This window comes from Tinamus guttatus, unplaced genomic scaffold, assembly GCF_059628265.1.
Source record: "Tinamus guttatus ecotype Peru unplaced genomic scaffold, ASM5962826v1 Tinamus_guttatus_pri_ptg000150l, whole genome shotgun sequence".
Lineage (NCBI taxonomy): Eukaryota > Metazoa > Chordata > Aves > Tinamiformes > Tinamidae > Tinamus > Tinamus guttatus.
Genome location: NW_028288684.1, coordinates 11,264,480 through 11,325,427, shown reverse-complemented (window position 1 = coordinate 11,325,427; position 60,948 = coordinate 11,264,480). Strand labels below are relative to the sequence as shown.

Genomic DNA, 60,948 nt, shown 5'->3' with positions numbered 1-60,948 from the left:
AATTTGCTGATAACTCGTGTTAAAATGCTTTGCTTTTAGTAGTTTGACGTGAGATTTTTACGGAATTCCCAGAACTCGCACCCTCCACCCACCCGCGCCCCCTCTGCGCGCCCCCATCTCCCTTCGGCGCGGCGCCCCCTGGCGCTAAAATGGCGCCTACCCCCAACAGCCCAACGGTCGGCGGCGGGAGGGCGGGGCAGGCGCATGCGCATGCGCATGAGCGCGCGCGCCCCCTTCCCCTCCTGAGGCGGGTCCGCCTGGCCCCTGGGCGCGCGCGGAGCCCTGTGTATGTACATGCACGTATAGACATATTTAACGAGATAGGGTTCAGTATATAATCTGCTCCGTCATTTTTTAGTTTTAGAAGCTTTACTAGGTCAATATTAACAGTGTACGCTAGTGGTTAGTTCTTACCTATCACACTTGTTGGGCATGCCAGATCATAGCATATGTTTTGAGGAAGAAATAGCGGTTTCATTGTTTGCATATCCAGGAAAGTCTTTAGCTACTATCTTCATACTGCAGATGTTAAAATGCAAATTTTGTCATGTGAATAATTCACATACTGTGAAGCCAAATGTGGAAACAACCCTGATACGGAGATGTTGTAACTTCATTGTTCTGTGGAACATATTTTAAGAACTCTGTAGGCGGTTGTCATGTTTCAAAGAGCTTTAATTCCTCTCATTAGAAGCAGAATCATAAAAGAATATTTGGAAGGGGCCTTTGGAGGTGACCTATTAGAGCCCCCCCTGCTCAAAGCAGGGTTACCTAAAGCAGGCTGCCCCACACGGTGTCCAGATGGCCTTGACTGTCTCCAAGGGTAGAGTCCACAAGCTCTCTGGGCAAACTGCCCCAGTGCTCAGCCACCTGCACAGTAAAAAGAAATAATAATAAATGTTATGTTATGTTCAGATGGACTTTCCTGTGTTTCAGTTAGCGCCCACTGGCCTCGTTCTGTTGCTGGCACCACTGAGAAGAGTCTGGCTCTGTCTTCTTTGTGCATTTGTACAAGGTGATAAAATACCTGCTGAGCCTTCTCAAGGGTAAGCAAGGCCAAGCTCTCTCAGCCCCTCCTCATGTGTCAGATGCTCCTGTGCCCTTGTTACTTTTGTGGCCCTTTGCTGGACTCACTCCAGTATATCCAGGTCTCTATCATTCTTTTCTCTCCCTATTTTTTCCCTCCTTCAATTTTTCCCTTCCTTGTTCTTTCTCCCTCCTTTTTTCCCTTTCTTCTTTTTCCCTTTATTTTTCCCCTCCTTCCTATTTGTCGTACTTGTTCTTTCCCCTCTCCGTTCTTTCCCTTCCCCCTCTCTCCCTTTTAACCCTAGTAGTGAATGGTCTGTGTAAGAAAATCAAACATTTTATCCATCTAGAATAGGCAAAGCTATTACAACAGTAACCAGATGGGTAATTCCTAAGCAAAAATAACATACAGTACCTAAAGAAGAAATCTTCCTCTTCCACTCCCACTATGTTATTGTTTTAGTGCAGAATCTGAACAGAGGCAAAGAGGTGATAAAACTGTTGCATCCCCAGGCAACTTTTGCAGACCTTTCTACCTACACTATTAACAATAGCTTCTCGTGTGACCTGCTTTCACCTTTCTACAAGGCCACTTCTTACAGTAGTTTCATTTTTCAGAATTTAATAATGCAGTTAAAATAATACAGAAAAGAGGCTTCTTACTGGACATTAAGAAAAATAAAAACAGGTAGTACTGATTAAGAAGTGCTATAAACTTAGGTGCACTAGGTCTCTTTGTGAACATTCTAGCATGCAACTTAATAGCATCTTACAAAACTTCTAGTTGCATGATGCTATCAATGAAATATATGATCCAGGGATAAAAGACTCAGTGAACAACAAATAAGTAGTAGAATATTGGAGACGACATTCAAGATTCTGCTGAATAGCATCACAGTATAGTAATGAAGTTTTTTGTATTTAAATAAGCATGCAGTGTTTAAAAATACCGTAATGCACTTTATTTGATTGGACTCTTTGTCCTGGCAGTTACTCTAGAGAATAAGATTCAAGTGGATTTATGCAAACCTCTACTTTTCAGAACTATAACTGGGCAACTGCAGAGCAACAGCACCACTCAGTGGAACTTCCAAAAAGCAACACCTGCAAAGGCAAAGTTATCTCATATTCATAGCACAGCAGTAATAGCAGCTCCAGATAATTCTAGTAAGACAAAACTTTCTCAGAAAAATATTTAATGTAGAAAAAAAAAAACACTAGCAGTAGTTCGTAATTAAGAAACTGCATCAAGACCATAAATTAAAAAAGACTAAGTTCAATTTCTAATCTTAGTATGATTGCTTATTAATAGGATTATTTTTTCCACATTTTTATACTGCATCTCTTCTCCAAAAATGCAAATTATTATTTCAAAAAGGAAGCAGCATAGCCACAAACAAAAGCTGTTGCAAGATTGCAAGATGGTATTTTATCTGTACCATAATGATATATAACCACACTAGAATTCGCAAACCTGCATATAAAGGAGTTATGTAATGTGGAAGAAGAATCAGAAGGGGCTGACACGCTTATTTCTTACATATATAATGGCCAGCATTAACATTCCTTCCTCTCATTAGCAGAAGGTTTTTTTTTAAAAAAAAAAAAAAAAAAAAAGATATGCTGTACACAGGCTATTAATGGCTAAATTATATCAGAAGGAGAGACTCTGGTAACTACAGAACTTCACAAATCGGGAACATAACCCCAGAATTTTGGGACTGCATTTTTTTGTGCCGCGTGCTCTGCTGTACATACGGAGGAGTTGGTCTCCATGAATGCAGACTGGGGATGCCTCAAGAGCCCCGGTTTCTGTTACCACTTTGTGCTTTGATCTCTGTGATAGGCAGGAGGCAGCAGTGGGTAAAGCAGCACGAGAGGCCTCACGTCCAGGAACCCAGCAGCCTGGGGCTGCCACAAGCCCATGTTAGACTGGTCGCCTGGGCACCCACTGTCGCAGCCCTGCTTCGCTGCAGAAACCTCAGCTTAATGCTCTCACCCAGTCTTTGGAATCATTAACCTCTCTTGCACAGTCATCGCTATTCTTCTAGGGTAAAAACCCTGAAGTCAGTTTGCTGCAGAGGTCAAAGCAGAACTTGGTCTCCCCAGCTCATACTCCCAAGTTGATGCCACGCAGCTGCTGAGGGCAACTGCTCACAGGCTGAGCTGGCACCACCTCCTCTCCAGATGGAGCTCAGGGCTGCTGCCATCAGCAGTTTTAGGAAGCACTGGCAGAAGCTTCCCTTGCTGGTCAAGACCTTAGTTGAATGTTGCATCTCTGCTTTCATAAGCTAAAAATAGTTGTTTCACCTCTTTTCCTGTTAGGTGAAATGTCCTCGCCTAACTGGCCCTGGTGCCAAAATCTTCGAACAACTTAATATTGCTATTCAGAAACCCTAGGACACCTAACCAGACATTGGTACTACAGCAGAGTGGCAACCAGAACATCATTGGTAAGATGAATATAAGGTAATTTTTCTTAAGTTTAGCCTGTTAAAGCAGACATAACAAAAAAGTAAGTAACAGAATGTATGGAGTGTGTGACTTTGGTTCCACATCTCCTACAACAGCCAGGATTAGAGGCTGAAGGAAGGATACGAACAGCTATGAGGTAAAAGAACCTCAAGTGGTTCTGAAAGTGGCTGCAGAGTGATTAGCAGATCAATGTATAATGGGCTAGCCGCTATTTCAGTGTTTTAAGGTGCAGGTAACAAGAAAGGGATAAGGAAGAAATCAGGATAAAATACAAAAGAAAGGCAGCGGTGGACATCATCTTTTTAATTTTTTAAAGACAGATAAAGCTTCTCTTAACATAAAATATTTTTTGTGTTAACTGAAGAAGAACTAAGAAAATATTCCCTTACAAGTTGAATGCCTTGCATTTCAAAAATGGAAAATATTTCAAATATATATTTATAAATATAAATGTAAAATCAAACCTCTGCTCTTGACAGTGGTTTATTACTCTCAGAAGGAAACTGTTCAATGAGTTTCCTAAGAGTGGTTGCTGGACTTCAGCACTGTATTTAAAATGTCAATTGCTTTTTTTGCAGTTGCATAAAAGTCAGCAGAGGATGCAAGATATCCCTGCTTCCATATAGCCCTGCTTCCATATATCCTACTCACAAACATGCACAAAAGACTCAGTGTTTCAGTTCCTGAGGAATAAAATTTTTAAACTAACACAAGAATGTTTTGTCCATCAATATTTAACTATAGATACTGTATATGAAGATACTGTATACTATACCATATGTATAGTATACATAGATATATACATTTCCTGAGACAGGAAAGCTTTTACAAAGGATATAGGGACCCCTGCCTACACGTTTCCAAGCTACAGAGCCTTTCTGCTGGAGTGAGAGCCCTGGGTGCTGACACCATTTTACACTTGGGCTCTTCAGAAGATGGAGGTGATAAAGAATTCAGCTCTGCATTGCAATAATCATTTTTAAAAAGGGAAGGCTTATAACAAGCTTAGGAAGTCATCCAGCTAGGGTTTCCTTTTGTGTCTTTATCTTACTACATAAAGATATTTTGTAGCGCAGAATCCTGGACGAACTGAAGATTGCGAAGAGTTGCATGTGTTACGGTCCCACCTGCTTTAACCCTCATGAAAATTCTCAAAATCTGTTTGTAAAAAATTATAGATCCCAGTAAATTACAAATCCCAGGATGTTTCTCCTTTAATTCAGCCATGCATCAATGAGTGTTTGTGAACCAAAATCATGTTCATACAACTCTATTTAGAATACTTTTTGCTACCATTCTGATCTACTATTTTGGCTCTAAGTTTGCTAATATAAAGAGATTAGCTTTGATTTCATACAAACAAATAAGACAATATCTGTGTGGTCTGTTACCAAGGGGGTTCTTCTAGTGCTTTTCAGCTCCTAGGAATCTCATTTCCCTGAAGACTCCTGCTCGAGCAGAGTGTCCTTCTGCCCCTAGGTGGCTGCAGGGTCAGCTGGTGCTGACCCTGCCCACACTTACGGAATAAGGGAGAAAGATTTGGAGTCACAGGGTATAAAGTTCTCACAGGGACAAAGTCTACCGTCCCCAGCTACAAAACCGTACCTGCTTTTGCCTGCCTTAAGAGCTAGGCAAAGATGTAATTAAAATATCTTGTGAGTTTCGTAGAAGGATTCATACCTTTACTTTCCATAGTTGTGCTCTTCTAAATTGCAAATATATCCATACCTGCCATTACAGAAACCCATAAATATGCACTGAAAAGTCTGTACAGCAATAAAATCAAATATACAGTGTATTCATATGATCTGTTCCTAAATTCTCAGGACACAGATTGGCAATAGCAATTTCCATAGCAATTCTTACTCAGGAATTCCTAGAGCAAGTCTCCACCAAGGGCCAGGCAAGCCAAAACCCAAAGTCAGAGCATCCAAAAAATGGCCTGAGGCTGCTATTGAAAACTGAGGAAAATTTCATCTGTATCTTAGCAGAAAACAGAAGTGCTGTGGACAAGCACACTGGAATCGTCCACCCACCTTGTGGTTTGATGTCGTTTTAACATAAACAGGCCCCTGCAGAGACCCAGCTCTGTCCATAACACCACACATTTGCCACCATTGCACCCTGCCTTGTAGACTTCTGCAGTCAACTGAATTCTGACTTCAGTACTTTTCAGATTGGGGGTTACAAAGCACCTCAGCTTCCCACACAGATAGAAATGTAAATGATGTAGCAGAGTATACAGTGAACCTTCTTGTGGATATGCAAGTGCCTCAAAGTATTGGGCACTCATTCCAAAGTATTATTTAGAAGTCAGATACAAGAATGCTGCATTTAATCCACAAGTAGCAAAACAAAGAATGAATCTCTCTGAGGATGGGCCTCTGCAACATCTGTCCTACCACTACCCTTCAGTGAAGGTCATTGCATCTGCAGGAGACAGAGGTGTGTGTGTCTGTTGTTCCACAAGCCATGAGAGCTTACATAGTAGTCTGTTTATTGTTCATGCCATGATCAGAGGAATAAATCCTATTCCTATAAAGAATCCTATTGGATTCTTTAATTTGTCCATCAGAAAACCTCAGGAGCTAAATAGAAGCAGCATCTACCAGGAATCCTCCACAACTCCAGAGTATCATTGCAATACTTCAGAGAGGAAATAATCCTTGTCTGAAAAGGAGCTTTATGAGGTGAGGTTGTTGACAAATCCGCAAGAACAAGGTCTTGCAACATTCAGGCTTTTTTCCAAGGGAGAAGGATGACTTGCTTCTCGACAGCATTCCCCTTAGGCCAGCGGTGTAGAGGTGTGGGGGACGGGAGGATCGACATACGCCTGTCCCCTGGCAGGTACTTCTGGAAGAGGCAGTTGATCACTGCCTCTGGGTATCAGCGGGCTAGGACAGATACTGCAGGTAGTAAATAAGGTAGTAAGTAAGGTAGTAAATCAGGCTTTTCTGCTGAAGAGTTGTCAAACAGGTGTAAACAACAACTAAGATTTCTGGCATTTGAATGAACACAATAAAATAAAAGTAAGATAATCCTTTCATTCTTTTCTAATCCTTCTCTGGATTCTAAACAAAATTCTTAAGTGAATGAGCAATTCCCACTTCCTTGATAATATTTCATGTTCTAACCCTGAACTGCACCCCTGTTTGTGTGCTCACTTGCAAGGGTGTCATGTTTGTCATTCACACACATGTAAACACACTTAGTGATTCCTTCCTGATGAATTTTTCTTCCCCATTCCTACAGAAATGTGATGTCTACATTCTAGCTACCTTAGAACAAGTGAGTCTAACAGACAGCTCGTCATCCAAGGTGGTTGTAGTGGGGTCCACGGCCTGGTCTATGGGAAAGTATTTGCAAACAGTCTGGACAGGAATTGTGAACAAGAAAATTATGTCTTCCTTAATCACAAAGGGTGCAGTTTATTTTTTTAAGTTGTGAGTCCTCCATGGGCATGTGTCCCCCCGACACAGGTGGCTGATGCTATTTTGTCTGCTTCTACTACAATAACAGGTCAGTTAAAGCTCATGGCCTTATGTTAGCAGCGATGCTAGTTCAGCCTAACCCATGCTACACACCCCCACACAATATGTGCTCACTCTGGTCTCTCCACTTGCCAACATCCCAAACGCATGAGCTCCTGCGATCCGTGACTCCACTGGTTGCCAGCACTTAGCTCTCTCTGTGCACACATGCACAGAGAAGGCCACCTCGCCTAGGAAAAGTCAGAAATAGTCATTCTAACAACAAACTGCTGAGATCAGGATTTCTGTTCTAGACAGAAATCAACCAGTCCAAATAAATGCTGTCTTCTATTCCAGCAGCCAAGCTCAGCTTTTGAAAACAAAATCTGTGCTGACCCAATGATAAGGAAACCCAGTGCATACTTACAGGGTATAATTATACTGCAGTAACCAGAACAGTGACCCTAAGCTTGTAATTTACCTTGTGTTTCTATTGGCAGATCATCCTTTGGGATCACATCTACAGCCCTTGGTTTTGGGTCTTCTGCAGAACACACTGCTTTAAGAATTGCCAACACTTGTGTCAAGAGGTCTTGAGAAAAACAAAATGAGGATAGGTGGGACTTGGAGAAACCAAATGGAAAAATGGAAACCAAATTTGGGCAAATGGAGAAACCTGGTAAAATGACCAGTCCTAGGAGGTAGTTCTCAATGTGCCAAAACCAAATGCATGGAATTCACACAGGCAGAGGGAGGACTTCTCATCCTAAAGTCACTAAACAAGGTGGAGTTCCAGCTGGAAGCGCAGGGGGAAAAGCCCATGGGACCTCCTTTCTGTTCCAAAGACAAGACAACACATTCCTCCAGAAGCAAATGTGCAAGGCTGCTACCAGTTTTTGTTTGCAATGACAGTTGCCTCTAGACTACACTCCACACCCAAACATCACAAGAAGACAGAGTAGGATGGCTGTGAGTCACAACACTCGGTGATACACACACGAACATTTATTTGCCTGGGAGGACAGGTATAGCAAGTGGAAAAAGATTCCTGTTCTGCAACACACACACCACACACAAATCACAACTTCAGCCCCATCTGTACTCAGTTCTTTAGTTTAGGTACCCAGAGTGTCCATGGCACAAAGCAGAGGCAGAGAATGTTCTTCGTTAGTGCCACTGGGCATCATGTCAGTCACCAAAAGAGAGATGTAGGAGCTGGACTTCATCAGAGTAAAGAGCGTGCAGAGCACTGGAAGGAGTCATCTGAAGGACAAATGGAAAAACTGAGGTGGATGTAAGATTGACAAATGACAGAGAGGAAGGTGTGAGAACAAATACTTGACTTGTTTTACACAGCAGAATAAGTTGCCATTTTGAACTTCATTCTTTATCTCACCTAAAGGATTCCTAATCTTTCCTAAGAGCAGATTCTTATATAGCTTAGGTATTGGCTTTGAAATGTCACCTAACTTTAATTCAGCTCAGTATTTTAATAGAACAGCTTGTGTGTTCCAAGGTCTTTCTGGACAGGAGCACTTTGCTGAATTCGTTGTGCTTTTGTGATGTCTAAAATGTCATGATTTGCAGAGATAATATCTCTTACATTTGGAGTAAACAGACATTTAGGAAAGGAATGCAATTCTGATTACAAGGCTCATCTAGGCATAGCATATATCAAGCTGGGAGTGACTTCTCTGGGTGTAACTAATATTACTGACATTCTGAGTCCCTGACAATACTCAGAAGAGCTACGATTTTTAGTTCCCAGGGTTGTCGTCGAATTTACACTGTAGGTCCTTCTTTAAGATGACTTCTGTGGAGTCAGGAGGACTCTTCCTTGTTCCAGACGGATATTCCTGACCCTTTCTGGGAATTCATTCACTGTGGAGCAATTTCACTTCCATCATCTCCATGGGGCCATTTTAATACCTCATGAATAAAGTGGATCTAAAATATATATGTGTAAGATGCATGGATTTTGATGGTGAAGTTGTGCAGCTATTTTTTTATACACACATTCTAACAGGTATATACCTGTCCCTACAAAATAAGGAAAACCTTCACCAATCAAAGGCATCCTTAAGAGGTCCAAGTGTACCTTTGAATGAACCACCAGATCACCACAGATATTTTAGAACCTGTAAAAATACTCTGCCCAAACATACAGATGTCAAAATCTATACAGGATATCATTAATTATACCATATGCTGAAAGGAGCTCAGAACTCCCACTCTGTTTTCCTAGAATCCTTTGCCTCTGAATAGCTCCCTGGCATTCCAGACACATTATCAAAAATAAACTTCCTACAGCAGAGCTAATGGCAAATGGAATAAAATCACACCAAGCAATAAATGTAAAACTTTCCAGTGTAGATCCCTTTACTCACCAAAGGTTTTATGGCCCATTAATTACAAGGCCCATTAATTAGTTTCTGCTAAAATACCACTAACAGGAATTTGCTACCTATCTCCAGCACCTTCAAAAGTCTGCAACTTTCCTCTTTGTCGACATGCTTTGCTCCACGAAGTCTGGCTGCTTTTTTACAAATAGTCTAGTTGAGCAGTATTAGTATGGCTATTCCCAAAACATACAGCTCCCTAATTGGTCTGAAGTTTGATATTTGCTGCAGCTGTGTCAGAGCTGAAGCGTATATAAACGGGATCTGTCCATTGGTTTAATGAAAGATACTCTCTCCCTACGTGGCTTGCCTCTGCTACCAAATACAAGCCTTCAAACTTAGAAATACAAATATTTTCAGTCATTTCTGAGCTTTACTGTAGAAAGATTAGATACAGATACTATTCCTACAGAAATACTATTTGGAGGAGCTTCTCAGCAGATTCAAAGGGAAAAAAGCACCAAAAGATCTAGCAGATGCATGTTGGTATTCTGGTGTCTTAGTCATGAGTGCCGAGTATGAGACCACGAGAGACATAACAAATGCCACAAATGTAAAATGCTGAAGTATTTTCACTACTATCCAGCAAACTCAGGTTTAATCAAGTTAAAGCCAAAAGAAAAAAAAAACTTTATATTTTTTAACATTTTAATTTAACATTTTTATTTAACTGTCTGTTGCTGAGTCTTACAGAGCAAGAGTGGGTGAAAGGATAAATTTGCAGTTAAGAACTGCAGTCTCAGTCCAGGAGTATATAGTTTCCAGCCCTGCACAATGTGTCCACAGGACTCCAAGCAAGTCAGCTGCATCTCAGCCCCAGACCTTGACATAAATATCACAGTAGCACAGTACATAGAAATTATTGATATTTCTGAGACAATTCACCATGACTTTGATACAGGCCTAATGATTATCCATTATATATTTCTCCAAATTATCAAAAAATTCCCAAATACACTTGGAAATTTTAAAATAATTCCATGTCTAGTTATGTAAGAATTTAAGGACAAAAAGATACTATACTGTGGCCAGTGACATTTTGGCAAACAGTCTGACCACTGCAACCTTAATCACAGTTTTGAGAGACCTGTAGCCGTAGCTTGGTCTCTACTGCCTCCAGTTCCACCTGACTCTGCTGTTCAACAACCAGCTGGTGAGATGGTTTTTCATTCCTTCAAACAATATGTAAGATTGTACAGGCCACATCTGTGCAAGTCTTTGAGAGAACACAGCTAACAAAAAAAAAAAAAAAGGTATAGGGCTTAACATTAGTCCAGGAGTATTGGTACACTGTTGAAAAAGTGTCGTTTGAGTTCATTTTATTCCAATTTATATTATTTTTTTTAAAAAAGAAGAAAGCAGAGTAAGGAATGTAAACAGTTTTAAAACTGCTCTTAAAAAAAAAAAAAAAAAAAAAAAGCTGTAATTTCCTTGAAGACTTTTTCTGCCTGGTTTATTGCTTTGCTAATGTGCATCCATTACACAGTGAAATACTTTCATTTCATTTGATGCAACATCAGTTTTCTTTGTCCTTACAATGAGCATTTCCTAGCATTGAGCTGCACTGACTTGCAGAGTACGGAGGTAAATCCCAGAACTTCACCCACAGGCACGGGAAGGACTCTCGGGATGGGGTTAATCTCAGCTCACTTAAGACATCCACCGTGCAGCAATATGCATGTGACCTTATTGTCCAGATTGCCTTTATAGCCTAGTGGGAGAAATCATGCATTTTGGGGACACAACTCCCAAAGCTGGGAAAGAAGTGGCTTCCCAAAAACCCTTTTTCCTTGTTCATGGGCAACTCTTGATCAAAAAAATGCCACTCTGCATTTAGGTGAGGCTGGTGGGTTAATTTGCTTCCTTACTACTCAGTAGTTGAAAGAAAAACTCCAGATTTAGACTTCAGCAAAAATGTACTGTTGACTTGGGTTTGTGTTTTCAGATACTCGTGGAAAAACACTGAAATTCTCTGTTCTGCTTTTTGTTTCATCTTTTAATCATTTTTAATGAATTGCTTGAAGGTATTTATTTCTGCCTCTTCACTGAGAACAGAAATTTCCATAAACCAGACCTGAGGTTTATATGAGCTTCAACAAGAGTTAGTGCACTTGCTAATTAACACTACAGGAGAAAGTGCGAAACATGCTGAATACTATGAAGTGCAAAAAATAAGAAGGGCAGCAGATTTGTTCTCATACCACTGAGGGATTTTTAGGGCAGACTGCTTATTTCAACATAACTATGTTCTCCTACTTGGTACTAAGTTTATATGTGTGCATCAAAGAAGTCAGTGGCAGAAGCGCTACCAGAATGATATGGTTAAAGAAATATCCTTCCCACCATCACATGAAACCCAGCTGAATTTGCAGCATCTTGGAGGAAGGAGAATCATTGCTTGAAAGTAGAAACTGTCCCCCCTACTCTATCCTACTGTCCTATTCGACTCAAAAAATATATACATACAGATGTATATATCTATCTATAATGAGCAACTGTATCAGCCTCTAGACAGGAGCCTAGACCATAAAAACAGGCCTGGCAATTTGCTTTCAACTTATTTCTTCAGTTCTCAGATTCTTAGGTGCAAAGGTTCAGGCCAACTGGAGCTGAGAAGCACTTACTTTGGTCCGGGTTTCTTTAAGCCTCGGTAGCACTGTGAAATAAATCCATGGTGACCTATCCACCTAAAGAAAGGTGCCAAAAGTCCACATCAAATCAGAAATGTGGAAAGAAATGTTTTTTTTAGTCTTAGATTTACAACTTACTAAATTCACCTAATAATATAGTAGATTTGGAGGTTTGGGGTTGGGTATTATTCTTAATATTTCCCAGAATTGTATTTTGATTCATCCTTCCTGGGAAGAGCCCATTCAAGTTGCCAATGACCGAACAGTGGAAACTATGTTGGGGAGGGTTAGGATCATACTGCTGCCCTGGCCTCTCCGCTTTAACTGATCCAGCTCCTCATGCCCATTTGTATTTGCTCGTAAGGTGCTGTGGTGGTCAGAGATCTCTGTGGTGGCGTTTAGCACATGACATCCAAAACGACCCCAGATGATTGCAAATGCACTGGAAGCCTTCAAAAGAGCTGCAGCGTACGCGGGACAGCAAAATCATCGACTCTTGTGACTGGCTAGGACATCCGAATAACAACCCCCTACCTAAACGCTGAAAATACTCAGAGCTACAAAAGAAACGTGGTCGCCCAGGGCCTGTTACCAGCTGTCAACCCGCGCAGTCCCCCGACATGGAAGGAACCCTGGGCAATCGCTGCTCAGCAGCTCGGAGACAACGTGACACTCGGCCGCGGAGCCCGGGAAGGGGAGCAGCGCCCCGGGCGCACGTGGAGGCTGCCGCCCCGCTCTGCTCTGCTCTGCTCTGCTCGCGGGGCTGCGCGAGGGCCCAGCGCGGCTCCTCCCCGCGCGCGCCCCTCGCCGCGACCTCCGCAGCGGGCGCCGCTCCGGCGGCTCCCCGCGACCCGCGGGGCTCCCGGCGGGGCTCCCGGCGGGGCTCCCGGCCGCTTCCCAGCGCCGCCCTCGCGGCCCCGCTCCACTTGTTGCCCGCGGCGCGGGGCGGCCCCGGCCCGGCGGGCGGCTGCGCAGAGCGGGCGGGGGGCGGCCCGCGGCGGCGGCGCCGGGCGGGGCGGTGCTGAAGGGACAGCGGCCGCCTCGCCCCGCGCTCCCGCCGCCGCCGGCGCCCGGGGCGGCCGCGCCGCGTCCATGCCGGGCGTGGGGGCCATCGGCGCGCGCTGCCGGCGCCGGCCGCGCGGGAGCCCCGCGGGGAGGCGCGAGGCGGGGGCGGGCCCGGGCGGCGCCGCCATGGACGCGGCGATTTGGATCTACCAGTTCCGCCTCATCGTGCTGGGCGACTCCACGGTGGGCAAGTCCTGCCTCCTGCACCGCTTCACCGAGGGCCGCTTCCCGGGGCCGCTGCACTCCGACCCCACCGTGGGCGTGGACTTCTTCTCGCGCCTCGTCGAGATCGAGCCCGGCAAGCGGGTCAAGCTGCAGCTCTGGGACACGGCGGGCCAGGAGCGCTTCAGGTACCGCCGCCGCGGGCGGCCGCAGCCGCCCCTGCCCCGCTCACCCCGGGGGTAACAAGTGGCCCCGTCCCGCTCCTCCTGCCCTGCCGGGTCGCGGAGCCGCTCGGCGCCGCTGCCTCCTTGCAGCAGGCGCTCGCGCTGCCCTCTCCATTTCTTACCGTGTCATCCCCTCCGGACGAAGCCTCCCCTGCAGCGCTGCCCTCCTAAGGGCCTGGACCACCTCCCGTCACCTCCCACCCGCTCTCCCTGCTCATGGTCACCAGGAGCCTTCACTGCGGCTCCCATCGCTGAACACTGAGCCAGGCGTTAAAGCTGCTCTTTCCTCCCCTCCTCTCCTACCAGTACAAGCTGATACTGTCAGTCATTGGGGTAGCTCTGTCCTTACAAAGTCACTCACTCTTGGGACTGTTTTATCTTTACCACTTACCAGCCCAGGCAATTTGTGTGTGGATTTATTGTGGGCTTAGGATTCAGCAGTGCCTATAAACTAGCTACAGACGTGGGGAGGAGGCTGAGGCATCAGGCCCGTCTATCTGTTGCGATATGCGGTACTTAAATTACAAGCTTGGTGCTTAAATTGCAAGCTTTACAGCAAAACAGCAGCAACAGCAACAACAACAAAAAACTTTCCTGGCCTTGCATGAGTCACGAGCATATTATATATTTTTTTTTCAGACAGGTCCCTGCAAGTTTAGCAAAGAAATTGAGAGTGATAACAGCGAGCACCCAGCCTTCCTCAGCCTCCCTGTGCTTGCCAGCAAACGAACGTAAAATACTTGCAAGCAAACGACCAAGTGCTTCTAATTGCTGTATTTTGGAAGCCCTGACAAATGGCCAGGATGGCCAGTGACACGGCACTTGGCTGGCAGGCAGGCAAACACCCCGCGTTTTGCCTGCATTTGAAATGAAACGATAGCCTTCGTTTACAGTGGGGATGCTCAGGGGACAGGCAGTGATGAGTCATGCATTCAGTTGCTTTAAAATTTACCATTAGGCTACATCTGTGTTTCTTCTAATATCCAGAAGATGCAAACTGGAAGAAGTAGCTTTAAATATCTGTGTTTACTTTTCTGCTGCGAGTTTCTTGTCAGCTGATGTACAAAATATCACAACACTAATTGTAGAGTCTGTTTTACGTGCAAATAAATTATACATATTTTGCTACCTTATGCACTGCAGGTTAGAAACTTGCACATTCTGTTCTCTGCTAATGAAGACGATTACAGATCACAAGCAGAGTTATTCTTGGGGAAGAACTAATTATTGCCAGAAGTAATCTAATTTTCTGGAGTGCAAGCAGTTTGCAGCTTGGATTCCCAGCTCCACGCACACTGGGAGTTTGGAGCAAGGAAAACCTGGCTAGGCAGCTCCCCAGATAATTCCCCGTGTGCAAGGCAAGATATTGGTTGCACAGCGAATGCTAGGTTTTGGTCCCAGCCATTAGGGACATTCCCAGAGGAAAAGTAAAATCTGACACCCTTGTCATCACACTCTCTTAAAAGAGGACACCCATTTTCTTGGAAAATTTACTTCAGGAAAAGTTTTGCATGTGTCTACTTCAGTGATGCTGCTGTATTTCAACATAATTTCATGCGTGTTCTTGGAAATCATCTTTAAAATGGAGCATTCTTTGCATTACTTCTCAAATAAAGTAATCCTTACCACTCCCACAGCAAGGCTAAGCCAGCTGCAAACACAGATGCTGGATAGTTAACTTATTTTGAGTTCAGATAGTACAATTATTTATTATGTTCACTTTGACAGCAGTAAGGCATCACTAAACTGAATTGCCCGTCGTACCAGCTGCTGTACAAACAACACATGACGCCCCGTGCCTGAAGCAGGTGACTAGAACAAGAACCTGCAGACTTGTTGGGCATAGACTAAGGTAGCCCAGGGTAAGCCCTGTGTTTCTTTCTAACTTGAAATTAGTTGTCATTTACAGCAATTTTCTGCTGTGGCAATGTGTTTTGCATTGTCTACTTCGCTGTGAATTTCCTGTTTAATTTTCCTGTATTTAAGTCCAATGATATGTATTTAAATCATGGAAATTGCAAGTCCACGGAGGGCTTACCAGTGCTGAGAGTTTATGTCAAGAATTTAGGGAAAAAATATTGCAGAGATGCCTCAATTATCCTAACCCACTTTTAATAAACCATGATATTAACTAAATGCTTTCTGATTCTAATAAAGAATAAAACACTATCCTCCTCCTTCTTTTTAGCTAAGCAAAACCTATTTTCAAAGCCAATATCATTACAATGTAGTTTTTAGTCATGGTATAAAAATAAGTCTTCAAAATTAGATATAGCTTTTAGTGAAAGTTTTGTTCATCTCAGTAGCAATCAGTAAGATCATAATGAGAAAGAAACACTGTGATTGATTTAAAGTCACCCTAAAGCCATAGTCTGATGTGATTAAAGATTCTCTAATTCATGTTCAGAAACAAGTGTTCAGTGGGCATCATCTTAGCAAAGCTTTTCTTGGGGGTATTAATTAGGGTCTTACATCTTACATTAGGGTCTTACAGCTAGTTCAGTCAAAATTAATTATCTGAACCAAAGTTTGTTCTAAATGAGGAGCCGTAATTTCAACAGGAATCTATAATTTGGGAACTCAAAATTTGAGCATTCTTTATGAATAAGTTGGCCTGCATCAAACCTGACCTGCCACCGGTGCTTGATGCTGGCTTGGACAGCTTGTAGAATCCTGATTTTTTTCTTCTATTTAAGAAGTGATAATAATAATGGAGTGAAAAACTTTATTTTTGCTGAGTCTGATTTTGCAGCACTTAAACTAAGCATGTATAATCATGCAAGTGAAAGGATTCTCTTTTCTTGTGAAGAGCACAAGAAAGGCCAGCCTAGCTTAGTCTAAGGGCCATACTCACAAAATCGCAGGATCACGGAATGGTTGAGGTTGAAGGGACCTCTGGAGAGCATCTAGTCCAACCCCCCTGTTCAAGCATCTTGTTCAAGACCCTATCCAGATATCTTTTGAATATCCAGACATCTTTTCAGCCTCAGCGTTCTACTGCAGCCCAGGATACCCTAGGCCTTCTTTGGCACAAGGACACATTTCTGGCTCATGGTCACCTGGTTGTCCCTCAGGACCCCCATGTTCTTCTCTGCAAAGCTGCCTTCCAGCCAGTTAGCCTGGAGACAAGGTGTTGAAGGTTTTGAATCTGGCTCCTACTAGCTATGATCAGTAGCGTCTAGCTTCTGTACTTGGAGAGATGAACAGTCAGTCTGTGCCTGCTCTCTCTGTGATTTTGTAGACTACCATTTCTCCCTTGAATTATCTCTTTTCTAGGCTGCAGTTTCTTAACCAGCTCAGGATTGCTTTGTGGTCTTGTAATCACTGAGATGGTTGTTATGTTGTAGAAGAATAATGTCTTGTGTTGAAATTAAGCATTTTTCTTTTCAATTCTATCAGACAGAGGAAGCCAAGAAGCACATTTTTAAAACAATATAAAAATTCAATACTAGGTATCATATCCTCAGGTGGGATCCATAACCTTATATTAGGATGGTATCTTGTGCTGGGTCTGAAGAACTAGCCTGGTAACAACCACTCCCAGCAGGGAGTCACCCAGAGGTAACCAAGTGGAAATGATGGTGTTGGAAATGGGATTGAAAATTGCTGCTTTGAGAGGTTTCTGCCCACCTGGGATGTACAGCCTGGAATCATCCCCTGAGAGCAAAAATTAAAATGCGGACAGAAAACACCCACCCTCTTTTTAAGGCATAACTGCCTGTATTTACAGCTTTTATAAACATAACTATCAGGGCTCTGAGTGCATCAACACTGTGCAACCAGGGGTCTGGCTGCCTATATTCAAGGCTAGCTGTAACATGGTGCAGCTGGAACCTGGGACTGGACTGCTGTGAAAAGACTTAGAGGAAAAAGAACGGTGAGAAGCTTCACCAGGGCCTCTCACCGCGGTTCTTGCCCACACGCAGCACTCAGGTACGTCTGCACCCAGCCACATGGCGCAGTGATCCTCGTGCGCACCCCGGATCCTCCTCACTTCAGATTTGTCTGGTGGTTGCTTGGCTCTCACTGACCACGGGCACAGTCCCATTCCCCACGTGCTGCTCCCTGACAGAACAACAGGCGCTGCCACAGGCAGAGAGCGGCCTTCAGACACCAGCCCTGCTCCCTGGCAGAACAACAGGCGCTGCCACAGGCAGAGAGGGACCTTCAGACACCAGCCCTGCTCCCTGACAGAACAACAGGCGCTGCCACAGGCAGAGAGCGGCCTTCGGACACCAGCCCAGAGCTCCATCCTTGCTCACCACTGTGCACCCTCATCCCCAAGCTCTTCAGCTGACACGTACAGACTATACTCACATGGCGTGTGAAGTCTGCAAAGCTTCTAAGCCAAATGCTTGGAGCGGCTTCTTCAACAGGGTCTAAAACATTTTATAGATATACAAAATATTTGACTTAAATATGACAATCAGAGTAGAGCAGCTACCACATTTACGTATATGCCCAGCCATTTCTTGAAACCAATGACCTAAACTTCCAGTTTCAAAACTTTGTCTTACTTCCCAGGAATACGTTCTTCTTCCTTTCTTTATTTAAAGGTAAATAGTAACTCACTAGAATAATAAGCTTATACCAATATTTGTAGACTCTATTTCAACAAATATCATCCTTTCTCAGATGTTAGACATTAGCTTAACCAGCACATAATGAAGTTATGTTTATACTTTTGTTTTTCCTCTCTACTTTCTTTTGTTGCTCTTTAAAAAATATTTCTAGCATATCTGCCTCTTTTTTTCTTCTTTGGAGTACAACAAAACTAATTGCAAATGGTATATGCCAAAAACATAGAAAAAAATCCAACTGCTATCTCTTTCATATATTCATCTGGTTGGTGTCATTTATAGCACAAGCTACAGATGCTATTAGCCATGTTTGTTGCAGACAATAGATACGCATATATAACTGCAAAAATGCCACTTAGGAAAACCTTGAAAAGATTCTTGTATCCTTATATAACTATGCCCTTATATAAGTACATACTATAGCTAGCCTAAGTACAATAACTGCATCCTATAGCTACTATATAGCTCCTATAGCATATATATACACTATATAACTATATATATAGTGTGTGTAAATATATATATATATATACATATACACACTATATAACTATAGCCTTATATAACTATGCACTTGCCTCTCTGTAATATGACTATGGCAGCTAATTATACCTCTGTTCAAACTATTCTAAAACACTATATAACATATGATTAACTGCAAATCAAGGGGGAGTTACTGTCACGGAAGGGTTTGTTATTGAATACAGTTCATCCTGATCCAGAATGTTCTGAAGCTACATTTTCTTGGCTATCATGAGATTAAACAGAATTATTTGCTATATTGTCATTTCAAAACAAAAGGCCATTGTTATTTCCTTTGACATGGCCCATCTCAGCTTCGCCATCCTTCCCTATTGCCCATGATGACAAACTTAAAAAAAACCTTCGTTGATTCTTTATCCTTCTCCACCTACATACTCACAAACACTTTTTTTTTCTCTTTCTAAAGGTCCCTAAAAATATCTCCTATGAGTGGATGGGTTTCTCCCTTCCAAAATTGCTTCCAGTGAATGTTCTGCAATGTGGGGGGCGGAACAGTAGACAGTATCTGTCACCCGTCCTGCAAGTAGTGTGCCAAAAAAAAAGGATAAATACCATATAAAGAGCTTGTGAGAGATATGCTAGACGTAGAAGTGCTCCTTGTCAATGCTCTAGCAAGTGTGTGTTCGCCCAGCTCAAGATAACTTTGGACAGTTGTTCTGAGAATTTCTTTTCACACTCACCTGCCCACCAACAAGCACAAGCACTGTGATTATTTATCAAACTTTACTACTGGCAGAATTGTCTGAGGAGGATACAAAAGGATGTATTTGTAGCTTGACAATCGTTTTGTCAATCATTTGCTTATATATTTCATTTTGAAATGCTTAGGATGAAGTTAAGTGCATGCACGCATAAAACTGGACTGGGACTTCAACACTAACACATATTAGCTAAATATTTGCTTTTTCTCTCTTCTGCGAATCATAGAATCATAGAATCACAGAATTGTTAAGGTTGGAAGGGACCTCTAGAGATCATCTAGTCCAACCCCCCTGCACACGCAGGGTCACCTAGAGCACGTGGCACAGGACTGCGTCCAAGCGGGTTTGGAAGATCTCCAGAGAAGGAGACTCCACAACCTCTCTGGGCAGCCTGTTCCAGGGCTCTGTCACCCTCACCGTTAAGAAGTTTTTCCTTAAGTTCCTGTGGAACTTTTGATGTTTCAATTTGTGGCCATTTCCTCTAGTTCTGTCAGTGGCCACCACTGAAAAGAGGCCAGCACCATCCTGCTCACTGCCTCCCTTGAAGTACTCATAGACACTGATTAGATCCCCTCTCAGCCTTCTCTTCTCCAGGCTGAACAGGCCCAGCTCCTTCAGCCTCTCCTCATAGGGCAGATGTTCCAGGCCCCTGCTCATCCTTGTGGCCCGGAGCTGGACTCTCTCCAACAGCTCCACATCCCTCTTGTACTGTGGAGCCCAGAACTGGACACAATACTCCAGATGTGGCCTCACCAGGGCTGAGTAGAGGGGCAGGATCACCTCCCTCGACCTGCTGGAGACGCTCTTCTTAATGCACCCCAGGATCTCATTGGCCTTCTTGGCCACGAGGGCACACTGCTGCCTCATGGTCAACTTATCATCCACCATGACACCCAGGTCCTTCTCCACAGAGCTGCTCTCCAGAAGGTCGGTCCCCAGCCTGTACTGGTGTCTGGGGTTATATGCATATGCGGAATATATGCAACAGTTTACTAATAACTGCACTGCACAGAAAATTCAGCATTCAGACTAGTGCCAGAGATGTTGATTTTAAGAATGTTTAGAAAATGACTTCTGAATGTAAGAAGATACGGAAAAGGAACATCTTTGTGCAGAGAAGGCAAATTGATAAATTCTGATTAAAGAAAAGCAAGGACATATTTCATAAAAAGTGTAGTAGAAAGAAAAGAAATATCATGTGGAAAAGTAACTTTGTTACAAATAAAGTGTAAATGTAATTTAAGTTTAATTTTCCTTTATCTTCTTTTTCTTCACAGATCAATAACACGATCTTACTATCGCAATTCTGTGGGCGGCTTGCTGGTGTTTGACATCACAAATCGGAGATCTTTTGAACATGTGAAAGACTGGCTAGAAGAAGCAAAAATGCATGTGCAGCCCTTTCAGATCGTGTTTCTGCTAGTAGGACATAAATGTGACTTAGTATCACAGCGGGAGGTTACAAGAGAAGAGGCTGAAAAACTGTCCTCTGACTGTGGTATGAAATACATTGAAACTTCAGCAAAAGATGCCACAAATGTCGAAGAGTCCTTTACAATCCTTACCCGAGACATCTATGAACTTGTGAAAAAAGGAGAAATCACAATCCAAGATGGATGGGAAGGTGTTAAGAGCGGGTTCGTTCCAAACGTGGTCCATTCATCAGAGGAAGCTGTAAAGCCCAGAAGACAGTGCAGCTGTTAAACCTGCAGCACGCCAAAGAGCACGTCAGATGTTCCGAAAATTATGCCAATCTAATTAACAGAAAAATCATTTTGAAACAATATCAGATTGTGACACAGGGGAAGCAGAATGGCATTTTTTTTAATCCTTCTGTCTAATTCACAACTTTTTTTTTTTTTTACAGAATACAATAACTTTGTGTGGTCTTCAAGAAAAGAAATTATATATTGCTGAAGAAAATAATCCTATAGCAAGATACTGAGAAAGCGCAATAATCATCATGACAACATCCTCCACTGGGCTTTTTATTTGAGTACAGTTTAAAATCAAGCCTTATTAGGTGAGGATCAGATGAGCTCATTACTTTAGTACATCCTGCCTTAGTTTTGGACATGAAAATACTTCACCTTCTAGTTTTTTAATGTGATTCTTTACTCAAGTGCAGGTTTGCTACTGACCACTTATAATGCTTTGGAATTTCATAATACAGATAACTGAAGAAAGCAAGCAGACAGATTTCTCCAAAACACTTTTGATATGACTGTGAGTGCAAGCCTTACTAAGAAAAAGAATGTTTTAGAAAAGACATTTTATTTGTATATGAAAATGGGGAATAGAAGCAATGAAATTTATTACTGAATATTTTCTGAATTGCCAATGAAACTAAGTGTAACATCACATATGACCCAGCTGTTATTTGACTGATATTCAAAACAGATACATTCTGGAGGCCATATCCTCAGCTGGGTAACTGTCATAGCCACACTGATGCCTGAGAAATTATGTTAATTCACACAAACCAATTTCATATTAGCTTTAAAAAATAAACCTACTTCTAATTAGAAGTTAAAAGAAAAAGTGCTGCAACCCATGGGGTTGAATTTGAAGAGAACAAAGACTGGTTTATTCTAAGCCAGCAAATGTTAAACAGTTTTCTAAAAATGAAGGTTTTAAGCCAAAACTGTTATGAACAGAGTGTTAGGAAAGGAGAGAATTTCTAGAATAATGTTGGGCTACAGCAAAGCCAAGTTGGATAACTCCTATTCTAAGAAAGCAACATACAGTGGCTTTTAATGACAATAATAATAGGAGAAATCTGTGATCATGTAGCATTTTACTGAGCTTGAGGTCATCCTCCTACACCTCTGACTATAACACACTAGCTTTATGCAAAATATGCCCTATATGTCTAGCACTTAAATGCCAAATAACTATTTCTATTTTATCTCAGTAGTATAACAAGATGGCTTGATCTCCAGAGTTGATAAGCATCTATTATTTATCTGGAAATAAGACAGACATCAAGCCAGTTTTCCTCATGTAAAGATATATTGTCATGCTACAGTTCTCCATGTTCAATACCAGGCAAACAGGTCTGTCTCATCTAACTTTTTTTTTCTTCCACAAATATGACTGGTTTTCCTTCAGATTGCTTTCAGGTCCTTTTGCCATCCTCTTGTATATAGCCCATGGCATAAAGACTAGTTGTTTGCTTCCAGTTATTTTATTGCTTTAGGGCCACTGAAATTATTGATTTCAAAGGGAACTGAAGGGTAGTGCTTCAATGGCCTGAGTCGCGTTTGCACAGGCATCGTTACACTGTCATAGGAGAGAGGCCTTAATATAAACAGGAATCGAGCCTTAATATATTACAAGGTGAAAGTCAGTTAATTCTTAATATATTACAAGTTAAAAGTCAGTTAATTCTATAATTAATTATAGCTTAATGCATCTATATTCTTTTATTTTTCTCCAAGGAAGGGCAAAACTTGTCACTATTGACACCAGAAAAAAATGTAAGTCTCAGCATGCCACAAACTAATTGCTCTGAGCCTGATGCTCTACTAAACTGCACATTTTAGTCATCTACACAAATGCCATTTGATTTGAGGGTATTTTAGGCCCTCTTGATGTAAATTACTGCAGGCACCAAAGGGTTTGGAATCAGGTTGTGTGCATTTGACACTGTAGCCTGTGTACCAGGCCCACATAGTGTATCTCAAAAGATTTTCTCTTAGTTCTTTAAGAGGACAGCATGGACCAATGAATAACTCAGCAGCTGGGGAGTCGACAGACCCAAAGTCTACCACTGGTTCACTGTGTGTTTCTGCATACAGTTACTTAAGTTTTCTGTGCCTCACCTTCTGTTCTGCGTCTCCAAAACAGAGATTGTTCCTCAAATTCCCAAAGACCTTTAAGAGTCGATTTGATTGTATGATCTTTGTTTGGACTCTTCTCTGTGTGTGCTCCCTGCTGCAGAGCGTTTGGCACAACGAGCTGTGGATATCGGTTTCTTCCACTGTGCAAAAAATGATTACAAAGATGGAAACAGCTTTATAAGCACCAGGTATTGCTGTTATTCTAAGTCTGCATTTCATTACACATCTCGTTATCTTCAGGTTGAAATTTTTTATTTTAAACTTTTATTCCTGAATACTCTGGAGCCAATAAGCTTTTCACTCTATATGAAAAACTTGGGGGGGAGATGGGAGGGAAGGGAGTGGGAGAAGAGGGAGGGGAAGTTTGCACACTAAAATAAACAATCATCGGAACAGAACCTTAATGATCTCTGCTGTGAATGCTGTATTTGTATTCTCACATTTATTACGATGGGAGTAGAGCTTTTAGCCAGATTCAGCTGTGTAAGGATCTGGTATTGTCAATGCAACTGGCAAAGAAATTCACTGCTTTTTTAAGTACTGCGCACCTAGCTGTCTTATTTGTAATTCTTAAAGATGTAGATTACCATGTGCATTCAAACATTGTCTATCTTGATGATCTATTAAAACTATACCAAACCTTCTCACTACACACTTGCGGTTAATAGAATGTCTGATGAATAGATGATTTGCTGAAATATAATATTTTGCTTCTAATTGTTTTGCAGTAGCGTACGTAAGTAACAGCTTGAGTAGGCTGTAGATTTTATAGCTTAATGCATCTATAATCTCTTTTTTTTTCCTTCAAGAAAGGGCAAAACTTGTCACTACTGATACCAGAATAAAATCTCCAGATAGTAATCTCATTTGAAAACCAAATTAAGAAGTAGAAATATATTTATTTTATATATATATATATAAACCAGCAAATTAATGATTGGTAAATCCCTGGGAAAAGAAAAATCTGTTAAAACTAGTAAACTGTCTGCATTTGTATTCATGAACAAATGGATATAAAATATTGTTTGAGGCACTTAAAATGTTTCAAATATCCTTGCATTCTGTTATGTTTGACGAAGAGGAAAACTATCTTGCATTTAAATATTTTACACATTAATTCATGAGATATTTTGGCTCACTTACAATTGTGCGTGTCCTGTGCAAGGAGCAGGACATAACTGCACACGCTAGGAGCCAAGCAGAGAAGAAATCCTGGGGAAGCAGACGCTCACACTCGTCACGTGTGTTACTTAGCAGCCTAAGGGCAAGCTCTGTGATTGCCTCCGGGTAGATCCCCATGCTGACAGGGGCCTGACTGAGCACCCAAACTCATGGCAGCTGCTCTGTGCTGAGATTGCATCTGGCACCACTAAATTACTACTGATCCCCAAGTCACCCAACTTGCTGAAGATGGGTGGATCCCTAATAGGGGTATTTCGGTCACAATAGTTCAGGTTCTCTGCAGAGCACATACTTCATAGATCTCTTTTTACGTAATCAGTGTCATTTGGGAGAGTAGTTTTTGCCTAGACCAGACCACAAGTGGCATCAGATCCTCCCAAGGATCTGATCTCCACTCTGCCCTTTGCCCAGAATGGAGCAGCTTCATCCAGCCTGGCAGACAAGGAAGGGGGCTCTGGGGCTCAACCAGCTCTTCCATTCATGGGCATGGAAGAGCGTGACCAGCTGTCACCGACATCCTGAGCTGTTTAAAAAAATCACTAAAATATCAGACACGATTGTCGACAGTTAGGATTTGCATTGCTTGTTTCCCAGAGTCCAAAGACAATCATTTAAGTGAATTAATAGAATTAGAATTCTAAAGAAGACATCTGCTAAATATAATTTTCTCTTAAAACCCTAACAGATATGACATGACAAACTAAAAGGTTATAAATATTCCAGAATAGTTCAACCCTTTGTCTAATGGTCCTTTGATACTATACTTAGCCCTATGCAGTAGCACTTAAGATACCTTTGTATCTTAATAAAAATAACAGTAACATTGAAGGTATTCAAAATGGAAGAATTCAGCTGAAAAAATCATATGCATGATACAAATAGATACAAAAAGTTCAAAACCACATCTCGTAAGTGCATGTAGACTTATTTCCCAGTCTATTTCTAGTAAAAATTCAAGGCCTAGTTTTAGCTTTGTGTGAGACTTTCTCTGAAACCTGACTGGATACTTATGGTGTCTTTTTATTCAACAATTCTTCCTCTGCTGTGAAGCGAACACAGCTATGGAAAAATCCGAATTTTACTTCTGAGCAAGGCAAATGTATTTATCACGTTCCAGAGAACGTGCAAATCTGCTGAAGGCGACGCGATTGAAGAAGTGCCAGGAGAGTAGAGCATAAAGACTATGAAGTTGTACAAGTTCCTGGAGACGATTTGACTTGCATAAGACTTAATTAGTGGGAGTGTAGCATATGTGTGAAGAAAACTAGGTTGATGCTGAAAATCCCAAAATATTTCAGCAAGCAGCATTTCGATAGGGAACAGGCGGCTCTCTGATCACGGAGAGCAGTTGTTTCTCCTTGTGTATTTTGTATTTCTCACAAGCAGCTGGTGAAATACTGCCAAGAAGCAGCAAGACGAGGCTAAGATGTGTCCTGGGAAAGAAGTTGCTAGCCCAAATCCCAGACTCTGATAATGCACCAAAAGTGTATGACACCCACGGCAGGTTTTTACCCCGAGGGAAAGCAAATGCCATGTAGCTGCTGAAGGGCCTCTCCTCCTGACAGCAGGCTGAAAAAAAGGCAGTTTCAAATAGTAGTGGTTGTTGTTAAGCATTAAGACACTAAGAGTGAGGAGAGGAATTATGGAAAATATTTTAGTCATAATCTTAGTTAAAAAAAGCCTGCAAGGCTGGCACTACTCTGCTGCACTGGAGAACTGAGTTTTACTTGCAGTTTTCAATGTCAAGCAAAGAGTTTTAAATATTTAGTCAGATTTTATATTAATTTTCTATTTTAAAATAATTAGTGCTTATTATTAAGGGGAAGAAGGCATCCTCTGTGCAGATCATTTTTCTCATTGCCCTGGTGCACGGCCAAGGCTACAGGCAATAAAGCCAGGGCATGGCTTGCTGCTATGTTTAGGAGAGGTGAGTTCCAATTTCAGCCAGTCGAACTGAAAATCACACTAGCAGGGTTCATTTTATTGAGATTTTTTTGCAGCCAAGCACTCTGTGGCAAAACAGAGCTTGACGCTCCATGAACTTTTAAAATAAGTACCATACAAAGCTGCCTGAGCCTGAAAAACAGTTGCATATGTGAACAAGGTAACAGTGTCAGAAAAAGAGCGTTTTTCATGTTACATCCTCTCACCCACCATGCTGCACAAACACATTATAATACAATTCCTTGAATACACAGAGCATTTTCAGCCATCCAGAAAAATCTAGGAGAGGGAAAAGTAGATCAGATTTAATTCCCTGCCACAGTTCTCTGCAGCTCGGTGGCTGGGCACCAAACAAGGACCATGTTTCGTCCCACGGATGCCACGTTCTCCTGAGCATCCCGGCGCACTGGAAACCCTCTTATTATCTCCACCAAATCATTCTATTTGACTGGAGGGGTGCCTAAGTCTGCCTGCCTAATCACCCCTCAAAAGTTTTTTTACATCATAGATTAAGTAAAAACAAGAAGAAACTAGGCATATCTTATGCATAACATATGTGCCCTGCGGTGTTAGATGAGAACATAAAAGGGAATATTTATATCTGACGAACTCATTCAAAATCAACAGATTGGCCTCTGGAATCAATTCATTCCAAGACATCTGATCGAGGTCGAGCCCTGGCCCAGGCCCAGGCCACACCACTGAGCTCCTGTGCTGCAGGGGCAGCTTTCATGAAGGAAGGCAATCCAGCCTACCCAGGCACCTTCCCAAGGTCAAACTTAGATGTGTACATTTCCTTAAAGAAACTTCCCTTTTTTAAACGAAAAAGTTTTTTTAAAAAATAAATAGATTTTAAACAGAAAGACACCTTGGCCTGACTACTGCACAAACAGAGCAAATGAGAACAGCGAGCAATGTTAGGGAATAAGTCATTTTAAAATATAGCAGCATATGAGAGCCCAGCTTGATTTAGCTTAAATACTGGCTATGCAAAATGTGCAAGAGGCATAGCATTCAAAAAGTTTGCACTCTGATTTTGTACTCTAAGCTTTACACCAAAGAGAACTGAGGCGAAGCTCCACTCTATAGATAGTTTTTCTAGGTAAATGATGTCTGTGTAAATGATTTTCTAGGTAAATGATGCCTAGAATCCCTTCTTAAAGCTATCTAAAAACACCGCTAAATTGTGACGTTAACAGCAAGAAAAAAAAAATAATAGATGCAACTCACCAGGTCAAAACCAATTCATACAACAGGTAACAAAACTGGATTCCTCCACAATTAATTTCTAAGCCAAAGAATTAACCACATTAAAAAGAGATTGGATAGTGACAAGAAGAATAACTAGGATTTTTAGCAAATGTGTTGATATTTAATTTGGTGAACAATAGTGGATCTTGTGTCCAGAGTTTAAGCAATAAACAGTAAGGACCGATGAAAGACCTAAGCAGGCCCCAAATCTCTGAATTACAAGGTAGAAGTCTCTGAATTACAAGGCACAGCATTTTCCTGAACCATCAGACACAGGTCCCCATGACAGCGAGTTCCAGACGACGCTGACTTTAGTTTGGGTTTCATCCAACATGACACCTTTAGCCACTCACGACCCAAGAGCAGAGCCCACTAGGAAAATGAGGGAAGAGGGGGCTGATTCATTAATGCTGGGGTGAGATTTGCTCATTATGAGCCTGGTCTCAAACCGTTTGGTTACAGTGGATTGGGCATCAGCTCTGTCCTTTCTTGGGAAGATGTTCAGGCCAACTTTAGGGGAGGAACATTTGTCACCTGCACAGGCTGCACGCTCAGTGGCGCCTATGCATGGTTAGCAGATATGGCTCTCACCTAGGTTTCTTCACTTGTCAAAAAGAGACCATTTTTGTATGTGGGAGGTTTTTTTTTTTTATCTGATTTCAGCAGACTTTTTATAGAAAACACACTTTTTGTAGTGTAGGAGTATTAAATAGAACAGAATGGGAATTCCTGCATGTTGATCCTAATGTGTCTTTGTCTGTGGATACTGTCCACAGATTTCTATTTTCATGAGCAACCCAAACCAGCCAGTTCTTCACTAAAAAGCTCAAAAAGAGCTAGCCATGGAGATCCAAGCTTGTTTGCTGAGTAATTGTGAGTGTTTGGAAAGGATGAAGCAATGGTCATTCTCCAGCATCATGTCAGAGCTGAGACATTCATGAGACATAATCTAAAAATATTATGGTGATGGAATAGAAATTTCTCTCTCACCTCCCTTCACAAACAACAATGTGGGAGAAATAATGTTTTTAGATGCATCTGTATGTGTTTCACTGTGTGAGTACTGAATTATAAAAGCTATGTTGGAAATGTAAATGTATAACATCCTATTGTTTCCTATTTTTAAAATAGCGAGCTTAATAATTAGAGAGTAAAGAGGCAAATCTGGATACAAGCAGAGACTGTATGGTTTTAAAACAGCTTTACAAACCTATTTTGCATTGCATTTAAACACTAAATTGTTACAACTACAACCTGAGGACATTCAATCACTGGTTATATTGTCTTCTATAAACAATAATTTTTCAATATTCAGGAAAAAAGACTTGAAAACTGATTTCTCTTTTCTCTACTTTGATCTATAATGACTTCAATCCTCTATATTATAAAATACAAACAGAATACAATGCACTCTATACTGTATCGTTACATACTATATAAACAACTATGCAATTGCATGCATTATATATGAATATTGTACAATTGCATATTATATATACATAGTATATAGTAACAATAATAATATGCTATATGCTAATAATATAATATGCTATAATATACAGCAACAAAAGAGAAGTTTAAAGTTTAACTGAAGCATAAAAAAGCTGGAAAGTATTTTTTTAAAAAAATAGGAAACTAATCATTACTTCCTTAATACTTCTTGGTTAAGAGAAGACCGTAGTAAGGCTAGAAAGCTATTGAGTTAATGAGGCTGCAGGCCCTATTTAGGCAGCACTATTAAGCTTTCCACGGGGCACAGACTTTGGAAATACTTTCTTACTGCTTATCTATTGAGCTAGCACTTTAGGCGCTCTGTTTTGTAACAGGGCTGAATGAAGCCCTTCCTCTGACACCCCGGACAGGATGCAGAGAGCGCTCCCGTCCCGCTCCCGAATGAGGTGTTGACTCCTTTGGAGATCAGGGCCATGATTGTCGCCAGCTGCCAGGGAGGCCTGGGGCTCCCCGGCCGCGCCTGGAACACCTTTTGCTCAGCATATACTTCTCACATAGCTGCTCTTGTGAGTGCTTAGCATTTTGTTAGAAATACCACTGCCCTCCACCATGGACAACCAAGATGGGTGTTTTTCCCGTTGGATGAGGGAAAAAAGAAAAGGTTTAAATGACTTGCTGTGACAGAGCCCCAGCCGGACCTTGGCATTTAAGACTAGCCTGTGTCTTTCCAGAGCGCCCTCTCTTATTCCAACGTCCTTTCCAACTCTTTTAACAAACCAGGTAGAGAAGAGACCAACCTCGCTCTGATGCAGAGCTGAACAATTCCTCGCATGCCGAAACCCCGTGCCAAGAGCGGGCTGGAAGTGCAGTATGAAACGGCGCGGGTGCTACTGAAGGCGGCCGCGCAACATGCTGAAGAAGGGCCAAATTGAAACACACAACATGAATTCTGGGCTTTCCTCACCTATAAGAAAAGCTAGTTGGATTTTTTTTCCTTTGAGATACTTTTTTTTATTATAACGTTTTGCTAGAGTGTTTTTTTTTTCTATAACCATATCCTGAAAGCATTTCCTGGTCTCGCTTCCAAAACGCCTCCGAGAACGGATATATCTTAGGGAAGGGGAGACCCGCGCCTCGTCCCCAGGGGCCGAGGAGGGCGCGAGCGCTCCCGCTTCCCCGGGAAGGGGCGCGGAGGCAGCGCGGGGCGGCCCGGGGCTCCGCGCGGCCGGAGGCGGCTCGGGGCGGCTCGGGGCGGCCCGGAGGCCGCGCAGGCCGCGGCGGCCTCGCTAGATGGCGCCGTCGCCGGAGCCGGCGGGCCGGGCGGGCGGGCGCGCCTGGCGTCGGGCCGGCTCCCGGGCGCCGCATCATGTGGGCCGGCCCCTTGCATGGAGCCGCGGCCGCCGCCGAGCGCCTGCTGGGCGGACGCCGCCATGAGGCTCTGAGCGGCGGCTGCGCGCGGGGGAGCGAGGCGGCCGCGCGGCGCAGCGCCCCGAGCCCGGCGCCGGCCGCGCCGCGGGCAGCGCAGCGCAGCGAGGCGCTCGGGCGGCGCCGCCGCGGGGGCGGGCGGCCCGGGGCCATGTAAAGCGGCCGCGGCGCGGGGGAGCCGAGTCGAGCGGGGACGGGACGGGAGCCGCCGGCCGCGAGGCCCTGCGGGGCGAACATGGCGACGTCTAATCTGCTAAAGGTGAGGGCGGCCGCGGCGCGAGGCGGCGCCGGGGCCTGCGGGGCGCCGCGCGGGCCAGGCCGCGGCCCCGGGGGCGCCGCTCGCCTCGTTCCGCTGCGGGCCTCCCCCCTCGCACACAGGCGGGCCTGGCGGGACGCGGCGCCGGGCCGGCCCCGAGGGGCCGCGTTGCCGAGGATGGTTTTCAGTTGAGGCTTTGACAGGTGTCGGTCGCGCCAGGACCGCCCGGGCCGCGGCAGCCGCGCTCGGCCCCGTGTGTGCGGGCGCGGGCGGCACGTGCGGAGCGGGCCCTGCGCGGCCTTGGCGGCGGCGCCAGCGCACGGGAACGGGCCTGACCCGAGCAGCCGCCGCGGGCGCCTGCCCGGAGCCGGGCACGGGCCCGGGAGCGGCGGCTGCGTCTGCCCGGCGTCACCTGCCAACACCTGAACACATATGGAGCTTATATACACACACACAGAGCTGTATGTACGCGGTCTGCGTTGAGCAGCACCTCTCGCGTTCACGTGTGGCTCTGGGAAAGCGCTGCCTGCGCCTCGGCCAGCCGGGCTGCCGGTGCCGCAGCTCGGCCTGCAGCTCCCGGCTGTGCGGAGACGCGTTTGCTGGGGGTGACCGAGAGGGAGGGCAGCCCTGGGGCCTCCGGTACCCGGGAGGAGGAGTTGGTATCTGAAACATAAATCTAAGTATATTTATATACATATATAATTGAAATGAGGTTTGGTTTTATTTTATTTTTTACTTGTGGGTTAGATTTTCAAACTGGGTAAGACCTTAATCAAAGTCTAATGTGGAAGAATCTAAGAATTCTGGTTAAACACACACAAAGAAAAATCAAAAAATATTTATAACCCCACATAAGAGTTATTTAGATTAAAATGTCTGGTTGGGTTTTGTATGTGTGTAAGAGCAAGGTTTTAGAGCATGTTTCAGGCAGTTTATCTACTCAGTATTGTTTTATCCCACCACTTTATAGTGTCTGTGAGGATTTCTAGGAAGACTGACACACGTGCTGGGGAGACACGTGGTTCTGTAGCCCTTAGCGGCCAGAAGATGATCTGGGATGGTCAGCATCTCGCTTCAGCCCCTCTGGAAAATGTTAGGTGCGTGATAAGTAGAAAACACAGTCAAAGATCCTGCGTCTCTGTGAGAGGATTCTTACTGAATTGAGGTCTTTTTGTGTGACAGTTTCACAACTGGCCTTTTAATCATTAATATTGTATATTGACAAAAAGATGCATAGTATGTTCCAGGGAAAATGCTAGGAATGCTTAGAGTAGCCTTTCTGGTCACCTGGAGGTATTTGTTTAACAATATGACTTAGTAATCAGTGAGTTTCTTAAAGAGCTCTGCGTTACAGATGGGAAGAGTAAAGTGTGAGCTCTGTGTTACAAATGGGAAGAATTAGACAGTGATTTTACTTCATTTATAATGACACAATAAACCAGTGAGAGAGTTGGAGCTAAATAAGGGCATTTGTTCCCAATCTTGACCCTCTCTGTGCTCTCAGAGAGACCAACTGTTGACTGAATGTCAGTTTTGTTACCAGAGCCTCACTGAAGGGGAGCAACATCCCCTACACATTAAGGCCCCGGGGTAGGAAAGGAGAGGTGTTAAAATCTTGAGGTGGTTCCGCATTTTCCATATTGGCTGCATAATCAAATGTCAAGCCAGGTTTAGGCAGGGTTTGTTTTTTGCTAGGATAAATGGGAACCAAAAGTTTCCTCTTGTTCTCTCCCCCATCTACTGTCAACTCTCTAGCTAGTTGAGAAAGTGAAGTGAAATATTCCTTGCCTATCCTAGCAGGGGGTACTAGCTGAATTGAAATCTGACTGTCATCCTTTATACTCCACTAATGCCTGATTTTTTTCTTAATCATAGAATGTTCTTGGAGTTTCTAATTTAAATGCAAAATTAGTATTAGATATGTTGAATCAATTTATGCAAAAAATTTCCATGTGATCAAAATACTACACTCTAGAGGAAGAGTTAGCCATTGTAGCCACTATATCGGTAAGCTAGTTTGTGCCTTAGCTGTGGCAGAGCTGCTCTGCCTTATCGAGGCTGTAACTTTTCTGTAGGTGGTTGAGTTTTTACTGGATTAGCTTCCTAGTAGTTTTTCTTTCAACATACACAAGTTTGGCCCTTTTAAAGGGGGATATTTTGTTTCAGAGGATGTGTTGGAGTTGCAACCTGTTCACATTGAAGTGGCAAAATAGTCTAAACCTGTTCACTCCAGTGACATGAAGACAGGCAAATTTTCCTGCAGTTCCTGGAAAGAGAGCAGCTCAGCTTACTGCAGCATGAGGAAAATCTGTAGCTGTGTGTGCTAGCACGTCCTGGCCTTCCTATGGAGCCGTGCTGGCAAATTGAGCAGTGAATGCCAGGGAATTTGACCCTGGTATTGGGAGGGAAGAAGCAAAGCGAGCAGCAGATTTTCTGTAGGCTTAATTGAGTCAAGAACCACAATTTACCTTTTCATTTGTTTTAACTGTTTGTCTTGACCTCATGCCTTTGTCACTGAGAACTGGAAACATGTCTGAAATTTTTGAATTCTTCAACCTAAAGTAAATATTGCCAGATCCATGGTTTACATTTGTCTCTTTCTTGGCTATTTCCAGTTAGGATATACTTAGGGTGCTAACAAGTATTGCACTCTGGTTAGTACAGAGCAAAGCTTTCTCTGTGGCTACTTCTCTGCTTTATATCTTTGTAACTTCAGTGCAATCACGCTGATTTTTGTAGAGCTGCAGTAGCAGAGATGGATCCAATTTTCATGCTTATTTCAGTCGAAGGACCTGTATTTCCTACTTCTTCCTGCTGTGAACTAGCCTTAATGCAGTATCTGAAAACGGTACCATAGCTAGATGCTATTGAAGTGGACTGTTAGTGTGGAGGATTTTTTTTTTTTTAATGGTATTGCTTAAAGCAACTCTTACCAGGACTGTGTTTATATGTGGCCTAGGAAAAAAAGTGTCAGTGTACAGTTTTTTAAATCCCCAAACACCAGAAACAAAGCAGTTTTGCCCCAGAAAGCAATGTCCAAAGAGGCATCCTGGGCTATGGCAGGACAGTAGCATGGAGGTTGCCAGGACTTGACTGGGTCTGGGGATGAAAGCGCGGTTCCTGTTCGAGGGCCTTACTTGTTGTGTACTGCATTCCGTGCAGCTGTTCTGCCTGCGTTACCGTCCAGGCTACGTAATGTTCACCAATAGTATCTGAGAGGTTTCTTGCATGCTGTGTAAAATACAACGCTGAGTGCTTAGGTATAGGAGTGAGGACAGAAAAAAGTTTGAAAAGATATTGTAGTATGTCTTTCCATATGATAATGGTATATATTTCAAATGGAGTTAAGTATTTAAATGAAACTTTACATGTCTGTGAATAAACTTAGTAAAATTGCTTTTGAGGATATTTCACAAATAGAGTTATTTTTCAAAGCATTGTCTTTAATTCCTAGAATTGTTACCTAAATAGGGTATTGCCACTGATGCTAGTGTTGCTCAAAAGTGAGTTAAGGCTGCAGAGGGCTCCAGAAAGTGGGAAATGGGCTTTTCAATTCTCTGCATCACTGGTGCATGTGTGACTTTGGTAACAAGTAAGAATTAGCACCCTCTGACTTCTTGTTCCTCTGTAAATTGGCTTTGCACCTTGAGCACCATCAGGGACAGAGGTAACAAATGTGAGTGACACCAAGGGCCTGTGTTAGGCGCCTTCTCTTGCTCATAATTGCAGGCGAAACATGTAAGATTAGTGGCTGTGAAAGCCTGACCCTGCTTGCAAACTGTTGTTTATTGAGATTAAGGAATAGTTTAGTATAGTGGGTTTTTAAATCCAATAGCTTTGTTCCTGTTTAATTTGAGAATGAAGGCGGATATGTAAAAATGCCTTACTTAGCTATTAAACTAGTGCTTCCTACAGGTTATTCAGTTTTCAAAGTTAGAAACTTTCCTGTGGCATCTCTTTGCCAGGGTTTGTTAAGAGAATTATTTTGAACTAGGCATATAATGTTTCTACAGCTGAAATAGTTTTATGTATACTTAGAGTTTAGTAGCCAATCATGATGTATATCACAAACAGCAGCATGTTCAAATACTGTTCCTTCCCCCAGTATTTTATGATGCAACTAGTCTTCATCATGGTGAGCGCTCAGTTTTATCCTCCACTGTGCCGAGCAACTTTTGAGCACAGTGAATGCTCTCTTTCACTTTTCCAGAAGTGTAGCACAGGCTTTTCACCTCTTCTAAAAAAGTTACAGGATCTACTCTGAAGTCTGACTGCAAAGGAAGACCTTTGAGGAAGTTGAGGCTATTTATTTTATGGTGTGTCGAAAGAAGTGGTGGCCTCGGTGATGGCCAGTGACAGGACAAGGAGGAATGGGTACAAACTGAAACAGAGGAGGTTTCATCTCCATGTGAGGAAGAGCTTCTTTTCTGTGAGGGTGACAGAGCCCTGGAACAGGCTGCCCAGAGAGGTTGTGGAGTCTCCTTCTCTGGAGATCTTCCAAACCCGCCTGGATGCCACCCTGTGCCGCGTGCTCTAGGTGTCCCTGCTGGAGCAGGGGGGTTGGACTAGATGATCTCTAGAGGTCCCTTCCAACCTCAACCCTCCTGTGATTTTGTGGAGCAGGTTCCAGGCAAGAACCTTATCTTGCAGAAAAGGACTGGGAACAGAAATTTTTTGAACAGAGATTGTTTTCACAGGAATAGGAAAGACGAGAGGCAGTCATCAAAGGTTGGGGGGTAATTGTAAAGCCAGCCCTGTTTGGGAAGCATGCAGCCAGTGATTTCCAGAGATGAGGCATTCGGATCTTCTTTTTTTTCCCCTCCTGCCTCTCTCCTAGAGAAAGAGAAAAGGCAAAAACTGCCTCGTTGAATTGCACAAACAGCGACAAGTATTTTCTTAGATGCTGGACAAACTCTAACCTTCCTTGAGATCAATGCTCAGAGGCCTGTTAGTGCCATGGGGTCTCCAGATACTATTGCAGTAAAAATAGGTGTTGTGAGCGTGTTGCGTGTTGCTAATGTAAAGCCAAGACATTTTTGCACTTAAGAGCAGCAGGGGATACTGCTCTCCACACTGTCCTTTTTCTGAATATTGAATAGCAGATTTAATTATAGATTTCTATGTATGACTTAAGTCAGAAGAAGGTGGTTGAGAGAATATGACAGGCTGCTCATACTTTCTTGCCTAAAGACACGTGGCAGCAGAGTGCACCTGCCAGATTTTCAAGTAATTAGAATGTTTTTTTTTTATTCTTTAGCATATTCAGAGTGAATTGTGTCAAATTTAGTATCACTGACCAAGACAATGATGTGTGTAAGAGAAACAATGTTTTGTGCCAGCACGCTGGAGATCATGTAACCAATAGTCTTGCTGCCACGGAATTCCCAACCAACTTCTATTTATTACACATTTTCCCTTTTAAATTTGGAGCCGTAAGCAAATAGGGTTGCTGCATATGCAATAAAATTGTTGTTTTTATTTAAGTTTTTTTTTTTTTAATGGAAGTCAGCCTATATAGTATGAATAATCACAACAATATCAGAGCGCTTGATTCCATCAGCTTCCTCTTTAGTTTGTGTAGTGAATTTGAAAATATATATATATATTGCGCTGAATGATTTATTCCCCAGAAAAAAATGTTTTGGCATCACACAGCCAAGACCCAGTTACCCCCCAGGAAGGGAGTCTGTTGCCTAACGGCTCCTACGTTACTCTGATTCCTTCCTGCCCCTTTGCTGCTGAGGTCAAACGCACAGTGGAGAGAAGGTGGCAGCATCCTGGGTGCTCCTCCTGATTCCTGCCCTCCAGTTCCATCAGGGGGATTTATTCAAGACAAGTTTTGCAGCTCGGCCTCTTGGTTTGTGTTGCGCATCTGTTGGTTGCTGCCATGGAGCTCCCTAAGTAGCCTTCACGATACCGACGTATAAGCCCAAAATGATGTTCATGTGCAGATGAAAAACACTTGCTGGAATTGGTTGTGTTTTAAGGAGTGCAGTGAATTAGGGAAGAAAGTTGCAATCTGCTTCTCTAAGAAACAAGTACTGATTCTTAAAATTCTATTTTTGGTTCTATTTCTTAAAATAATACTTACTGTGAGAAGTGTTGTTTACCTTGGTGCTGTAAATACAGTTCAAATGCCAGGTTATACAAGATACCTCTGTGAAGAAGATAATTTTCCTAGTATTCTGCGTTGTCTTGCCACTTGTGGGGTTTATTTAATTTTTTTAGCTTCACTCAAAAGTAATTTTAGAAGCAAAGTGCTTCAGACGTTAATTGATGCCTAGGTGTCAGGTGAGATTAGAGGTTAGATTTTGCTTGACTGATTTCTTTTTTTTTTTTTTTTCCTTTTCCTTTTAGAATAAAGGTTCACTTCAGTTTGAAGACAAATGGGATTTCATGCGCCCTATTGTCCTGAAACTGCTACGTCAGGAGTCTGTCACGAAACAACAGTGGTTTGATCTGTTTTCGTGAGTAATTTTTTAGCATCTTGCACTCTTCTACATAGTAGCAATACAGGTATTAATTCTGATACAAAAGTCAGATGACACAGACTGTGCAGAATACACAAAGTATTGTTCAGTTTTAGTCTTGTTTTAGTCTCTGTGAATTTGTTCAAATATTTTATTGAGATTCAGAGTTTTGCAAATAAGATGGAGATGAAGTAATAGAGCTTAGGACTTCAGCTGATCAAGTTTTGCACCTTCGTGCAAAGCCTTCATCTGATTCTAGTAAGGAAGTCTTGTACCTGCTTACAAGGTTTTTGTTAGAGTAAACTATTGTTATTGCTAAAGTAAAATGCTGCTTGTTGCTTTGGTAGTAAACTTATGTAAATGCAGTTTGCCAAGTGTTATACTAGGGTGGTTTAAATGGGTATTGTCAAAAATAGCTAAAAATACCACCAAAGTAAAATGCAAATACAATTTAAGCATAAATATGTTAAAAATATTTTTCAGACATTTTTGCAATATTACACTTCTAAAAGACCATTTTCTATTAGATAATGACTTTTTTTTTCCTTAACACACATCATGTTAACTTGTTCATTGAATGACAGAATATGGAAGTGAATAACAACAAATGTATCCAAAATATATCTAAAGAAATCTATTTCTGAGCATAGTTACTTTCCCCCAAAGATAACTAGAGCTTAAACCTGCTATTTCTCCCCCCATCTTTTTTTTTTAAGCCTGTTGTAAAAACTGATATTTATTAGAAATGCAGTCGTAATGCAGGCACATCTGTATTGCTGCTTTGATGAGCACAGGGCAGTGATTCTCTTCCCAGCCATCTTTCTGCACCTGTCAGACATTCTGCCAGTCAAACAGAAAGGCAGTTTAGCACGTCGGGAGTTTCAATATCTTATGATAGCACCACTAAAGTCATTGCCAGAAACAAGGTGCAGTTAAGGTACAAGCTCAGTACTGAGTCATTGCTTTCATTTTCTAATAACCAGGTAAATATTTCTGCTTTTAAGATGAAATTTTGTTTCTTTGTTTTTTCTAGCTGACAAATTAAGCAACTTTATGACTAACCAAAGCATGTGAGGGGAAAGAATCTCATTCTAAGTTCCTATTTTTGAACTGTGTTTTTTGTTACACTTGAGAAATACCTCTCCTAAAAATGATAATAAAAATCTAAAGCTCTAGATGTTTTGTGCCTCTCTTAGACTAGGATATAATCACCCAGTATTAGACCAGGATATAATCACCGAGTATTCATTTTTGACTGCTCATCCTGCACACACCAGCATCTTTTCTGCTTGTGAAACTTCCTCAGGCCTCATAAGTAAGCTGGGCCTCTATATGTCTTTGTTAGTGTGAAAGGAACTACTTTTTTATTAATCTTGTAAATTTGTCTTTTAAGTTAAATTGAAAAAGTTGCTTTTATATTTAAATAACTATGTTGATTTAAGAGGAACAGAGCCATACCTTTAGATGGTTTGGCTGCTTTCTCACAAAGGCATTGCTTTAGTACTGAGAGAAGGAAAAAAAGCTGCAAAAAGTAATGCTTCAAAAAAAAAAAAAAAAAAGACTTGGCAGGTCACATATGTGATGGTATAATTAAAAGTGTAACTTGCTTTATATATTCTTTAGTAAGGAAATAACATAGGAGTTGGACTTGTTGAGCTGCCAGATAGGAAAAACAGGACTGCATTTGCATATTGATTAAAACTCATAAATAGAATCCTGTTTTGTGATGCTGTTTGGTAGCTCTTTTGCAGTGAAACTGCGCTTCAAAAAGCTACCAAAGTCATGAAATGTTAAAGTGATCTTATTAAACTAATTAAAGCTCCTTTTAAATTACCTGATACCCATGAGCTCAGATTTCTTGCAAAGAAGGTCGGTTTCCCTTGTAGCACAAGGAATTTGTGCTTTGAGTAAAGGAAACTCCGAGTGAAGGCTGCATCCTAATGAGAGTAGTTCAGAATAATATGGTCTTGAGTAGCAATGCTTTTGCTGGCAAGTGATTTATGTCTTAGCCAAAGAAAAACTTTAACAATTGTCCTTAGTGCAGTAAGGATTACTGAATAGATATATCATGGGGAATTCTGGTTTTATATGCTTAGAGAGTTTGCCTTCACTTGCCTACTGGATTTTCTTATAGCTTTGCCACTGCTCCGAATAGTTTGTGTGTGTTATTGAGGCGTAATCACATATTATTTGACAGTGATAAACAGAATATATGCTATTTTTTTAGACTTACATAAATTATGTCTGTTCAAACTTTGTACGTAACTGCATTAAACTTTGCATAGTTCTTACTAAAAGGTGGATAAATTGTCTTCTAGAGATGTACATGCAGTTTGCCTGTGGGATGATAAAGGTCCTGCAAAGATCCACCAGGCTCTGAAGGAAGACATCCTGGATTTCATTAAGCAAGCACAAGCAGTAAGTCCTTGACCTTTCATAACTTCTGTTCATGTCTTTGGAGTGGGGAGGAGGGCATACGGTTCGGATTCTCCTTGCATCCAAATGCCTCATTTTTGTGCCTTGTTTGTTTGGTTGATGTTTTATGATGTTCTGGAGCTCATGATTACCCTGCAGATTTTTAATGGCAAAAAGAAGACTAAGCCCTTGAGCATTTTCCATGCTTTATTGTTTTCTCACAGTTCTTGAAACTGGGGTGGACAATGATTGTTGCATTATATATATTTTTTTAAAAAAACACAACCTTATTTTTGTTTACCCGATAGTGCTTTCGGAATCGTCTTTCAATTGAAGCTCTTTCTTGAGGCAAAATATTCTGTGAAGAATTACTGTCTGAAAATTATCCATTCTAAGGAAGGAAACATTTTTATTATTTTGTGTAGCGTCAGTGCTGCACTGACATGCTCATACAGACTTGAGAATAAGTTGCATGTTCAGCTCTCTGGACTGTCAGGCTGACAATCTCAGCAGAACAGTTTTGTGGCCTCTTCCCAAACAACCAACTGCATCAGAAGGTTCAAAACTAAATTTCTCTGTTTTTAGAATGTGTAACAAAGGGCGTTGTCTGGAATAAGGGATTTAAGAACAAACTGGTGCAAGATTTAGAGGAGGAGAGAAAAAAAAAAAAGAGGGTATTAATGACAAAGGTTTGGAAAGGAGAAAATAAGACTTCACTGATAAAGTCTTTGTTTAGTGAAAAGATCTCATTACTGATTTGTTCAAAGGAATATATGTTTTTTTAAAGGAGGCCTTGATATAACCAGGCATTGAGATGCTGATGTGATGTTCCATCAGCTGCCTTTGGTGTAGGCCCATGCCCATGTTTGCTGAACTGGGGCCTCAGAGGTGCTCTGTGTTCTCCTAGAGATCTTTTCTTAGGTGTTGTCATAGCTATAGTACAATGTAGTAGCCTGCAGGCATTATTGAAATATAAGCTTTAGCTATGTATATATCTAATAGGAGGTTAGTAGATGCCACTGAACTGAAGTCATCACTGTAAAGCATAATACTTTTTTTTTTTTTTTTTGATAATGCACCAGTACAGGCTTTTTGGACCTAAAATTTTAATCCCTTAAAAATAATAATAATTAAAAAAAAAGGTGACTGGGTTGCTATTACCTTTCACTACCCATTAGAAGTGGTTCACATGCTACTGGCTTATAACCACTGCTTTAAAATAAACTACATGACATTAGAATATGCAGACCTTCTTATTCTAATGTATCTGTATATTTGCATCTAATATAGGGAAATATTTTCAGTAAGAGAAGTCGATCTGTACTTTGTGCTCTTTACAGAAACTTGTTTGTAACTGACCTCCCCTCTCCCTCCTCCCCGGCAGAGAGTGCTGAGCCATCAGGATGACACAGCTCTACTTAAAGCTTACATCGTGGAGTGGCGCAAGTTCTTCACGCAGTGCGATATTTTGCCTAAGCCATTTTGTCAGTTAGAGATCACTTTAATGGGCAAGCAGGGCAGCAACAAGAAATCTAATGTAGAAGACAGTATTGTCCGCAAGGTACGTGATGGGTATTGCAAACTGCTCTGCGTACAGCAGTAGTGCAGGAGGTTTTCTCTGGCTGCAGATGAAATTGCTGCAGTTCTGTGACACAGCATCTTGCTTTGCTTCAGTGTGAGGGTCAGAATAACAACCTTGCAACTTGATTATTCCTCTCTACAACAATTTCCGTCTGTTGCTTCACCAGTTTTGTCTGCTGACAGTTTTGTTCAGGTAATTAAGGCAGTACTCTTTATGTAAAAGTAAATCAAGTTATTGAAATATTTGTGACAAATCTGGTAGAGTGGCAATTTAAAATATACCTACTGCTTCTGTACTTGTAATAAGATTAGTATTTCTGCACTTGATTTATTTTCTTAGGCCAAGATCTTAACTTGCTTTGTCTCTGAATTGTAATTACAAACAGCTCAATACTGTTATCACAAGCTAAATGTGCCTCTTGATCTCTAAAATGCTCCTTTCTCCCTCCAGACTCTGTCCTTTAGTTCAACATCTTTCATTATTCATTTTCATTGCAGAAATTATCTGTAGGGCAATAAAAGTTCTTTAGCAATCTTCTGTTTGGTATCAAAGATCATATTAGCTATCTTCAGGATGGCCAGGAGAAGCGAAATAGCTTAGAAGGTCAACTTAGAATCATAGAATCATTTTGGCATCTTATACTGTATACCTTCTGAAGAAATGGAAAGAGATCTTCAGCAATAAGAGGAGTCACCACTTCAAGTTACCTTTTTATGGTTATTTTTTTTCTTGGAGAAAACTCATGCTTTTATTAGGCTCTCCATGTCCTGGTGAACTTGAACTCTTAACTCTGCTGTCTTCTGAACTTTTCACAATTTCCCCAGGTATTCAGTAGCATATAAAAAGAAGGAGCTCCAGGGTTTAAGGTGGAGGAAAGGTCTATTGTAACTTGAATTCTTGGAGAGAATGAAGACTTGAACAAACATGTAGTGTGCTTAGAATATTTATCACTGAACAGCTGGTGGAGTTTAGGTGGGCATAAGTGTGGCTTGCCAGGGAGCTTTTCGTGTTGCTCAGCTGCAGCATGTTGGGTCTGATGATCAGGTATAATCCTTTTTGTAGAAGTGTTAGTAGCGATCATTCAAAAATCATACAATGAAATATGAAATGATCATTAATTTTGTTAGAGGCTACTCTGAGTGGTGTTCAAACTTTGCAATGCTTAGGTCTGGAGTTACTTGTCAATTATATTTGCATTACTTGTATATTAAACTTTCATATTGCATTAATGCAACACCAAAACATAGGCTTATTTCTTTACACAGCTGTTTTGTGTTAATTGAGTTTTTGTATTGTTTAAGATGTGGACTGCTAAATGGCGAACTGTATTTTGATGTTTGCTTCCAAAGTGACTTTTAACATATTCTATTGTTGAAGATGTTATTTGACTTGTTATGAAGAACTGTAGAAATAATACAGAATGATGGAATAGTATCTGAAGCAAAAAGTGATTGCTTTCTCTAGCTGTCCAGTTACATAAAGTAAGCTTAGAATATAAGCTGAATTTTACTTCTATTATATGTGAAGTATAGCAAGATCTAATTCTCAGATGATTAAACTGTTTTATATAACTGAAAAATTATAAAATGCTTGATTTCTATTTCTGATCTTTTATATTTAATTTGTAGAAACTTAAGTCTGCATATCACTTCCTGACAGGATTTTGTTTTTCTTTCTGTTATGTAGCTCATGCTAGATACATGGAATGAATCCATATTTTCCAATATAAAAAACAGACTTCAGGACAGTGCCATGAAGTTGGTTCACGCTGAAAGACTAGGAGAAGCTTTTGACTCTCAACTTGTTATTGGAGTTCGAGAATCCTATGGTATGTCTTGAACAGACAGATCTCAGTTGCATCCTCACTGGAGTAAATAAACGTTCACCATGTAACAGTTGGGGTGGTAATGCTGGAATGATTATATCAGCATTTTTATTATTATTATTTTTTAAGTAAAATAAAAACTTTGCAGCGTATTAGATTTGTGGCTAATACCCTTTTAGGTGGATATGTACAGGTGACTAATTCTACATGTCTTAAAGCTTATTCCATTTTTGATCTTTTTTATAGCAGTTGAGAGCAAAATGGAGACTTTTCTTTCTTCTAAAGGTGCAAAGTGTTGCTGGTAGCAAACAATAAATTTGCTCTCTCCATTTGTTTAAAAAAAAGAAAAAAAAACATGAAAATCTCAAGCATAGAAAAGAAAAGGCCTAGAGTGAAGATCTTGGGATTCTAAGAACATGTCTAAGAAAGCTGGATTGATCAGTAACATGGAGAAACTTTTGCTTACTTAGGCAGTGTGCTGAGCTGTTGTTTTCCTTTAACTTTCCACTTTTGCAACTGTATTTGATTGTGTATTTTTGATTACTGTGTTTGAACATCTAAAACTCTGGAGAAATCTATACTGTTCTTCTCAGGTCCCTATAATTAATTTAAGGTCCTTTTGAAGGAAAGACTGGCCAACATTGGATTTTTTTGTTTGTTTGTAGGATACTTGAAATTTCTCCATGCAATCTTTCAATAAAAACCTCACTTTAATGGGAAGAGGTTTGCTTGTTATTAGTCACATAAGTTTCTAAGACGTGAGAGTAAGTTTGGCCTTTCTTTTTGCAGTTAACCTTTGTTCTAATCCTGAAGATAAACTTCAAATTTATCGGGATAACTTTGAAAAGGCGTATTTGGATTCGACAGAGAGATTTTATAGAACACAAGCTCCTTCTTATTTACAACAAAATGGTGTACAGAATTATATGAAATATGTAAGTAAAAATAGTGTCAGAATTTTGTTCTTCAAGTGTTAGTACTTGAAGTGATTATTGTTCTTCTTTTGCACAGGCAGATGCTAAACTAAAAGAAGAAGAGAAAAGAGCACTACGGTATTTAGAAACAAGGCGTGAATGTAACTCTGTAGAAGCAGTAAGTATGATGGTGCAGAAAAGAACCCTATTCATTTACAGAAATTTGTATGAATTTCCAATCTGGCAACTTAAAACTTCTACTGATGTTTTAGTTGTAAAGGCAGACTAGAAGTTCGGGCAGGTTTTTATTCAGGTTAATTTTTATTTTTACATTTTGAGGCAGGTAAGATTTACAGACCAGCCTAGCAGATAAATGGTTTCTTACTGCTAATTTAGCATGTCTGAAAGAGTTACTGGTTACTGCGGTCAGAGGGAGAAGAGGAAATTTTATTAGAACTTTTCTGGATTTCCTCCTTTGCTAGACAGAAACATAACAATTTAGTTCAAAAGATTATTTATAGTTTATAATCCTCATGAGCAATGCTGTGCATAGTTCAAGGTGGAGGAAGATTTAGCTTCCGCGAGTAGTTCACAATTGTCTATGTTGGAATTAGCTCAAGATACGGGTTATTTTAAATAAACAACCTCTAAATCTGAACTGATTGTAGTTGATTAAAAAATAGTTTATGCCTAGTGTTAAGTTGTAAATTATTTGCTTCTGTGCAATTATAAATTGCAACCTGTTTGAAGGGGGGCTGACAAAACAGAGCTGTTTCTGACCTGCAGAAGCAGCTTCTGTGCTAGATCTAACCTTAGTGTCCTGTTCAAGCCAATCAGCCTGGTCCAAATAGGGTGTGCTGGAATGAGAACTATTCTTAGCTCTTGAGTTTATACTTGGAAACTAAGTAGGGTAGTTAATGTTCCAAAAGGGATAGCTCCCCTGGTAAAAAGATACAACAGAAATATTAAGCTGATTAGTGGATTGGAAGAATTTACTATATCTACTAACTGCATTTTAAAGAAATTCTGTATAGACTGTGTAGACTTTCTTCAGACTACAATTTTATGAATCAAGCCGTATCAGGATTATTTATTCTATATGCCATAGTTGATAAGAGCAGGCTAGATCTTGTGTCACAGCGCGATTGAGACAGGACAAATGTTGGAGTTCCCGTGGCTGCATGAGCTAATTCTGTGTTTAATGTGTTTCAGCTAATGGAGTGCTGCGTCAATGCCCTGGTGACATCTTTTAAAGAGACTATTTTAGCTGAATGCCAAGGCATGATCAAGCGAAATGAAACAGAAAGTAAGTGAAGCTTCAAGAACAGGGCAGGATGAACTCAGCATCAACAGCATAAAAATAGATTTGTTGGTAGATATATCAAATTACTGCTCTTAATAGAGGCTGGAAGTGTTTCATAGATAAAATGTTACTGCATATGGGCTGTTTTATCCCACAGATCTTACTGTCATTGGCTTCTTGTTCGTGGGGCTTCTTTTGTTGTTGTGTTTGGTTTTTGTTGTTGTTTTAATGTTGCTTCTGAAATCAGTACTTACAGTACCGTAATTGGAATGACTGGGTAGCTGTCATCTTTCTTATGATCTGTTTTATTTCTTTTCCTACAGTTTGTTTTCCTAAATTTGATAGTTGACAAATGTTGAATGTGTATCACTTTTTTGCACTTTGTCCTTCTTTCCCCTTTCCCCCCAAAAAAAGTGAAGCATCACTCTGCCAAGATGTTTTCTTGAAAAGCAAAAAACCTTATGTTTTTATATTTTTGTTTTATTTATTTTTTATTCTGATTACTGGTGCAAATATTTTATTCATTGACCTATCTCTGTATTTTTTTTCCGGTTTTATAACCAGTATGTCACTCTGAGTAGTGAAACTTGATACTTCGTGTTTTTTTTAAAGTTTTAAAAAGGCTTAATCAATTTGCTCCAAGAAATTGAGAGGTTAGTGTGGTTCAGAAGTCTTGTGTTGGTCCTGGGTGATAAGCCAAGCAAGCCAATTCGTTAAAATGTCGTAATCCAAGTAGAGAAATGGGGAGGAGAAAGAGAATAGTGTTTTTTTGTTGTTGTTGTTGTTGTCTTTGTATCCTGCAAGCAATGATTATTTATTTCATTTGTGTAAAGTTTTCATTTCTGTGAAAATGTGAAATTTGGAATTTATGGCTCTGAAACACCTAGCAAAGGTACTCCTAAAGTTAGTATTTCAGAAAATATTTGACCTCAAAACTATGTCACACTCATCTGTTTGCCTAGAAGCATGATTTCTGGCGCTAGTCCAGAGCTAAATCTAGAATGCCACCAAACCTACCCTCTGAGTGTAGGTTTCAGCCTTCATAGGAGTCCCAGAGGCTTACAGAAATGCAGAACTTCAGAAGGTTTCATCGATAGCATCCACAGCATCCTTCCTCAGAACCTACTGCCATCCTCTCCTTCCTCGTGGTGCCCCTCTGGGCTCTTTCTAGGCTCTGGAATACTCCTGTTTATATTTGATCTGCAAGAATGAGAGCATCCCCTTCCACTCTTGTGTTTTTTTTTTTTTTTTTTTTTTTTTCCCCATGCCAATCTATGCTGCTTAAAATGTTACAATTGAGAATGACTGTGGGGAATAGCTAAATACTTAAATACTTATCTAAAGACTGCAGCTACAGGTAATGTATAGGTCTGATAGTATCCTCTGCTTGAATGCATCTGGTAGTATCCTCAGAGCAAGTGAAGTTGTACTTCACTTGTGCAAGAGTCTTTGACATTAATCATTCCAAGGAATTTCACTTTTTTTTTTGTTATTGTGAAGTGACTGACATAAGAGCTCTGTTTTTATTTACTTATGTAGACTGTGCTGGGTACTGCTGTAAAATACGCAGTTACAAGAAGTATTTAATACTTGCATGCCCTACAGCTGAAGAAAAGCATAATGTTTTCTACCTAAATGCTATCAAAGAAGTCACAACTAGCAAACACTTATCAAATTGGCTTAGTACCTGTTTGCCTGCAGTATTGGGGTTGGGAGGACTAGATTTCTTTCTTCAAAGTCACAACAGAAATAAGAAGTAAACTGCCTTATATGAAGTATGAAATGACACTTGTTTCCAAACATCTGCAATATGGATTTCCTTACCTTTCAGTTTGAGAACACTTTTGAGGGAAATTCAGTGCAGTGTTCTTTTTATTCTTTTAATCTGGAATCTGTCTTTGGAGAATCTTTTATTATTATTATTTAATAATTATTATTATTAATAAAAGATATTATTATTATTAAATTTTGTATATTTATTTACCTCTCTTTATTGGGAGAGGTCACTGGATTCTCAGATTGTTCTCCCTTGCTTCTACCTCACGAATTACTGATCCCATCAATAATCTGTGGAAATATATAGTACCCCTTTGTTCCCCTGCTGCCCTCTCAACACTTTTTTTTTTTTTTTTTAAATCCATTTCCACCCTTTTCACCCTTTTCACTCTTTATTTAAAGTCGGGTGAAAAGATAAAGTTGAGGGAGGATTTTGGATTTATACTGTGTAAAACAGTGCCACATCATTTATATTGTACCTAAGCTGGGCCAATCAGGGAGTTGCTGACAGACTTCTGACAGAATTTTTTTTCTAGTTTCTGAAATCCTGTTATTTAGCCTGTTATGAGTTGCCTGTATTTGCACTGTAAATTTTCCCTTGGAATTTTTTATTATTTTTTTTGTTCTTTGATTCGTTTTTTTCAAGGAATTTGTCCTTCCTGTGCAAGTTGTTGGTCCTGCAGCAATTGTTGGGATACAGAATTTGCTAATGTAACTTAATCTCCTGTGGTGATAGGAGGATGCTGCTGACAGACTTACTGCAGAGGAGAAAACTAATAAGATGGGACCTCTGGCTTTTGTGCCCTTTCACTAGAGGTGCAGCATTAAGAAACAAAACAGATCCGTCTATTTTTTTTTTCTTATTAAAAAGAGAATCAGAGTCCTTAATCAGTTTTGTCTCTTTCATTAGAGAAGTTATTGGGTACATTTATTTTAAATCTCTGTGGTTCCAAAAATTATTTGGTGGCCTTAATCCAGGTGTTCCTATGTAACCAACTTTGCAGAGATGGCTATTGATCTTTCAACCCTTTTTTCTTTCCCCTCCTTTCTTGGTTATGAAATGTTTTCCTGAATTTTAGACAAATAATGGTATTGGTCTTTGTGGTTGTTAAACTGGTAACTTTCAGGATAATTAGCCTCTTTTGAAAACGTAAAGAATAAGTTATGACATTAAAATGTGATGTGCCTTTAATTAAAATATTGCAGATGTATCATAAACACAGGAAGAATTCATTTCAGTTTTAGTCCTGAGAGAAAAACTTGGAACATAAGGTATGATTTTTAGGTATCAGAATTTAATTCCCATAGGCTTCCACCTAAAAGGAATCCATTTTTGCCAGGGTTGTTGAGGCAATTGTACTTTACTCCAAATGCCATTGACTTTTTTTTTCCTATCTTGTAGTGTTTATGCATAAACAACTAATACAATAAATAACTGTTGTCTTCTCAGAAGTATCTCCTTGTCTTCAAAACATTTTTCTTATAAGGGGTAAATTTGATTTTGTTCCTTACATATCACTTGAGATATCTTAGCAGAAATGCAGGGCTTTTTTTGTTTGTTTAGCCTTTTTTTTTTTTTTTTTTTTTTTTTTTTTTTACACACAGATATTTGATCAGTGGCTTCATCAGTATTTCTGTCTTTCAGAATTACATTTAATGTTTTCATTGATGGATAAAGTTCCAAATGGAATAGAGCCCATGTTAAAAGACTTGGAAGAACATATTGTTAGTGCTGGACTTGCAGATATGGTAGCAGCTGCTGAAACTATTACTACTGTAAGTATACTGGCTTAAGAAAGTGTTTCTCACATGTTCTATTTAGGGGAAATACCACGTGTGAATGTAAATAATGTTTTAAAACTTAAACATAAAGCTTTCCAGCTATCAAGATTTGAAAAGTCCAGAGAAGTTTTTTCCTTGTATTTTCAACTGGGTTGCTTCAAAAAGTGAGTCCAGCTTGTAATAAGGAAGAATTTATAAATTAAATCCATGGGATTATGGAATATGGTTGTATTTTAATTAAAATGGCACAATTAATTTACTTCTAACTTCTTGAAGATATTCAAGCTTTGTTTCAGTCTAAGAATGATTGTGCAATGTAGAAATTTATGAAAGATTTTTTTTTTCCCCAACTGTTTCTTTTCAGCTTTTTATCATCTTCCCTTGGGGTTTAGGGCTATTGAGTATCTGCAACAGCTAGGATGTGCCTTTTATTAGTCCTTGTAATTTTTTTTTTCCATTTGGCAGTTAAACAGTCTTTGAAAGCTTGCATATGAGCTTTTTTTTTTTTTTTAGTGTAGAAAACATTTATTTAAGTTTGTATTGAGACTTATGCACTGTAAAGTTCAAATGCGTATTCATGGTTATGCAGTTTTAGGACCACTGCCTTATTACAAGTTTGAGATTGGTATGTAAGCTCACACTAACTGCTATGAGGCCTGTTTTTATTACTGTTTTTATTATTAATTTGATTTCTTTTTCCTCTTTAGGATTCTGAGAAATATGTAGAACAACTGCTTACATTATTTAATCGATTTAGTAAATTGGTTAAAGAAGCTTTTCAAGATGATCCAAGATTTCTTACTGCAAGAGATAAGGTATATTTCTGCTGATCTTTTGTTTTCAGCATTTTAAGAATTGGGGGAATTAATATTATGACATCTCTGAAATCCTTGTGCACATTGATTTTTATTTTATTTTTAACCTAGAAACTGCTTAATAGCTGAACTCAACTAAAACGTTAATAAAACTTACTATCAATTGATAACCTTTTCTTTATTCAGATTTTTACTTCAAAAGTAGGTGCCTTCTGACCAGTACCTCAGAAGACTGAATGTGTTGAGCAGCTTAAGTTTTATTTTCTTATTCAACAGTAGATTCATGTTTAGGATTTGCTATATATGTAAGTTTAATTCCATGACTTTGGATATGCAGTCTGTTCCATGCAGTCCCTTCCAAGATTGTTGCTTAAAGGAGAGTAGTATGCTAATGGAAAGGAAAGAAAAAAAAAAAGGGGGGGCGGGAAATATATGGCATCAGTTAATGGGGAATTGAGTCATAGAATTTGAACTCTTATGCTGAAAATCAAGTCCATAAACTTAGGACTAATAAAGGAAGTACATGAGTTTGTAATGCAATGTTATATCTAAAAAAGGGAAATAAAATTTCTGTAATATCATACTTTGAAGAGAGAAGTTGAATAGAGCACTGATCTTGCAATTGTTTATCTTAGGCATACAAAGCAGTTGTGAATGATGCTACAATATTTAAACTTGAATTGCCACTGAAGCAAAAGGGGTAAGCCATATAAGCTTTAATGTGAGATTTTTTTTTTTATTGTTAAACATCAAGCTTCTGAGTGTTTTGAGTTTTTTGCATAATGCAGTTTGTCATTTGGTTATGAAACTGTTCAGACACCCTTCCCAGGGCAGGAAGTCAAAAATGTAGCCTATGGAAACTCAAATTTATTTGTTGTAACTGTATTACTTTTATCCTGGAGTAATGAGTCACTTTGTTAGCTGGACTAAGTAATGCCTTTCAGAATTATTGTTCCCAAATTACTGGGCAGTGTAACTGTCAACTTCAATAAAAGTCGGGGAAAACTGCTGCTGTGATCTGTGTGAGTGGGAGACCTTTGTGGGTCACAGTAACAATTTTGGTTCAGCACAGGTTCAGATGGGTTAGTTTAAATAGTTTCCACTAGGATATTAAATTAACTGCTGTGGCTTTGCACTCAAAGAAACCAAGCCAAACAAATCTTATGGTAGCCACACTGATAACCTAGCCAAAAGGAGGTAGCAGTCAGGTAATTAATACTGTTATGTTAAATATGTGATATGCCACCTGAATAGGGATCTTCATATGTTTATGTAACAGTGATTGCTTATTTGTAGTTACTACAGAAACAAAGTTTGTGTGGTTGGGCTATTCACCTTATAGTTTGTCAAATTATATTGCACTGGCTGAAGGGTGCATGTCTCAAAGACCTTTTACCCACGTAGTGACTTGCCCATAAGAATGGTTCTGTGATAAGAATGGCATAAGTTGAGGTGCAATATCCATCAACAATTTACTGTAGATATAGTCATCTAGTAATAGATGTAACTGATGATCAGCACAAGTCTCACTAACAAACTGATACTGCTGGTGAAAATGGCAGCTGATGATAAGGCTTCCATTGCTAGGTCTAAAATCATCTCGTGTTGGTTAGGGTGTGATCTGTTATGTGACACGTTTGCTTTGGTTTTGTCCTTGAGGCTTCTAAGAAAGCAGCAACCTGAGTTTCAGAGATACTATTAATGAATTTTCTAGGATTCTTCTTTAGCAGATTTTGTAGGCCTGGTTGAGGGTCCGCTGTCTATTTCATGGAATATCAGTATAGTGTATGTACAACTCTACAATCTGTGGTAACCTCACTTAAGTTCTCCAAAAGCCTCAGATAAAATAGATATGTTCTCTTATAAGAGCCAAACCAATGGAAATGATTCTCCATATCATATGTTGATATGGATTAATGGTGTGTTTTTCAAATTTCAGGTTTATCACCTGACTCTCCTTTTCAGCATAGGTAGTCTTTACGCAAAAGGTCCTTGTGTATACTCCTTTTTTGTGAGGAGGGAAAGATATGAAACTATGTCTTCTTATTCAGCATTCATGAGTTTGTATGTGTATTTGGGAAGAGGAAGCTATAAAAGTCTGTTTAGATTTTTGGTTCTTATTCTGTGTTTGATTTTGGAGTAATGGTAAACCTTGCTGACTTCCTATTACTGGGTGAATGCCTTCACAAGGGTCTATCTTTGACTTGTGCAGTTGTAGGCAAGGTAGAGAACGTTGTTTTAGGTCTCAGCTAATGTTTTAATTTCCTGTGGGAATGTCCAAACCAGTATCTCAGTAATATTCTGCTTCACGCCTTGGAAATGCAATCTGTCTAATGATGTATTTTAGGGTTTGGGATTTTGATTTGTTTGTTTTTTCCCCAAAGCCAAAAGTTTCTTTCTTACCCCCATGATGGTGGTCTTCCCTCTGTTTATTCTTCTCAAGCTTCTTTGAGTTACCTGCTTGTGCAATCTGTTTTCAATTGAACTGAAACTATATCCATCCAACATGTACCTTTAAATTTAGCTTAAGAATATGGGATTCCGTAATTTCTGTGTGCTGCTGGCACCCTGAAGATACTGGTTCAGAAATACCAAAGAACACACTGCTTGAGTAAGATTTCTGACTTGTAATGGCCAAGGCCATCGATGACTCTCCTTGCACTGTGTTTTGGGCCCATTCAAGTAGTGCATCTATCCAGGATAATCTCACGGAGAGAAGTGGCCCTGGCCATTCAAGACAAGCCCTCAAGTTGGTGCTTCCTGGCTGCAGGAATAGAGCTTGATCCCTGGCACTAGTTCAGTTGAAATGATCAAGTTGTAGATGCTTCTGAAAATGCTTGGTAGTATTTACTATTTGAAGAAGAAAGGGGAATTTTCCTTAGCTTTTCATTTATTTAATAAGAGTGTGAATTCATTGCTAGGATTCTTGCAAAATGGATGGGGAAAGGGTGGTCTGTCTTGTTAACAGTGTGACAATTCCAATAGAGAAGAACTTCAATTTGAAGGTTTGTTTTGTTGTTTTATTTAGTGTTGGATTGAAAACACAGCCTGAATCCAAATGCCCTGAGCTTCTTGCTAATTACTGTGATATGTTGCTAAGAAAAACGCCACTAAGCAAAAAACTAACCTCTGAAGAAATTGAAGCAAAGCTTAAAGAAGTGGTATGTTCTTGCTTTCTACTTGCTACTTGTTCTGAAGAAGAATTAATTTGGTTGTCGTGTTTCTGGAAGCAGTTTAATGCCTTCGTCTTGAAAATTAGTTTTTCAGGGTGTAATAGTGGGGAAGAGAATTTGTTAGATAATAAAGTGTGTGTGTGCCTGTGTGTTGTAAACCATGCAGTGTTTCATGTCTGTGTCGGCAGTGCACAAAATTAATTTTCTAATTAATTGCCAATGTCAAACTGTATAGTTTATTACAGTAACTACACGTCATGCATTCTAGTTTAGAAAAGGATAGAGAAGATTTCTTTTTATCAGTATTTATCAGAGATTCCTTGATGGTTGACAAATAAAAAAGTGGCAGATACGATGTTGCAAAAGACTCGGAGCTGTTACCTGTGATATTATGACAGTTCTTTTTAAGGCAATCTCAAGTAGTTATTTTCTGCTTCATCGTCCATAGTGTTACTAGATGATCACGGAAAGACTTCTCTGCTTAACAATTCAAGCAAATATACTAAACTCTGCTTCTCTTGACAGCTTTTGGTACTTAAATATGTACAGAATAAAGATGTTTTCATGCGATATCACAAAGCTCACTTAACGAGACGCCTGATATTAGATATATCAGCTGATAGTGAAATTGAGGAGAACATGGTGGAATGGCTCAGAGTAAGTAGCCTCATGTTTTGCCTTACTTGCTCATTCCTGCTAGCAGTATTAATTGTCATTCCTGAACTTAGGTGTCCTTCTTGCTTAGGTGAGTTCTGTTTTAAATTAAAAGCCACTTAAGCCATCTCACAATTCCTTATTATTGCAAAACTTTTTGAAAGTAAAACAGCTTAGCTCTTTTCTAAGAGAAAGATTGACCCTAGTAGTGATAGTTACAAATTACAGGATATTTCACATATTGAATATTTGAAGCCTTCAGATATGTGCAAATGACCACAATGCATTTGACTTGTGTTTTAAGTGTTTGAGATTTGTAACCAGGCTAATTGAAATTTTATGTAAATTAGAATATGATTTGCACACTGTAAATGTTCCCTCAAATCTCAGAATTCATTGTTTCTGTAAAACTGGCCTATGTTCTTAAGCACCTGGGTTTATTTTAGAGAATCATCATATGTCCTTAAGAATAGCTACGTGTAATCCATGAAACCTTCATTGTTATAAACTATTTATAAATATATATACATGCACATATTCGTATATATAAAATATAAATATATATATAATATATACAAATCTAGATATATTGACTATGTTATATTCTTCACTGTTGTATAATTTTTGAAAATATTATTTGGTAATTAAAGGGTTTTGTTCTTAGCTGTGTCTAGCTCAGTGTCCTGTTTATTTTCCCAGGAAGTAGGTATGCCAGCAGACTACGTAAATAAGTTGGCTAGAATGTTCCAGGATATCAAAGTATCTGAAGACTTGAACCAGGCCTTCAAAGAAATGCACAAAAACAATAAACTTGCTTTGCCAGGTATTATTTTCAAATGATTTGCTGTTTTTTTATTTACGTCAATGAAAAACAATTTTATCAAATATTGAGTTAAAATTGAGCCAGGTTGAACAAACTCTTCAGGGCTTTGTTTCCGATAGATTTGAAGTGTCTGTTCTCTGGGTATACTCTGATTTCTCTTTGTTAACTCTGGAGCTGGATCATCTTTTTAAGTTACTTGCTTTGTTTTGTTTTCCTTCATGAGATATAAACTCTCTACTCTTGTAGTTTAAATTCCAAGCAGAGCTTTGCTCCTCAGTCAGATGAATGCCTTAACTACCCCCCTTTTTACATCATTCATGGGTGCTTTGCAGTGTTTCTCCTTCCCTTACAAGCAGGAAAGATGGATGCACAGTATTAATGGCAAATACCTGATTGGAGCTCTTAAATTTCACGGATGAGAGAGGGTAGGAAACAGCTTGATGTTTATCTGTTATACTTGAAGAGTTACATGATCCTTTATTGTCTTACAGCTGATTCTGTGAATATTAAAATTTTAAATGCTGGTGCCTGGTCTCGAAGTTCTGAAAAAGTCTTTGTCTCGCTGCCCACGGAATTAGAAGATCTCATCCCAGAAGTTGAGGAGTTTTATAAAAAGAATCATAGTGGTAGAAAACTGCACTGGCATCACCTCATGTCCAACGGAATTGTAAGTTTATAGTTTTTAGTGTGTCTGTACTTTCTGTGTCTTTATATCAAGGAAGCTGATATTGCAGAAAGACTGACAAGCAAAATTGTGTCTTTCTGTTCACAGATAACTTTTAAGAATGAGGTTGGCCAGTATGACTTGGAGGTAACAACATTTCAGCTAGCTGTGTTGTTTGCATGGAACCAAAGACCCAGAGAGAAGATTAGCTTTGAAAATCTTAAACTAGCAACTGAACTCCCTGACGCAGAACTTAGGAGGACTTTATGGGTATATCCCTTTCTCTTGAAACAGACTTTTTTCTAATTTTTTTTTTTTAATCTGAAGTACTAGATTCATATTTTTGTCTTTTTGAATATGACGTGTGAACACCTTTTCTGCTAATTGATCAGTTGTAATACTGGCTCGCTGCACTACTGTGGAGCACATGCAACCTTTGCATTAATATGTTCTCTTTTCCCAGAATTACTTAGCTTTTGGAAGCAGCAAGATCTTTCTGCCTGTATACTTACTGCCTAAAGAACACAATTATGATTGTGGTTACCGGAGTGGGACTGGTCTAATTCTAGCAATTCATGGGTACCTGCTAAATGTATATTGCTTAAAAATAACTTGTTTGCTCTATCTTTGAATTATTTGGCTTAAGAATAATGAGACTAGTCAAGTAAAGCAAACTTTAACACTGAAAGTCACCTCTTTAGGGGTAAATTCATGCATTTTACTACTTCTGTATAATCTTAGTTATGCTAACTCATTTCAAAAAGTGACATGGTAAACTGTGTCCCCTCTGCGATTTTACTGGGATTTTCATGTTGTCTTCCAGCAGCTCCAAACAAGACTATGCAGTTCCCCTGCTGCAGTCCACACAGCAGGGAACTGTGTTCTTAAATAGTTGTTGTTTCCATTTGGAAAGTCTGGTGTTATATTTTTGTTCTTTTTTTTTTTTCCCCCTTTTCTCTGTAGTCTCTTGTAGCATTTCCAAAGCTGAAACGTCAGGTTTTATTGTATGAACCTCAAGTCAATTCACCCAAAGACTTTACAGAAGGAACCCTCTTCTCGGTGAACCAGGAGTTCAGTTTAATGTAAGACGATGTTTGAAAATGAAAATAACATGTACTGTTTTAGAATTAAGGGAATTCACTTAAATCTCCATCTTTGGAAACTTTCAAGATTCAGCTAGACAGACGCTTGGCTGCTCCTGTTCTCACCTGTTGGTTGTGCTGTGCTTCAAGTAGCTGTTTGGACTAGATGACATCTGGGGGCCCCTTCGGATGAGTGTTTCTATGATTCCAGTTTCCTAAGCGTGTGTGGATGAGGTGCAAAATAAGAAGCTTTGCTATCTGGCTGTTATTAAAGATCCCATGAGATTCCTTCATACAGGAAGAGCAGCATGTAAGCAGAACATTGCTACTGCGTTGTTATTTCCACCTCCCCAGCTGTTTCAAAAACAGAGTGATAAGTTTAAATGGGAAATGAAACTGCTTATTGTTATTAATAAGCAGTGTGTTATTATTAAGCACCATTATTCTGTGATTATGGTGCCTTATGGTCGCTGTGATTTTGACTAGAGGCACATCTTTATTTCAGTGACAATTGCAATACTCTTCCTGGTGCTTCGAAATCCTTCAGAACATAAGATAGGATATAGAGAAATGTAAATGGAATCACAGGAGGGTTGAGGTTGGAAGGGACCTCTAGAGATCATCTAGTCCAACCCCACTGCTCCAGCAGGGACACCTAGAGCACGGGGCACAGGGTGGCATCCAGGCAGGTTTGGAAGATCTCCAGAGAAGGAGACTCCACAACCTCTCTGGGCAGCCTGTTCCAGGGCTCTGTCACCCTCACAGGAAAGAAGCTCTTCCTCCCAGCACACTTTATTTTGATTTTGTCTCTCCATTACGAATGACTGTGAATACAACTGGCTCCTTGCTATTAATCTCAAATTCTGGGCCTCGTTTTCACTAACTCCTGGACATCTGGATCCATGGAGAAGGAGGTGCCAAATCTACTGCTCCTGGTGCCCAGGTTCTTGCCCAGGGCTCACAGCATTGGTCCTTCTTATCAGGATTATAAGCTTTGAGAGTGATAATAGGTCATAACAGAAGAGACAGGCTGAACAGAAAAATGGTGGGTGAAGAACACCATCAGATTTTTGCTATATTTATCTGTTTGTTTGTTTTTTTTTTTCCTAATAATAGCTTATTTTGATTGAAAAATGAACTAGTTCCATATATATATATATTTATTTCTGGAAATTTATTCTTCAAAATATTACTGGTTACTTTTCAGTGTTGGACACTGTCAGTTTTTGCTGATGAGTGTTCTGAGTGCTGGTATATTCATTTTTCTGTTGATGGGAGAAATGGACATTGCGTTTGGATTTACCACCAGCTACCTCAGTACTGCACTACTAACAGCCTATACATACCTGATATAAGATGGTACTCAGTGCTGTTTTAATGCAAGCTTAATGGGAATTCCTTAACTGAAAGTGTATTTTTGGTTTATCTTTGTATGATACAACTTTTTCAGAAAAAATGCTAAGGTTCAGAAAAGGGGCAAGATAAATTTGATCGGTCGATTACAACTTACAACGGAGAGGATGCGAGAAGAGGAGAACGAAGGAATAGTCCAGCTAAGAATATTGCGAACCCAGGCAAGTACCACTGACAGGGGAATATAAAATTGCTTTAATTCCTTTCTTTTATTATTGCAGTTACACACTGTCCACACTGACAGCTCATGTATGAAATGAATGTTTGTGATCCTTTGGAGATGCACGCACCAGATGTGGGGGGAGTGTGTGTACACTCCTCTGGAGGTGGTGACTTCTGCTCATAGAGTGAATAAATGTTGGATTTTAGTGACTAACTCGCACGTGGATAAAAGATTTAACCATAGATTCACCTTCAAAAGGCAGTGACTAGAGTCATCCTATTTCTCTTGCATCTTGCCCATGCTTCAGGCTGGTACTTTATTTATCAACGTTTCTGTAAGAACTGTTCATTGAACATAGCTACTTATGCTAAGAAATGTAGCAACAGCATGTGACTTTGTACCTAGTGGACTGGCGCATGCAAGTTCAAAGCTGTTTTATATTACATGATTTTATAATTTCAATCAAGTTTTTCAGGTAGCCTAACTTTTGCTACAGTGTTTTCCTTGGTTTGAGTTTTGCCAAGTTCTTGGCAGTACCTTGTGGGATGATGAAATCCACGGTCTAATTTTACATATAAAACGTGTTCTTACTGCATTTTTTTTTCAACATTCCCAACATTAGCTTTCTTTGCTCTTTTTTTGCGTGTATGTTATGAGTCTGGGAGAATAGAACCTCCAAGCAATCTTTACCCTGTTGTATTAGGATGTTTAAAGTTTAACCGTGAATGGCCCTGCATGGCCAAATGGTTGTGATTCACAAAGGGCAGCATCTTATTTGGAGTGGGGGCTTGGTGCTCCTCTTGAGTGGGTTCAGATCACCCTCATTTTCAGAAGGGCGTAAGCAAGAGTGGAAATGGGCCCTGTCTAGTTTTAAGTGCAGTTTGTCTTATGCACAGCATTTACCGTGTCACATTGTATTCAGACCGCCTGATGTCAAGATAGATTTTTCTCTTTGATTTTTAAGAAAAATACTTTTTGTTGTTGTTTTGTCTTACAATGATCCCTCTCTGTTCTCTTTGTCACTTCCATTGAATGTTTTGAAAGAGTGTGTGTGGGTGGGTGCACATATAGATACATATAAAATACAATATAAAAAAATAAAAACTTGTGTTTTCTCCACCAGGAGGCTATCATCCAAATAATGAAAATGCGGAAGAAAATTACTAATGCCCAGCTTCAGACTGAACTGGTAGAAATATTGAAAAACATGTTCTTGCCACAAAAGAAAATGATAAAAGAGCAAATTGAATGGCTCATAGAGCACAAATATATCAGAAGAGATGAGTCGGATATCAACACCTTCATATATATGGCGTGATCTGAGGACTCTAAGATGCTGAGAACACAAATGGAAGGGTTCTTGGACAGATAGCTGCAACAGTGAATGCTGCAGGAGGACTCGCTTTGACTTTCGTTACATATAAAAATCCCTGCCTTACCTTAAAGAGGACTCTATTTTGCCAATCTCATTCAGCTAGCATGATGGCATTCCCTTCATGTTGCACACTTCTAACAGCATGCTGTTTTGTGGGAAACTTGCATTCATGAAGAGCCCATTGTGAACTTTTTAAAATAGATTTGATTTACACCCACCAGGAAGAATACAGGTTTGGGTTTTTAGATGACCAGTACTTGCACAAGGAAAAAAAATACTCAAATATTCATGCACTGAGGAACTGCTATTAGTTTTGTTTTGTTTTTATTTTTTTTAATGCAATTAGGACTAGAAGTAGCACTTTCACTTTGTGTTTTGGATCAACAGAGTAACATACTGTCCACCTTTGATCCTTTTTACATAATAACATTTGAGAGACACATACATACGCCTCACAATTGATATGTATTTGTTACAGTTAAAACCTCTTGGCTAGAGCAGTGCTTCAATCTAGTAAGTGGATTTCAATAATTGACACACAAGTGACATGAAAGTAATTCCAACTTGTGAGTGATACTTTTCTTTAAGCAGGAGATCATAGTTCTTTATATTGTTTGCTGTAAACAAATGGATATACATTATATCTTATTTGGACAAATGATTTGCTACAATCCTTTTGAAGAGATGAAGCATTTTTTGAATGATACTTCACTCAAAAACAGTTTTCATGGGTGGGTCTGTTATAGTGAACAAAAATATTAAGTGTATTTCTGTGTACATTTAATATTTGTATTCCAGATATTTAAGTATGACTACATAAATCTGAATGCATTAAAGAGTCATTGATATACAACTCTCCCAGAAAGGAATACTTGAAGATCTCTGGATTAATTCCTCATGGGTAACTTTACATATACTGGTGAGGTTAATCAAATTGGACTGTTTTGTTGCCAGAAAGTTAACATCTTTATGTGGAAAAAACGAACCCGCTACGTTTTTTTTTTTTTTTTTTAAACAGTGGGAAATAAAATTGTAAGAAAATGGTAAAATTTAAGAGGAAATTTAAGGGGAAATGTACCATGATTAACGTATGCAGAGAGAGTGCCAAATACACATCAGGAATTTTGACCTTTTTTGAAAATATATATATACATTACCTCTTCTCTTTTTCAATCATCTTAAGTAGCCTTTTGGCAATGCCTGACTCTCTGCTACTTTGAAATGTCCCAGCATGTCTTGGACTGGTCCCATGAATCACTGGAGCAGAGTGCCTGTCTTGGAACAGAAGGTAAGTTGAGCTTTACTCAGTTCTCTGTGAATCCTCAATAAATGTCACAAGCAGCTGCTCAATTTTCTTTTAATTTACCGATTCAAGTACAGCATGAAAAGGTCTCATCTCTTTCGGTGATTGAAAGGGGGAAGAGGACACAGTAACTTTACTCTAAAAGTAAAATCTCCCAGGAAATAAGGGGAAGAGTTTTGTTTTCATACGGCTGCTGCAAAGGATAAAAAGAGTAGTTTAAAACAGGGTCACTACAAGAATGGCTGTTTGTCCCCTTTAAACAGGCTGCATGGTCTGTTACTAATGGAAGTGCCAGTGTGACTGAGAACAGTACGTGTGTCCTGGGCAAGAAATCTGCAGGATAAGAAATCTACAGGAATGAGGGTTTCATGAGCAACAGATGGAGAGAAATTGAGACCAGGGAAATTAAAATTTGAAATTTCGGTTATCTTATTTGCTTTTGTTGATACTCAAAAAGTGGATGCTGTTTAAAAATACTGCATCTCTTATGTTAGTTGCCATTCAGAATCAAAAGCAAGTGCTGCTCTATGTAGTTAACTGATAAAAACTATTTGGATATTATAAATCAGAAGACAAGATTCTAATAAAACCTTTGTGCTATGAGATTTTCAGTATTTGTAACCTCCATTAAAAGTAATAAATGCTCACTTGAGATAATTAGGGGGGCAAGGTAAGAGTCCAAAATGTAATTGGAGAGTATAAGGTTTGAGATTGTCACATACCAGTGACCGAAGAGGTGGAAATACTCATTGCAAAGCCGTTGGTTTAATTTGAGAGAAGTTTGAGGTT

General features: G+C 40.1%; 2 protein-coding genes across 2 annotated transcripts; both read left to right on the top strand.

Moving 5' to 3' along the window:
• Positions 1 to 13,092: 13,092 nt before the first annotated feature.
• RAB39A (RAB39A, member RAS oncogene family) lies at positions 13,093 to 21,099 on the top strand. The gene is made up of 2 exons (XM_088522308.1): positions 13,093 to 13,415; positions 20,553 to 21,099. The coding sequence occupies exons 1-2, from the start codon at positions 13,093 to 13,095 to the stop codon at positions 20,977 to 20,979; spliced, it is 750 nt and encodes a 249-aa protein (XP_088378434.1). The 3' UTR covers positions 20,980 to 21,099.
• A 9,441-nt stretch (positions 21,100 to 30,540) lies between these two features.
• Positions 30,541 to 59,842, top strand: CUL5 (cullin 5). The gene is made up of 19 exons (XM_088522307.1): positions 30,541 to 30,630; positions 36,985 to 37,094; positions 39,416 to 39,515; positions 40,897 to 41,073; positions 42,781 to 42,922; positions 43,709 to 43,854; positions 43,931 to 44,011; positions 45,046 to 45,139; positions 48,558 to 48,688; positions 49,402 to 49,509; positions 50,145 to 50,209; positions 52,538 to 52,670; positions 53,208 to 53,339; positions 54,036 to 54,159; positions 54,651 to 54,826; positions 54,932 to 55,093; positions 55,787 to 55,905; positions 57,356 to 57,479; positions 58,605 to 59,842. Exons 1-19 carry the CDS (start codon positions 30,607 to 30,609, stop codon positions 58,797 to 58,799), a joined length of 2,343 nt encoding a protein of 780 aa, XP_088378433.1. The 5' UTR covers positions 30,541 to 30,606; the 3' UTR covers positions 58,800 to 59,842.
• The last annotated feature ends 1,106 nt before the right edge of the window (positions 59,843 to 60,948 follow it).

Bases quoted from the DNA above. Each gene is read 5' to 3' on its own strand.
- RAB39A (XM_088522308.1), top strand. From the start codon at position 13,093: ATGCCGGGCGTGGGGGCCATCGGCGCGCGCTGCCGGCGCCGGCCGCGC. The intron at 13,416-20,552 runs GTACCGCCGCCG...TTTTCTTCACAG, and splicing joins GCGGGCCAGGAGCGCTTCAG to ATCAATAACACGATCTTACT.
- CUL5 (XM_088522307.1), top strand. From the start codon at position 30,607: ATGGCGACGTCTAATCTGCTAAAG. The intron at 41,074-42,780 runs GTACGTGATGGG...TCTGTTATGTAG, and splicing joins AAGACAGTATTGTCCGCAAG to CTCATGCTAGATACATGGAA. The intron at 44,012-45,045 runs GTAAGTATGATG...AATGTGTTTCAG, and splicing joins AATGTAACTCTGTAGAAGCA to CTAATGGAGTGCTGCGTCAA.